This window comes from Indicator indicator, chromosome 13 (genome assembly GCF_027791375.1).
Source record: "Indicator indicator isolate 239-I01 chromosome 13, UM_Iind_1.1, whole genome shotgun sequence".
In the NCBI taxonomy this organism is placed as follows: Eukaryota; Metazoa; Chordata; class Aves; order Piciformes; family Indicatoridae; genus Indicator; species Indicator indicator.
The window spans coordinates 27,960,110-28,029,265 of record NC_072022.1 but is presented as its reverse complement, the minus strand read 5'-3'; the positions used below and the strand labels follow the sequence as shown (position 1 = coordinate 28,029,265).

At 51.1% G+C, this 69,156-nt stretch overlaps 3 protein-coding genes across 6 annotated transcripts in view; 1 reads left to right on the top strand and 2 right to left on the bottom strand.

Moving 5' to 3' along the window:
• KCNAB1 (potassium voltage-gated channel subfamily A regulatory beta subunit 1) overlaps positions 1-8,599 on the bottom strand; it is an 86,225-nt gene extending 77,626 nt beyond the window's left edge. For 2 of the 3 annotated variants that reach the window (XM_054385710.1, XM_054385713.1), the window contains exon 1: positions 8,328-8,599. In XM_054385710.1, the coding sequence (XP_054241685.1) occupies positions 8,328-8,599 (272 nt within the window). Of the gene's footprint in view, positions 1-2,607; positions 2,850-8,327 lie in introns of those variants that run through there. The other variant, XM_054385711.1, reaches the window with a different exon arrangement.
• A 12,487-nt stretch (positions 8,600-21,086) lies between these two features.
• GMPS (guanine monophosphate synthase) lies at positions 21,087-52,948 on the bottom strand. Its single transcript, XM_054385972.1, has 16 exons — positions 52,922-52,948; positions 46,544-46,725; positions 42,816-42,930; positions 41,850-41,947; positions 39,685-39,788; positions 39,102-39,295; positions 38,642-38,807; positions 37,191-37,342; positions 35,156-35,329; positions 33,927-34,032; positions 31,434-31,549; positions 29,894-30,019; positions 27,515-27,630; positions 25,108-25,238; positions 21,592-21,764; positions 21,087-21,240 (listed from the first exon to the last, which is right to left on the bottom strand). The coding sequence occupies exons 1-16, from the start codon at positions 52,946-52,948 to the stop codon at positions 21,139-21,141; spliced, it is 2,082 nt and encodes a 693-aa protein (XP_054241947.1). The 3' UTR covers positions 21,087-21,138.
• Positions 52,949-54,377: 1,429 nt separating this feature from the next.
• SLC33A1 (solute carrier family 33 member 1) lies at positions 54,378-68,073 on the top strand. 2 transcript variants are annotated; one of them, XM_054386098.1, is made up of 6 exons: positions 54,378-55,134; positions 60,083-60,273; positions 60,945-61,129; positions 63,024-63,141; positions 64,222-64,437; positions 67,906-68,073. In XM_054386098.1, the coding sequence occupies exons 1-6, from the start codon at positions 54,378-54,380 to the stop codon at positions 68,071-68,073; spliced, it is 1,635 nt and encodes a 544-aa protein (XP_054242073.1). The 2 variants fall into 2 exon arrangements, with proteins under 2 accessions (XP_054242073.1, XP_054242074.1); XM_054386099.1 differs by lacking the exons at positions 60,083-60,273; positions 63,024-63,141.
• The last annotated feature ends 1,083 nt before the right edge of the window (positions 68,074-69,156 follow it).

Here is a 69,156-nt window from a genome sequence, read left to right as displayed (position 1 = left end):
AAGGGGGGGGGTGAAAGGGGGGGGGAGAAAGGGGGGGGAGAAAGGGGGGGGGAGAAAGGGGGGGGAGAAAGGGGGGGGAGAAAGGGGGGGGAGAAAGGGGGGGGAGAAAGGGGGGGGGGAGAAAGAGGGGGGGAGAAAGGAGGGGGGGAGAAAGGAGGGGGGGAGAAAGGAGGGGGGGAGAAAGGAGGGGGGGAGAAAGGAGGGGGGGAGAAAGGGGGGGGGGGAGAAAGGGGGGGGGGGAGAAAGGGGGGGGGAGAAAGGGGGGGGGAGAAAGGGGGGGGGAGAAAGGGGGGGGGAGAAAGGGGGGGGGAGAAAGGGGGGGGGAGAAAGGGGGGGGGAGAAAGGGGGGGGAGAAAGGGGGGGGGAGAAAGGGGGGGGGAGAAAGGGGGGGGGAGAAAGGGGGGGGAGAAAGGGGGGGGAGAAAGGGGGGGGAGCCTCAGCTCAGCAGCCCCCAGATCCCATCTCTTTCTTAGCTTAACAGCAAAAAGAGCTCCGGAGAGGGCAGCATCCCAGCACCTTCCCAGGCTGCAGCACTCCTGGGGGACAGCGTCAGGGGGGTCACTCCAAACACAGGGAATGTGGCAGGGGCTGGCGTGCTGGGGGCAGAAGTTGCCCTGCCAGCAGCCAGCCTCGGCCGACTATAAAGCAGACAAAAGACAAACAGCAGCCTCGGCCCCGCGGGGCTGAGCCGGCAGCGCCTCGGGACTCCATGACCTCCATAAATACTTCCCACACGGAACATTTGCCAGCAGCATGTTCCTCAGAAGCTGCCTGGCTGCTTTGCCAGACACAGACCTATAAGATTTCACCTCCAGGCTCCCCAGCTGCAGCTGCCCAGGCACTCGGATGCTATTTTAGCCCTGCGAGAGCAGGGGAGGGAGGTCTGCAGGCACACGGAGGGCCAAGCTCACACAGTTTGGGCTCAAGAGCTCAAAATCACAGAATCGCTGAAGGGATCCTACAGGAAGGCTGCAGAGAGATTTTTCATCAGGGTGTCTAGAGGGGGAATGGTTTGAAGCTGAGGGAGAGTAGGATTAGACTGGAGCTGAGGACTAAGTTCTTCAGCATGAGGGTGGTGAGACTCTAGCCCAGGCTGCCCAGGGCAGTGGTGGAGTTCCCATCCCTGGAGTAGTTTCAAAGCTGTGAAGCTCTGGTGCTGAGGGCCATGGTTCAGTGCTGAGCTGGCAGTGCTGGGGTAAGGCTTGAACTGGGTGATCTTAAAGGTCCCTTCCAACCAGAAGGATTCTATGACAACCAACAGACCAAGCACATGATGTCTTCTTCACCTTTCACCCTCTTGCCCCAGGCTGTCCTAGCTCCCTGCATGGATGAAGTCCTCTCCCTTGGATGCTCTTCCTAACACACAAGACTTGTACTTCACAGCCTGATGCCTGCCAGACTCTGGTGCTCAGCCTTTCAGCCCATTTCCTCCTCCAATTTTAGGGCATGGACAAGGACAGAGATCCCACTGATGCACCTGCCATGGTCACAACATCCCTGCTCTCTGTGTGTCTTGTTCCACTCTTCAGCTGTCATCTCTTTCATGCTCCTGAATAAAGGAGCTTTCATGACACCACCAGAAAGAGCAGATAATTCTACCCAGCCTTGAAGGAGTTGGCCACAAACCAGTGATGTTAGAAGAGAAAGATCAAATTCAGAGTTTTAAGAGATCACAGGCAGTTGGCTTTTGCTCAAAGCTGTGTTCAAAACACCCAGAGAAGAAAAGCCATGGGAGCAGACAGCATCCTCAAGGATTTGTAAGCCTGCCTGAAGGTGTGCATGGACTCCTGGGCACAGAATGCCCATGGTGCCAGATGGTTCCTCAGTCAAGTTCCTCACAGAATCATTTAGGCTGGAAAAGACCTCACAGAATCACAGGCACATTCAGGCTGGAAAAGACCATCAGGATCACCAAGTCCAACCCAGAACCCTACTCTAGCCCCAAGCACCACATCCAAACCACCTTTAAACACATTCAGGCTTGGGGATTCCACCACCTCCTTGGGCAGCACATTCCCATCCCTGAGATCCAAGATAATAGAATTATAGAATCACAGAACGGTCAGGGCTGGAAGGGACCTCAAGGCTCATCCAGTCCCAACCCCCTGCCATGGGCAGGGACACCTCACACTACAGCAGGTTGCTCACAGCCACATCCAGCCTGGCTGCAAAAACCTCCAGGGATGAGGCTTCCACCACCTCCCTGGGCAACCTGTGCCAGTCTCTCACCACCCTCCTGGGGAAGAACTTCTTCCTAACATCCAATATGAATCTCCCCACCTCTAGTTTTGCTCCATTCCCCCCAGTCCTGTCACTACCTGACACCCTAAAAAAAAAAATAAATCATTGAGTCCAACCAGTAGTTCCTCACAGGTCAAGCCATTTAGAGTCAGAGACTCATTGAATGGTTAGGGTTGGAAGGGACCTCAAATATCATCCAGTTCCAACCTCCTGCCATGGGCAGGGACACCTCCCACACCAGCCCAGTTTGCTTAAGACCTCATCCAGTCAGCTCCAGGGAGGGGACATCCCCAACCTCCCTGGGTCTGTCTCTTGCTGATGCACAGCCAGCCCCCAAGGAGCCCAGCAGAGGAGCTGCAGAAGTACCTGTACTTCATCCCTGTCTCAGCTCTGGTGGTGTCTTGCAGGGCCAGGCCATGCAGGTGCAGGAACCTCTCCAGCTGCTTCAGCTCCAGGGCTCTGCTCAGCTTGCCCGGCCAGCCCGCGGCAGGGGGGCAGGCTCTGGGAGCCAGGCTTTGCTTTTTCCCTCTTAGGAGCCCTTCACTGGGCTTCTGCAGGCTTGGCTTGTGGGCTGGGATGTCTGCACAGGCAGCCTTGTACACATGCATGGTCCCCACGTGCAGCTGCAGAGAGCCTTGATGCCCAGCAAATGCTCTGAGGTCCTCAGGAGCTTCCACCCTAGGATCTGCTGTGAGGAGAGCCCAGTGCCATCCTGCTCCCACCAGCACAAAATGGCATGGGCTGGGCTGTGCTGCCCAGTAGGACCTCAGCACTACAGAGCAGTAGTTTTCTCCCACCCATTCTTTATATTCTTGCAACTGAACTCCTTTCAGTTGATGCCCAGGATGGATTCCAGCCAAGCTCAGCAACCTCATTCCTCTGCTGAAGCCTCTCATGGTCAAAGTCTGAAAGGGACAAGAGCTACCAGTGGGAATGGAGCACCCACCCCACTTCCCAGGTCTTATATTTAGATGATGAGAAATATTTGTTTGGGATTCCATCCAAGGCAGTAAAACCAATGTTCTCCCAGGGTTTATTTCAGGGCTTGGCCTGGGCAGATGAGTGCTGCAAGCAGCTCTTCTGCAGGTCAGGGAAACTTCTCACAGTCTGTGGTGGACTCTTCCAGCTCAGATTTCCTGGTGTGCAAGCCTCCCCAGCACCTCCAAGCCTCCTGGGGCTTTGATGATCAGCTGAAAGACAAAGACTATGGAGCAGTCAAACACCAAGAAGGAAGAAATAACTAAAGCCAAGCAGGGATGGGGAATCTAGATGGGCTCCTCCACAACAACCAAGCTCTCCAGAAGGCAAAGGAAGAAGAAGCTGACCAGCTTTTGAGGAAGGATTGACTTACAGGCACTGAAGCTGGGGCAGGGAAGGAGGATCAGCTCCTGGGAGGCTGTGTGCACCCACAGCAGTCCATGCATGGATGGAGAAGGGCTGTGGGAGAGAATCTGGTAAAGGCCCTGAGGTGCCACCAGCAGATCCAGAACCTCTTGGCTCCACAAAACCAGCTGCCTCTCAGGATGGAATCACGGAATATCTCTGGTTGGAAGAGACCTTCAAGCTCATCCAGTCCAACCTTTGACCCAGCACTGGAGGGTCACCACGAAACTGTGTCCCTAAGCACCAGCTCCACCTCCAGGGATGGTGACTCCACCATTGCCCTGGGCAAAACATTCCAATGTTTGAGAAGCCTTTCAGTGAAGAAAGGGAGCAGCAGGTGAGGACAGGGGGACAGGTCTGAGCACTATGCCTAAGCAGCAAGGTGTCAATGCAACAGAGCTGTCACCACTGCTAAAGAGCAAAGAGAAAGTTCCTCCTTCTCCGGATCTTCACCCCTCAGAAGGGAGGGCAGAAGTGGCACAACTTTGGGTGCATGACCAAAGCCAGCACCACAGACATCCAGCACCCTCCACAGTCAAGACAACATCCAGAAGGACCTCAAAAACCTTTTCTGGCCAACACCAGCCCACAGTCAGCCAATCCTGACCATGTGTTATCCACAGCCTGGAGGCAGATTTCTGAGGCTCTTCTGTTCCAGAAGGCTCCACCCATGTCCTGCCTGCAGCTTCAGTCCCAAACACACCAGAAAAAGAAGTGAAATAATCAACTGCTGGAGGTATCATGGACTCAGCTAATCCTTAAATCTTCCAAAGCAGATCAAGAAAGACTGATCCCAAGCCCAGACCACATTTCAGAAGATTATAACTCAATGTCAGAGAGGGGAGCTTGGCCTGGACAGTTGGATCCCCCAGCGACTCTTTCTCCTCAACTCTTGTGTCAGGACCCTGAGGACACTAATCAGCCTCAATGTCCCTGATGGCCCAGGCTGGGGTGGTGGGAGAGCTCCTGGCCTGCCACCCCACAGCCCCCCAGCTCCATGGTCCCCTGACAGGTGGCTGACACCCATCCTGCTCTCGTGGTGCTGACTGAGCTGAGCCCTCAGGAGTGGGGTGCAGGTGGTGGTTTCGAGCTCTGCTCTGTGCAGCTCAGGTGCCCTCAGTCAGGTTTCCCTGTGGCCACCTCACAGGAGCCACATTTGCCCCTCCCAGCAGTGGAACACCAAAGGCAGGAGCTGTGATTCATAGAGTCACAGAAGGGTTTTGCATTGGAAGGGACCTCCAGGATCATCCAGTTCCAAACTCCCTGCCATGGGCAGGGACACCTCCCACCAGCCCAGCTTACATCCAACCTGGCTCTCAACACTTCCAGCCTTGGAGCCTCCACAGCTGCTCTGGGCAACCTGTTCCAGTGCCTCCTCCCCTCTCATGGGGAAGAATTTCTTCCTCAAGTCTCATCTAAATCCAGCTTCTTCCAGTTTGAAGCCATCAGCCCGCACCCTCTCACTCCCTGCTTTTGTACAAAGTCCCTCTCCAGCTCTCCCTTTGCTTCTCCCCAAAGTTATTCCTCAGCACTTTGCTTTTGTATCTGTTTTGAACACCAGAAGGTGCCTGACCATGAGCTGGTGTGGCCAGTGGGCACTGCATCCAAGAAACTGACTCATGGAATCCCAGACTGGTTTGGGACCAAACAGATCAGGGAAGGGACCTTAAAAATCACCCAGCTCCAGCCTCCTTGATATGGGCAGGGGCATCTACCAGAGCAGGTTGCTCAAGGCTCCATCCAAGCTGACTTTGAACATTTCCAGCCTTGGAGCCTCCACAGCTTCCCTGGGCAGCCTGTTCAAGTGCCTCACCACTTTCCTGGGGAAGAATTTCTTCCTGGTGTCCAAACTGCTCCACCTCAGTCTCCAAAGCCATCCATGCTCCTTTCCTGGGGCTCCTCAGTTGCTCTCCATCTCCCATAGCTTCCTCTTGCTTCCATTTCAATTCTCCTGATTCCTACCCTAATGATATATTTCTTTCACTACATTCATTTCTAATCCCAGCAGCACATCTGCAAGACCTCTCTTTGTGCCAAGCACTCTGAGCAGCCCCCTTCTGTCTGGGATTAGGGCAGACCTCCCCCCAGATCCCTGCTGTTATTGATGCACTGCTGGGCAAAATACTGACTCCCCCGTGTTGGCAGCAGCTCAGCCCTTCATGGTGAATGAAACCCTCATCCTCCCTGTCCCTGAAGCCACCCTGTCAAGCACAGCCACCCTGTCCCCACCAGGCTGCTGCTCAGGGATGGGATGGGACCAGGATTAGCATCACCACGCAGCTCCTACGTAGGTTCCTGTTTCATTCAGGGTCTTACTGGGGCAGGAGATTAGGGGGCTGCACGTTCTCATTTCCACTAATACCCAGATCCCCTTATATTTATTTTAAGGAATAAGATCAGATTCTGGAGGCTGTGACAGTTAACATCCATTAGAAATCCAGCAGCTGGAGGTTTTTCCATCCTGAGTGGTTTGTTTGCTGCTGCCCAGCTCAGAGGAGGGAAGGAGGGGGGGAGGGAACAAAGACTGAGGGCCAGCAGCAGCCAGCACACAGCTTTCCTACTGTTTCTTCCTCTCACCCACACAACAACAGCAACTTCTCAATTTGATTCCAACCAAATTGCAGCTCCTTGGATGAGAAAGCTGATGAGAAGCAAGGCTGAGAGACCACAGGCAGCTTGTGCTGAAGTTCAGGAGACTCAGAAATAAGTTGGGAGAGTTTTTAGCTCTGTAATGGGCACCAGCTCTGCAGTGGGCACCCATCACAGGAAAAAATAACACCCCTGGATAATCATACAATTGCTAGGGTTGGAAGGAACGTCAAGGAGCATCCAGTTCCAACCCCCTGCCATGGGCAGGGACACCTCAGACTACAGCAGGTTGCTCACAGCCACATCCAGCCTGGCTGCAAAAACCTCCAGGGATGAGGCTTCCACCACCTCCCTGGGCAGCCTGTGCCAGTCTCTCACCACCCTCCTGGGGAAGAATTTCTTCCTCACATCCAATCTCAATCTCCCCATTTCTAGTTTTGCTCCATCTCCCCAGTCCTTTCACTCCCTGACACCCTCAAAAGTCCCTCCCTAGCTTTCTTGTAGCCTCCTTCAGAAAAGTTAGAAAGGCAAAGCCAACAAAAGTCTGCAACATTATTATCAGCATCACAGAATCATTAAGGTTGGAAAAGACCTCCAATCTTCATGGACTTGACCACTAGAATATAGAAATAATCAGAAAAGTCAGAATAAAAGGTTGATGATAATGATGATTATAATGGAATGGATTGGGTTGGAAGGAATCCCTTCCTTGGGCACAGACACCTTCCACCAGCCCAGCTTGCTCAAGGCCCCATCCAACCTGGCTTTCAACACCTCTAGGCTTGAAGCCTCCACTACCTCCCTGGGCAACCTCTTCCAGTGCTTCACCACCCTCACAGTAAAGTTGTTCCTAACATCCAGTCTAAACCTAACCTGCTCCTTCTCCTCCTCCTTCTCCTTCTCTGAATAATCAGAAAAGTCAGAAGAGTGAAGACAAAAAGGTTTGTAGTATTGTTGTTATTATTATTATCATCATCCAAATAATCAGAAAGGTCAGAATTATAAAATAATAATAATAATAATAATAATAATAATAATAATAATAATAATAATAATAATAACAACAACTTTATTATAATAATTAGTGTTATTTTGTTATTATATATTATTATATACTATATATAATTATTATTGTTATAATAATTATTATTGCTATATTATTATTGTTATTTTATTATGTATTATATGCATTGTTGTTGTTATTAATATTGTTATTATTGTTATTATTTTCTACTATGATTGGTACTGTCATAGAATCACAGACTAGTTGAGGCTGGAAGGGACCTTAAAGATCACCCAGTTCCAACCCTCCTGCCATGGGCAGAGACACTTCCCATCCGACCAGGTTGCTCAAAGCCAGAATGTCAGAGACTAAAAGATTACATATTGTTATTATTATTATTATTATTACTATTATTATTATTATTATTATTACTACTATTGTTATCATCATCATCATCCAGATAATCAGAAGAGTCATAATGGCAAAGATAAAAGTTTGTTTGTACTATTATCATTATCATCCTCCTCCTCCAAGTAATCAGAGCAGTCAGAATGATAAACAAAGAAGTTTGCTTGTATTATCGTCATCACTATTATAATTATCATTATTACTACAATTATTATCACTATCATCATCATAATCTCAATAAACAGAACAGTCAGAATAACAAAGACAAAAGTTTGTATATTACTTTTATTGTCATCATCATCATCCAAATAATCAGAAAAGTCAGAATGGCAAAGACAAAGGTGTTTGATGATGATGATGATCATCATCACCACCATTGTCCAAATAATCAGAAAGGTCGGAATGGCAAAGCAAAAGAGTTTTAGTAGTAGCAGTAGTAGTAACATCACCATCATCCAAATAATCAGAACGGTCAGAATGGCAAAGACAAAAAGATGTTGGTGTTGGTGATGATGATGATGATGATGATGATAATTGTCACCTAAACAATCAGATCAGAGCAGCAAAGAAGAAAGGTTTCTATTGTTATTCATCCTCCTGATGGGAGCGCTCAGGAAAGTCGGAGCGGTGAGCAAGCCCAGAGAGCTCTCTGTGCTTCTCACGCCCCCCCTTCCGCAGTGCTGCCCCGAGGGCAGGGCCGTACCTGTGGGGCATGCCGGTGGTGTAGGCGATGGTGTACTCGTGGGAGAGTTCACACACCCGCAGGTACCAATTCATCTCCAGCTCCCGCAGCAGCGCCAGGCGCCGGGCACGCTGCTGGGGCTGCCCGCCGCGGCCTCTGCTCTCCTTCCCGCTCTCCGAGGTGGTCTTCAGGGCTCTCTCCCTGCTCCCCAGGGAAAGCACCGACTGCTTCCTCAGCTTCAGGCTCTCCTCGGCGTTTTTGTTGCCCATGGTGCCCGTCCGTGCCGCCAGCATCTTGCCGGCTGCCCCCCTGCCGCCGCAGCACCCTCAGCACCAAGCGGTTGCCCTCGAATAGTTTCAAACCCGATTCCCAGCAGCGGTTTTCCTCCCCCTGGAACCTGGGGCTGGCTACAAGGCTGTAATTAGATACGTGGCTGTGGAGCTTAACCAGAGAGAAGAGCTGTGACCTTCTCATGGAAACATCTGTAGGAGCTTCCTGCGTGCCAGGGGCTTCGTTTTGCAGCAGCCGAAGAGGAACAGGTCACAGAAAATCGTCAGAGAACGGTGTGCCAAGCACAGAACCCCACCTTAGGCTGGCACAAACCAGAGTGTTTAGGTGGGGAGAGGTGGAGAAAGCAAAGGTCCAGCTGCTGGAAGCATGGAAGGGCTCCAGCTAGGACAGGTGAAGTCCCACGTGTGGCTCAGATGGCAACCCCGTGGCTACGTGGGCTCACCCCAGCCAACTGCAGCTCCTGCAGCAGGGTCCTCACCAAGCTGTCCCCTCCATCCCTCCTCCTCCTCTTCCCGCAGGCAGCCTTCCAGCTCCTCAGGTCATCCCATCCAGCAGGAACTTCCATAGTCCGAGGGATTCATGGGAACAGAGATTTGGTCACCCTTGAGGTGAGCACCAAGTGAGGGCTTCTGCAGCTTCCGGGGCTGGAGGGGCAGAGGGTGCCTCGGGAACAGGTCTGAAAGGAGCCCACACCAGGGCTGAATTAATTTCCCTCTCTAGCCTGGAATGTTAAAGCTGCTGCAGAGATTACAGCTCTAATCACACTTTAGGAGCAGGAACATCTCCCTCTTTGGAGAGAGAGAGAGAGAGAGAGAGGGAGAGACAAAGAGGGGGAAAGCCCTGCAAAGACCAGCAGGGGTTTAAAGCACTGCACTGAAAAGAGCAGCAATCGGCCACCCCTGCCCTGCTCAGGAGGTGTGTGTCTCCCAGGGGAAAAGCAGCCTCCAGAGGGATCAGGGCTGGATGGAGAGCTTCATGGAATCAGGGAAAAGGGGACTCTGGAGTTCCCTCACCTGAGCCTTGCAGGCCCCCAAGGCTGGAGACTCCCCCAGTCCTCTACCCAGCCTCTTTCCACCCTGCATCACCCTCTGCTGAGAAAGCTCTTCCCAAGTCTATCCAAAAGCTCCAAGGCTGTGGTTGGTGTCTCCTGCCTCATCACTTGCCACTTCCCAAGACAGTTTGGATTCACCACTTTCCTCCAAGCAACCCCAAATCACTGTTGGGTCTCTTCTCAGCCAACCAGGACCAGCCTGGCTCTCACCTCTCCTCCTGCACCTGGGTCCTTCCAGGCTCCGGCCACCTAGGCAGCCTCCATGGGGTCCCTCCAAGCCTTCAGGAGCTGGGGACCTTCCAAGTAGACATAGTCCTAGGTTCCACGAAGGAGGATACAGAAACAGCTCTGTGTGAGCTCATTGCCTTTCAGGAAGTGTCTGGGTTCAGAAAAGTCCTTTTTGGGTGCTTTTGAGGAAAGCAGTTCCATTCCCTTTGGGAAGAAGTCCTGCAAAACTGACCTTCTACAGGACCTGCTGTTACCCAGCACCTTTCATGGAGAAGGCACCAAAACATGTGCTGGAAGTTCAGCCAAACTCTAGGAGAAGGAGTTTTAAAACACTCTTCTTCTGTGCCCATCCTAAAGGTGTCTCCTCACCCCTCAGGAACCTTTCCAGCACTTCCCAAGAAGGAAAAGGTTTCCAGCAACTCCAGAAGCCCTTAAATCAACCCTGAGCAACCAAATCAATACACAGAATGGGTTAGGTTGGAAGGGACACCCCAGGATCATCCAGTTCCAACCCCCTGCCCAGGTTGCTCAAGGCCTCATCCAGCCTGGCTTTAAACACCTCCAGGGAGGGGGCATCCACAACCTCCTTGGGCAACCTGTTCCAGTGTCTCACCACCCTCATGGGGAAGAATTTCCTTCTAATCTCCAATTTAAATCCAGTTTCTTCCAATCTGAAGCCATCACCCCTGGTCCTTTCCCTCCATGCTTTTGTCAAAAGTCCCTCTCCAGCTTTCCTGCAGCACCCTTCAGATATTGAAATGCCAGCAGAAGGTCTCCCCAGAGCCTTCTCTTCTCCAGGCTGAACAGCCCAAACTCTCTCAGCCTGTCCCCATGGGGGAGGTGCTTCAGTCCTCTGCTCATCCTCATGGCCTCCTCTGGCCCCTCTCCAGCAGCTCCATGTCCTTCTTGTGCTGGGGGCCCCAGAACTGGATGACTTAGGTGTTTTACAGATCTGTAAGTTGAAGCTTGCTAAAGTTCTTTCACATGGAGGTTGGCTCCAGGAGCCCAATAAAATCCTTCAACTGTTGTATCAACCACAGATTCATTAGAATGGGTTGGCTTGGAAGGGATCTTCAAGTTGCTCAATCAGGTTCCTGACAAACAATTAGGTTGGAAAAGACCTCCAAGATCATGGAGTCCAACCAGAAGTTCCCCAGAGGACAAAGCCATTTAGAGTCAGAGATTCACAGAATTGTTTGGGTTGGAGAGGACCTTCAAGATCATCCAGTTCCAACCCCCCTGGCATGGACAGGGACACCTCCCACCAGCCCAGCTTGCTCAAGGCCTCATCCAACCTGGCCTTGAACACCTACAGGGAGGGAGCATCCCTGTTGCTGTGCTGTTGTGCTTACTCAGCTTCCCCTGGGGATCATTCCCTTAATCACCGACACAGCCTGCGGCCCCCCAGAGCCTTCAGAGGTATCAATCACCTGAACAGCAAACTGAAATCCATTGCAGAAGCTGCCAACTGCTTCCCTTCTGCCAGGAGCATTGTTGGTGGACAGGAGGCTATTGTGAGGCTGGATGTTCTCGTTTAGGAGGTAATGCCAGTGGATGATTTGATATTGTGGCAGGTAAAGAGACCTGCCTGAGCTCATAAAAAATGCAGCAAGATTGTTTTCCTGAAAGCAAAGATGCCTTGAAATATTGATACCACATTTCTGCACCCCTGGAGAGGTGCTTGGCTTCCTCACCAGCTTGCCAAATGAAGGTGACCACATTGTGCTGGAGAAGCCTGGGGACGTCCAGCCTGGCTCTTGGAGAGGCATTTTCTAAGGGAAACAAACCCTTTGCCCTGTGAGCATCTCGCCCAGTCCCTCACAGCTCCAGAAAGCCATTTCAGTGGTGGTGGTCAGAAACCAGGTGGTCAGAAATCCACTTGGGTGGTGGTGGTTAGAAACCCACTTGGCCAGCACCCTAGTCATGAATACTGATAGACCAAGACTGGGTTCTTGGAGCTCAGTGGTGTCCCTACAGCTCAGCACAGCCCCCTCCAGAGTCCCTGCTGGCCCCAGCAGCCACCCAAGCTCCAGGGGTGAGTTAATCTCCCAAAGCCCTGCACTTATCTGTATTAAACTCACAGTCCTGAGCTGTCTGGAGCTGGAGGTTGCAGCAATAACAAGCAGTGCAAAGGTGCACAGCAGCCAAGGGGGGACACCAAACCAGCACCATTTGGGGCAGCAGCTTTGAAGCAGGAAGCTCCCAGAACACCCAGGTCCCACCAGCTCTGTAATCAGCACAGGGGCTGAATGCTTTTTCCTCTGGCTGAGACCTTCCACCTACTTAAACAAACTTCCTCTTTTTCCTCTGTAGGTAAGAGAAGGGTTTCTAAACCTCTCCCAGCACCAGGCCCCAGGAGGAATTGCTCCACTCTGCACCATTTGCATTTGCAGAGTGGTTATAAATTGATCTGAAGAGATCTTTGTCCCACCCAAACGATTCTGTGCTTCATGATTCTCCTCGGTGGTGCTGCTCCTAAGTCACTACCTTTACAAGCTGTCAGAGCAGGCTGAACCACTCCAAACCAATTAAGGCCCTTAATGAATCTTACCCTGATGGGGTTTCAGTTACCTGCAGCAGAAGGCAGGGTGTAGCAGGAGGGTGGCAGCCTCAAGGGGATGGCTTGGACTCTCCTCCGTGGATGCTGCATCTGAAGAGGAGTGGGCTCCTGTGGGCTGAACTCCAGATGTTTGCTCAGCTGGCATTTGCAGATCATTGCCAGCTCCACCTGGACCTGCAGAAAGCTGCAGTTTGCTGCTTGAAACCCTCTTTAAAAAAAAAAAAAAAAAAAAAAAGGTCTAAATAGGACTTTCCAGGTTAAGGAAAAATGTCTTCAGTGCAAGAGTGGTCAGGGATTGGCACAGGCTGCCCAGGGAGGTGGTGGAGTCCCCAGCCCTGGAAGTGTTCCAGAAACCTGTGGCCATGGCACCTGGGGACAGGGTTTAGTGGCCATGGTGGTGCTGGGTTGTTGGTTGGACTCCATGATCTGAGAGGTCTTTTCCTACCCAAGCACTTCCAGAATTCTATGGTCACTTCTAGCCCCTCCATCTTATGATTCCATGACTGTCAAGCACCAGTTGCTCAATGATTCCCTACCTAAAGAGCAGCTCCAGCTCCTGCAGACAAGCAGATCTCAGCTCACACCAACTCTCTTGCCTGGGTTTGATCCATTTGCTGACCAGCACAGGAGGACTTTGGCTATCACCTGGAGACAGCTCAGGAGCAATCACACCATAGAGTCATAGAATGGGTTGGCTTGGAAGGCACCTCCCAACCAGCCCAGGTTGCTCAAGGCCTCATCCAGCCTGGCCTTGAACACCTCCAGGGAAGAAGCATCCACAGCCTCCCTGGGCAACCTGTTCCAGTATCTCCCTACCCTTACTGTCAAGAATTTCTTCCTCCTCTCCAGTCTCAATCTCCCCTCTCCCAGCTCAAAGCCATTGTCCCTCATCCTGGCACTCCCAGCCCTTGTCCCAAGTCCCTCCCCAGCTCTCCTGGAGCCCCTTCAGGTACTGGCAGGCTGCTCCTAGGCATCCCTGAAACCTCCTCTTCTCCAGGCTGAACAGCCCCAACCCTCCCAGCCTGTCCCCACAAGGGAGGTTCTCCAGCCTCTGATCATCTCTGTGGTCTCCTCTGGACCCTCTCCAGCAGCTCCAGGTCCTTCTTGTGCTGGGGCCCCAGAACTGGAGGCAGTGCTGCAGGTGGGGTCTGAGCAGAGCAGAGCAGAGGGCAGAATCCCCTCCCTGTGCTGCTGCTCTCCCTGCTCTGGCTGCAGCTCAGCACTCAGCTGGCTCTGGGCTGCCAGGGACCACTGCTGGCTCCTGGGGAGTTTGTCACCAGCTGACACCCCCAAGGCCTTCTCCTCAGGGTTGCTTTCTGCCCAGCTTGGATCTGTGCTGGGGATTGCCCCAACTGAGGTGCAGCACCTTGCCCTTGTTGAACTCCATGAGGTTGGCTTGGGTGCAGCTCTGCAGCCTGTCCAGGTCCCTCTGGATGGATTCCCTTCTCTCCAGCTGTCAGCCAGGCCACACAGCTTGGGGTCACCCTCAAACCTGCTGAGGGTGCCCTCAATCTCCCTGACAAGTTGCTGCTGTATTTGCTGCACTGCTTTCTGCCCAGATTCCTTCTCTCTGATTGAAATACCTCTGCAGTCAGGAGTGACAGAGTGCTGTATGTCTTCATGAAGTGGAAGCAGCAGAGCAGTTGCACGTTGCAGCACACTCCATAAATCCCTTGGAAAGCTCCCAGCTGCCTCTCTGAAGGGCATGACAGAGCTGGGCAGCTCAGGAGCACTTCCAGCTTTGAGTGAGTCAATCTGCTGGAATTAAGGAACTGAAGGTTTTTCAGCAGGCTCCTGTCAGCCTTTTATCTTCCCCAGTCAATTTCAGCTCTCAGCTCAGAGCCAAGCCCCAGACCTATCACACCAAGCAAAAAAGGAGAAATTCCTGGCTGTGTTAATTAACATTTTTTGCTCCTTGCTGAGTCTTCAGTGAGATCACCACCACCAAGAAGCCTTTGCTCTGGATCACACCGAGAGCAAACAGTGCTCAAGCAGTCTGTGGTGAGAATGGAGAAGACTTCCCAAGGTCAAGGGAAAAAGCCCTCTAAGATCAAGTCCAACGCCACACCACCATGGCCACTAAACCATGTCCCCAAGTGCCATGGCCACAGGTTTCTTGAAGCACTCCAAGGATGGTGACTGTACCACCACCCTGGGCAGCCTGTTCCACCTGCCCAGGGCAGGGAGGTCATGCCTGGTTGTGCTCCTGGAGGCATGCACCAGTGTCTTTGAAGCCTGCTGATGCCCAGATCCTTCCACATCTGCTTCCAAGCAGTGCAGGAAGGTGCAGCACCACCCACACTGTGCTTTCCTGCGTACATCTCAGACAAAAGGCTGCTCTCCTTCAGCCAAGGAGCTTCTGAGAGGTTCATTCCCCTGCTGAGCAGCTTTAATGCTCCAAGGATGGACTTTGAATTCTTCCTGGGCAGGTTTGTGTGCCTGGAGGACTGTGTTTAGTTCCCAGCAGGGGAGAGTCCCCGCTGGGAGCAGCAGCAAGCTCTGGCTCTGCTGCCAGCTGGGATGGAGCAGCCACAGGACATGGAGCTGCCACCTCACCCCAAACCCCATGCCCAGGAGCCCTGTGCCCATGGCAGCTTCTCCTGCTGGAGCAGCCCAAACAGCAGATGCATGGAGAAGCTGCAGGATGCCCGTTGGGTTACCATGGCAATCAGCACCACAGAAGGGACTAAAAATAAACAGCAGCTCCACAAAGCACAAAGGATTGTCCTGAATCCAAACCCTGACTCAGCTACCTGGCTCTTGCTCTGCAGCCACCCCACTTGGCACAGCAGGGACCATCCCCCCACCCCCATGCTAAATTAGCACAGAGCAGAGAGTTCCCTCTTCTACAAGGAGAGGTTTGCTTCAGGTCTGGTCCCACCAAAACTTGTCTGGAGCTCTGCAGGAGCAGGTGGACAGAGATTCATAGAATGGGTTGGGCTGGAGGTCTTTTCCAGCCTTAGTGGATACTATGGGTCTTTTCTCCAGGCTGAACAACCCCAACTCTCCCTGCATGGCCTCACAGCAGAGAGCTTCCAGCCCTGCCAGCATTGCTGTGGCCTCCTCTGGCCCCACTCCAATGGGACCCTGCCTGTGCTGAGGGCTCCAGAGCTGGCCCCAGCAGAGAGGGCCTCTGGTGTCTGTGGTCAGGTCATGGTCCCCAGGAGCCCATGGTCAGGTGGCAGCCCACATCACTGGGAGCTAAATTATGCATGGCAGCTGTTAATTATTCCTTCGTCATTAAGGAGAGTGTGCTCACTCTGTTCTGCAGCAAGGGTGAGCCTGGACCACTCGGGGTGCAGCAGGACAAACACACAAGGCACAGTCCTCAACCCTACCCCAGGCACATCCCATCAGCTGTGTCACCCTCTAAGGAACAGGAACTGTTCCTAATTAACACTTCTCTTAATTAACACACTCAAGTTGTCCATGAAGCTTACACTTAACCCTGGGACATTGTGCCATGGGGTTTTTTTCCACCCTAAAACACCCCAATGTTTTAAAAAAGGAAGAAATCCTGCAAGCAGCTTCATACTTGAGGAGCTTCCCTGCTCCCTGCCACCTCAGGGAGGCCAGCTAAGTGGTGATCACCTTGCTCAAAGCCACCCCTGCTGCACTCCCAGCTCCCAAAGCCCTCTGAGGTGATGCTCAAGCCTCTCATGTCCTCCTTACCTTGGAGCCTTCTCTTGCTTCTTTCTGAAACTCCTTCAATGTCTCCTGAAAGGCTGGAAACTGCACAGGGGTTTGCCCTGGAGTTTCCATCTCTACTGAACTGCAGAAGAAAACCATCAGACCTTTGGAGACTCCTTCCAGAACACAACCCCTCCAAAAAGCCAAGCCTGGTGGTCTCTGTGAGGTGCATGAGTCCAAAGTGTGCAGTGAATGCTGCAGCTCCAGGGCTGAGCTGCTGCTCCATATGCTCTGGAGCAAAAGGCTGCTGGCAACACTCAAATCCTTCCAGGGGATCTGGACCAGGACACCCTGATCTGTGGGGGATAAGGGATGGTCTCCACCACAGACAGGATGAGGGGCAACAGGCACAAGCTGGAATCCAGAAGTTCCACCTCAACATGAGGAGAAAGTTGTTTGGTGTGAGGGTGCTGGAGGCCTGGAGCAGGCTCCCCAGAGAGGTTGTGGAGTCTCCTTCCTGGGAGGTGTTCAAGACCCATCTGGATGTGTTCCTGTGACCTGCCCTAGGTGACCCTGCTCAATCTCCAGGGGTCCCTTCCAATGCCTGCCACTCTATGGTTCTAGGATTCTATCATCTTCAAGCCAGGTGTGACCAGTGCCCACTCACTCCTTCCTGCAGGTGATGGCAAATCCTTACTGCACACCATAGCTTTGTCCTAACCATCAGCTCAGGGAGAATGAGACAAAACTAGAAGTGGGGAGATTCAGATTGGATGTTAGGAAGAAACTCTTCCCCAGGAGGGTGGTGAGAGACTGGCATAGGTTGCCCAGGGAGGTGGTGGAAGCCTCATCCCTGGAGGTTTTTGCAGCCAGGCTGGATGTGGCTGTGAGCAACCTGCTGTGGTGTGAGGTGTCCCTGCCCATGGCAGGGGGGTTGGGACTGGCTAAGCCTTGAGGTCCCTTCCAACCCTGACCATTCTGTGATTCTAACTCCACTATGGCCATTAAACCATGTCCCAGAGTGCCACATCCACGTTTCTTGCACACCTCCAGGGATGGGAACTCCACCACCTCTCATGGTTAGTTCTCTGCTAGAAAAGAGCCCTAAACAACAACAAAAAAAAAAAAAAAAAGGCTTTGTACATATTTTTAGGAAGCACACATCACAGTACAGAAGCACACAAGGGACACAGAGAGGGACACCCCAGTAGGATGGCCACAAAACAGCTTTCTCAACCCAAAATGGACTCTCCAAACGAGTTGTGTGTCCCCCCCAGAAAAAAAACAAAACAAAACAAAAGCAAAAACCAAACCCCAAAAGCAGGCAGCCCAAGGTTCAAACATAGTACTTTTATTTGTGGATAAAAATTAAGGCTCACAGTACTTTATCATTTCACAAGCAGAAAAAAAAAAATGGTAAGAACTGAGACTGCTGGGGAGTGCCCCTCCCTCCCTTCCCCCCCAATGCAAACTCCTCTACCTGGCTGACATGACTTACGGAGGACTCCAGGTGAACAACTGGCCAGGGCAGCTACAGCTTAATTAGTTTGGTGCTAATTAATCATCTTTGAAAGCAAAGTGAACAGAGCAGTGTGTTTCTCTCCACATCTGGCTGGCCCACGCACAGGGATTCCATCCAGACCCCCAGGAACTGCTGGGGTGGTCACAGCAACCTTCCTAGGAACAAGCCACCAGCTCTGCAGGTGTCTGACAGGGAAGAGAGCTGAAGATCACCAATTTCATTTCCATAAGACCTCCTGATCATAGTGCAATAGTTTATGCCCTCAAATGTTCAATATCCAACCTCCTGGGTTTCAGAACCCCCAAAGCTTGTTCCTAGAGAGCAGAGGAACTGCTGCCAAGCTCCATCTCATTGCAGATACAAAAGCAACCGAGGTGCTTGAGGCAGGGTGAAAGTGAAGGTCAAACACATTACACAGGTAGATATTAAAGACTGCTTTGTGTTGGGAAAGACCTTAAAAATCATCCAGTTCCAACCCCCTGCCATGGGCAAGGGCACCTCCCACCAGCCCAGGTTGCTCAAGGCCTCATTCAACCTGGCCTTGAACACTGCCAGGCTTGAAGCCTGCACAGCTTCTCTGGACAAGCTGTGCCAGTGCCACAGCATCCTCACAGAGAAAAATGTCCTCCTAATGTCTAATCTAAACCCAGCTTCTTCCAGTTTGAAGCCATCAGCCTTCATCTGTGGCATATTAAGGCACAGACCCCCCAACTCATCCTGTCATTCCATGCCTTGGTCAAAAGTCCCTCCCCAGCTCTCCTGTAGCCCACTTCAGATACTGGAAGGCTGCTCTGAGGTCTCGCTGGAGCCTTCTCCAGGCTGAACAACTCCAACTCTCCCCCTCAGCCTGTCTTCACAGGAGAGGTGCTCCAGCCCCCTGATCACCTTCGTGGTCCTCTGGACCTGCTCTAACACCATGCCTATAGCCAAGAGGCAGCTCCAAGAGAACCCCAAGTGTGCCACATGCAGGGAATAAAAGATTTCTGCTGAGCTTTGCTGCAGGTCATGCTCCAGAGTTCCAAGAGCAAACCCCAGCCCCATGGGCATCACCACCACACCACACAAGCTCTCCTGTGAGTTACACCACAACTGTGGGACCATATTCTGCAGATTTATTTATACAGAGACCAACTGTCTCAAATTCCAGAGAGATTTAGGAGGTGCTTTATGTCCTTGAGTAATTCTTTCTCTCTTGCCTCTTTGCTGTCAAGGCAACACAAGCTGGTGGCAGCGGCGGCAGCAGCAGCAGCAAGAACAAACCTACTCACAATAAGCAACAGCTGCTCTAGCATGGGAAGGGTGAAGGATTTCTGCAGCACATCAAAGAGACTCACTTCTTGTCATGGCACCAAAAAATGACTCATTTCTTGCCATCACACCCTTTGCACCTGAGATGCCAGCAGAGGAATGAGAACAGCTACTCTCAGCTCTTTCTGCCACCACGTTCATGTGTACTCCGAGGCCATCACTCCACCAGGGAGCTTCCTGCTGAGAGAAGCTCCCAAGAACATCTGTGTTGAGCAGCAGAATCCTGCCCCAGCAAGCACTGATGTGCAGTGGCTTTGCCCAACAGCTCTGCCTAGATCACAATCCAGTATGAAGAGAATGTTTATGTTAGTAACACTTCACTTGCGCCGCAAAAAGCTCATCCAAAAGGCTCAAGGAGGCGAAGACTGAGGTGGGTGAGAATTGCTACCCCAGTTTAGAAAGGAGCTAACTCAGATATTGATTAAGATCAACTTGGCCAAGTTACAGAAGCTGCCAGGAGCAGGGCTGTGAGGGGGAGGCAGTTTCCTGTCCAGTGGTCCACTGCTCTCTCATATGTCCCCAAAGAGTTCCAAAGAGCAGAGGTTGTCACATCATCTCCCCCCAAGACAAAAAAAACCATCACTCAATGACACAGGCAAAAGAAGAAACTCACACAAGTTCTCCCATTCCTGGAAGCAGGAATTAAACTGCATTGCCATAACCTGTAGGCAGCAAACCAAAGAGCAAGAGGACACTGTGTACAACCAAGAGAACCTCAAACACCTCCAGCCATTATATTCCAGTTCACAAATCTATCCAAGTGGAAACAGAAGTAGCTACAGCCATAAAATATTCCATGTCCTTGAACAGTTCAAAGCAAATATTTGACCCCATACTACTCTGGTGATGTTGCAGCTGGATGAAAACCAGCTGCTGAAGTTCAAAATAAGGGATGAGAGGGATGAGCCTGGATACAGGGTTAGGGTTCTGCTGTGGAGGTGGAAGCATGACCTGAGCAAGCTGCTCAGGGCAGAACTGAACTGTTACTTGCACAGACAGCAATGGCAGGACATGCTCAGAACTCTCAGGGGAGGGTGGAGATAGCTTTGCCTCAACAGATCAGGACAGCAGAGGTGTCCAAAGGAACCACCTCCCAAATTATTGCTTCACTACATCGACAGCTGTATACGAACAACAGGAGGAATCTCCACAGGCTGGGTGAGTCATCTCCCACACCACAACCCTACACTAAGGACTAGAATGATCTTCAAGATCAAGCTAAGTACAACACACACAAAAAAACCCAACCCCAAATCCTTGTAAAAGCAAACACATAGGAAATAAACTGCTACCAAATGTAGGAAATAAACTATCACCAAGTGGAAGAAAGCAGACAGGCAGCAGAGCTGCCAGGGCACTGGGGTGGGCAGAAAGAGGATCTGCAAAGCCAGCAGCTCTGGTGCAACAGCTTCCCAACTGCAATCCCAGCAGAGTTCCCAGAAGCACACAGAGCACTAAGTCATCTCTGGAATCTGATGTGAGCACACAGGTAGTAAAGTGTGTAGGAAAAGAGAAGCCGATGCCTACTGAGCGCTGCGGGAAGGAGCGAGGACAGAAAGACAGACAAGAGGCAAACCTCCTAACGTTTTAGCTCTGCTCTTTTTGGAGCTGAAAGGTTATTGCCATTGGGCTAAAAAGGTTAAACAACAGAGAAGAGGCTAAAACAGCACGCAGGAGATACAGGTTGCAGCTCCACAACTCCACTACTCCAATTTGGCAAAATATTTATTTATAGGAAATCCGTTCAAAAGGGGTTGGTCACAGAGAATCCAGGTAGGACATGGGAGAAGGAAATGGATTGCAACATACAGAGAAAAAAAAAAAAAAAAAAAAAGAAAAAAACCCAACAAACAACAAAAAAAGAAAAAAACCCAACAAATAAACAACAAAAAAAAAAAAAACAACCCCAAAGAGAGACACTGGAAGAAGAGTTACAAGAGGACTGGAAGAATGGGTAAGAGAAAAGGCAAAACAAGCACTGGGAAGCTGTCTGCGCACCGCCGCTATTTACCCGTACAAATCCTCAGCCCCACCTCCTCGCTGTCTCCAGCACAGCTCTGAACTGCAGCTCGATGCTCCAGGAGAGGAGATCTGATGCGATGTAGCAGCTCCAGTCACTCTTTCACAGTACTGCATGTCAACACTGGGAATGGTTTCTGATATGATTTGTGTTTTGTTTTGTTTTTTTTTTCAGACTGCACACAGTACTTGGATAGAAAACAAAACCCCCAAACCGAGTTAATTACTCCCACTCCGTAGTTCCCGGGGGCTTCGATGTCAAGTCGTACATCACCCGAGAGATGCCAGGGATCTTCTTAATCTCTGCCACCATTTTTAACACAACCTATTGGGGAGAAAAAGGCAGAGAGAGTAGAAATACAGAATCCACCAGGTTGGAAGAGACCTCCAAGATCATTGAGTCCAACCGATCACCCAACCCTAACTGATCAAGCAGACCATGGCACTAAGTGCCTCAGCCAGGCTTTTCTTAAACACCTCCAGGGACATCAACCCCACCACCTCCCTGGGCAGCCCATTTCAAAGGGCAATCTCTCTGTCTGTGAAGAACTTCTTGTTGAGATCAAGCCCAAACTTCCCCTTGCACAGCTTGAGACTGTGTCCTCTTGTTCTGTTGCTGCTTGCCGGGGAGAAGAAACCAATCGTGGTGAAAAGAAACTTGAAAACCCCACGTTACCTCTTCTGGAACCTCATTACCAGGAGTTGCTGCAATCCCAGTCATAAAATCACTTGTGATAAATGTTCTGATGACCACAGATCTCTGGCAGGAAGGTTGCTTCTGGAGGGGGTCCCGATCGAAATGCAGCGGCGTCAGGATGATCGGCATCTGGCTGATCTTCCCGGCGTAACCTGCAGACAGGAGGGGCACACAGAGCAGGAATTTGCTTGAGACACACAAAAGCTGATGGAAGTTTCACAGGGATTTCCCACCTGCACTTCAAACTCCACACCAGAAGCTATGCTTTCATCCTCTGGCATCTTTATCCTACTGCTTCTGCTCCACAGACCGTCACCCTTGGTGCTGTGCACACTGAAGCTACTCACAGTGTCACTGACAATCACAGAATGGGAAGAGTTGGAAGGGACACCTAGAGATCATTGAGGCCAACCCCCCTGCCAAAGCAGGGCAGGTCACACAGGAACACATCCAGGTGGGTTTGGAATGTCTCCAGAGAAGGAGACTCCACAACCTCTCTGGGCAGCCTCTCCCAGGCTCTGGCACCCTTACAGTTGAGGTGAACCTTCCTGGGTTTCAGTTTGTATCCATTGCACAGGACACCACTGACAGACTTGAAATGATCCTCAGTGTCTGCAGGCATGCAGACGAGAACTAAATCATCCCTGCTACCCTGTAATTCCCTATGAATGCAACTGAATTCTAGAGGACAAGTCCTGTGAGGGGTAGCTGAGGGACATGGGGTTGTTTAGCCTGGAGAAAAGGAGGCTGAGGGGAGACCTTCTGGCTCTCTACAACTCCCTGAAAGGAGGCTGGAGCCAGGTAGGGGCTGGGCTCTTCTCCCAAGGAATAAGCCATAGGATGAGAGGAAACAGCCTCAAGCTGCCCCAGGGAAGGTTTAGGTTGCCCAAGAGGAACAATTGCTTCACTGAAAGAGTGGTTAAACCTTGGCCCAGGCTGCCCAGAGCTGCGGTGGGGTGCCCATCCCTGAAGAGATACCAAGGCTGTGTAGGTATGGTGCTGAGGGCCATGGCTTGGTGCTGAGCTGGCAGTGCTGGGGTAACGGTTACACTTGATCTCAAAGGTCTTTTCCAGACTTAACTCCTCCATGATTCTCTGAAGACCTACTTTCTTCACCACCTAACACAACCATGGGTTTTTACCTATGCCATCCCCCTCAGAAAAGCCATTCCCAGGTATCTCTGTGCCATGGACACAGAACCACAGAATTGTTTTGGTTGGAAAAGACCTCCAAGAGTACTGGAGTACTGCATCCAGTTCTGGAGCCCCTATTACAAGAGGGATATGGACATGCTGGAAGGTGTCCAGAGAAGGGCCACCAGGATGAGCAGAGGGCTGGAGCACCTCTCCTATGAGGAGAGACTGAGAGAGTTGGGGTTGTTCAGTCTGGAGAAGAGAAGGCTCTGAGGAGACTTTCTTGTGGCCTTCCAGTATCAGAAGGGGACCTACAAGAAAGCTGGGGAGGGACTTTTTAGGCTATGAGGTAGTGACAGGACTAGGGGGAATGGAATAAAGCTGGAAGTGGGGAGATTCAGACTGGACATGAGGAAGTTCTTCCCCATGAGAGTGGTGAGAGCCTGGAATGGGTTGTCCAGGGAGGTGGATGAGGCCCTATCCCCGGAGGTGTTTAAGGCCAGGCTGTATGAGGCTCTGGCCAGCCTGATGTAGTGTGAGGTGTCCCTGCCCATGGCAGGGGGGTTGGAACTGGATGATCCTTGTGGTCCCTTCCAACCCTGACTGATTCTATGATTCTAAGATCATCAAAGTCCAAACAGCTCCATGAGAAACCTCTTTAAGTAACCCTGTGGCTGCTGGTTGAGAGGTAACTCCAGAAAATCATCTCCCACTTTCATGGTGTGGGATTTTTTTATTTCTTTTCTAACTATCTCCATCCAAAAGCCACTCCACAGGGGCCCTAATTTCCCTGTTTCAAAGCTCTGAAGTTTGAGCCTGGGTTGTGTGGCAGCTGACAGAACTGGTCTAAGGCTAAGGCAGGCTCTCACCCTCCCCTAGCACCAGGCTTGAGCTGCTGGCACAAAAAGCCTCTTCTCACTAAGTAACTCAAGTCTTATTTTTAGGAGATTGATTCACACAGAGCCAAGTGTCACCCAAAGTTAACAAGACACAGCTACAGCTTTACCAACACTACTGACAGTGTTATCCTCAGCCTCTGAAGCCTATTTTTTTTTTGCACAGATGATGATGGTCAGGCAGCTTTGCAAACAAGAGGATTTACACCAAGAGATAGCTGCTGGGACTTGATTTCTACAAAACACAAGGCAGGGCTGAGGAACTGCTTCCCACACTGGTGGCATTGGAAAGTGTAATGAAGTTTAAAAAAAAAAAAAAAAAAGAGTGAAGCTCAGCACTGTGACATTCCCAGGCACTGCCTGTGGGCCAGGTCACAGGGCATGGATGGCTCCTTGGATGTGAGGGGTTTGAAGCCTTGCTGCCTCCTAGGCTGAGGTGCTTGGGTTACTGTGAGAAAGATGAAACCACCATAAGCAGTGAGCAGCAGCATCACCACAGAATTCAGCATGGTGGAAGTTGGAAGTGACCTCTGGAGATCATCCAGTCTATGATGATCTGCTCCAGCAGGGTACCCCCAGCAGCTTGCCCAGCAGCACAGTGCCCAGGTGGGGTTGGAAGCTCTCCAGAGAAGGAGACTCCACAACCTCTCTGCTCCAGGCCTCCAGCACCCTCATACCAAACAACTTTCTCCTCTTCAGGTGAAACCTTCTGGACTCCACCTTATGCCCACTGTCCTGTGCCTGGGCACCACTGACAAGAGCCTGGCCCCAACCTCTTACCCCTACAGCTCCTTTAGCTCTTGCTGAGCATTGCTCAGATGCCCCTGGGGCTGCTCTTCTCCAGGCTCCACAGCACCAGGGCTCTCAGCCTTCCCCTCTCACAGAGATGCTCCAGGTCCCTCAGTATCTTTGTAAGCTCCCCTGGACTCCAGTGTATCCCTGTCCCTCTTGAATTGGGAAAGCTCAGAACTGTACCCAGTAGCCCAGATGTGACTTCACCAGGGCAGAGTAGATGGGGAAGAGAATCACTTTTTCTTTCCACAAAAAAACCCTTATTCAGAAACTGTCAAGGTTCTTGACAGCTTATTTCCTTCAGGCAAAGCTGAGCTCCTCAGCAGAGAACTCATCTGGTTGACTTCCAGCAGGCTAACTCTGCAGAATTTTGCAGTGCAGTGAAGCACCACATCCCTGAACTTGGTGGTGTGTCAGAGGCAAGCCTCAACCTGCCCCCCAAATCCCCTGGAATTAACCCTGCTAGCAGAAAGCCTAACAAATCCTGCCTCTTAGCCATCAGCTCCTACAACTCTGAGCAAAGGCTCTCACCTGCCATCCCATTAATTCAGCACTTCTGGAGATGTTCAAGAAGCTTGTAGACTTGTAACAGCACCACAGTGTCTACACCCAGACAGGTTTGCAGGGGGCTTGAAAGAAGAGTCTAACCCAGAGGGTGAGGCCAAGTACCTACCAGACTCCCTGAGAATATTGTGAGCCTCAAAGTCAGCTTGACGCAAAGTGCTGAGGACTCCTGTGGTCAGGAACGTGGGGGTGACATCCGTGGGAGGCTCCTTGACTGGGGGACCAAACACGTACACCACTCTGGAAAAGAAAGAGGATAGCAGGAAACCACAGTTTGTGCACCTGGGAGGACACAGATGGTCTGCAGCCTGCATCCTTGGGACTGCAGAGAGAAACCTACCAGGAGGGAATCAGAGTCGCAGCAGGGGAGGGTTGTCAGAGCAGGGCAGGTCACACAGAACACAGCCAAATGGGTTTGAAAGTCTCCAGAGGACACTCCACAACCTCTCTGGCCAGCCTGCTCCAGCCCTCCAGCACCCTCACACCAAACAACTTTCTCCTCCTGCTCACATGGAACCTCCTGGGCTCCATTTTGTGCCCCTTGGCCTGTCCCTGGGCAGAGCCTGGCCCCAGCCTCTTGCCCCCCAGCCTTTAGCTCTTGCTGAGCATTGCTCAGATCCCTCTGGGGCTGCTCTTCTGCAGGCTCTCAGCCCCAGGGCTCTCAGCCTTTGCTCCTCACAGAGCTGCTCCAGGCCCCTCAGCAGCTCTGCAGCCTTCCCTGGCCTCTTTCTAGTAGTTCTCTATCTCTTTTGAACTAGGGACTCCAGAACTGTCCCCAGGACTCCAGCTGTGGACTGACCAGGGCAGTGCAGAGGGAGAATAACCTCCCTTGAACTGCTGGTTACACTCTTCTCTGTACCCCAGGACACCAGTGGCCTTCCTGGCCATAAGAGCACATTGCTGGCTCGTGGTGACCTTGTTAGTATTAAGGTCAAAAGAGCCTGAAGAGCAGACAGCAATGCAGTAAACCCAGCACAGCCTTGGAGGTGGTTCACACAGTCCTGGCTTTATGCCTTCTTTTGTTCCTTCTGTATTCAGTTCCAAGTAGCTTCTTGCCTTCAAGAATGCCTCTTTCAGGAGGTGTCACTTATGTAACAAAAGTTTTGCTATAAGCAATTATAAGCTGGTACAGCAGAGGCAAAGAGGTATTTGCATTCTCCAGAGCTGACTGAGTATCTACCCAACTTCAGCTGCTGGCAAAAAGTTGTGGAAGCAAAAGGCTAGAAAAATGAGGATTCACAAGAGAGCTCAGTTAAGATGCAAAGTGCCCAGCTTTGGAGCTCCCATGGGAATTCCCTCTTCTTTTGACAAAGAGCAAGAAAAATCTTGTTTGACACCACAACTCATCAGCAGGCCTGGAAGCTTTCAGAGAAGGCTTTGCAGAAGTTGGATTGGATGTTGTTTAATCAGGAATGGAGGAGACAGGTGATGAATGTCAGCTGTTGGTACAGCAGGCATGCTGGAGGGATCCATCCAGAGGGACCTGGACAGGCTGCACAGCTGAGCCCAAGCCAACCTCAGGAGGTTCAACAAGACCAAGGGCAAAGTCCTGCATCTGGGTCAGGGCAATCCCAAGTATTGGTATAGGCTGGGCAGGGACTGGCTGGAGAGCAGCCCTGAAGGAAAGGCCTTGAGGGTGCTGGGGGAAGAGAAGCTCAACAGGAGCCAGCAGTGAGCACTTGAGCCCAGAGAGCCAAGCAGAGCCTGGGCTGCAGCAAGAGAAGTGTGGCCAGCAGGGCCAGGGAGGGGATTCTTGCCCTCTGCTCCACTCTGCTGTGACCACACCTGGAGCTCTCTGTCCAGTTCTGGAGCCTCTGTTCCAGGAAGGATCTGGAGGTGCTGGAAGGTGTCCAGAGAAGGGCCACAAGGATGAGCAGAGGGCTGGAGCTGCTCTACTCTAGAGACAGACTGAGAGAATTGGGGGAGTCTGGAGAGGAGAAGGCTCTGAGAAGATCTTCTTGTGGCCTTCCAGTATCTGAAGGGAGCTACAAGAAAGCTGGGGAGGGACTTTTGAGGGTGTCAGGGAGTGACAGGACTAGGGGGAATGGAGCAAAACTGGAAATGGGGAGATTCAGATTGGATGTGAGGAAGAAATTCTTCCCCAGGAGGGTGGTGAGAGACTGGCACAGGTTGCCCAGGGAGGTGGTGGAAGCCTCAGCCCTGGAAATTCTTGCAGCCAGGCTGGAGGTGGCTGTAGTGTGAGGTGTCCCTGCCCATGGCAGGGGGGTTGGGACTGGCTGATCCTTGAGGTCCCTTTCTAAGCCTAACAATTCTGTGATTCTAATTTACCAAGCTAGGTTCATTTATGGAATGTCTGCTTTGATTTCCTGTGTATTTGTAACCGCTGTATGATCCAACATATACCAAAACCCCACCCCAGTTTACAGAGGAGAATCACAGAATTATGGAGGCTTGGAACAGACCTCTGAGATTATCAAGTCCAGCCCATGAGTGCAGGTCTAAAGTCCCATCTATTAACCGGATCATGAAAGATGAAGAGAACTCCAACCACTCACCTGTTGATGTTGTGGCACATGCGTGGTATGAGCCTGGCAAGAAACATGAGAGACTCCCAGTGTGGAGCATCTTTGCTGGAGATCCCACAGACATAGCTGTAGGAACGACAGTCACCCTGGAAATTGAAAGAAGGATCAGAATTGGACAGGGACTTAGCTGCCAAAATGCTTCCTAAAACTCTCCTGTTCATCCTGGAAGCTACAGGATCATGTCTTGTGTGCCAACATTTAGCAGGCATGGAGGTGGGGAGATCAAGATGCAGGGAGAGAACAAGTGAAGGAGGAACCAGAATGAAACAGATCCCTCCTGAGCTACCATGAGTGTGTAAAAGGGGAGGGGGGTTGGAACTAGATGATCTTTAAGGTCCCTTCCAGCCTAAACCATTCTATGAATCTAAGGTGACCAGAGTATAGAATGATAGAGCTTTGGAGGGTGGAGGAGACCCTTGAGATGATCAAGTCCAACATCTTGCCTAGAGGTCACAATCCCACCCACTACTGCTAAGCCACTACCACCTCTCTCAGCCATCCTTTAAATGCCTCCAGGGATGGTGACTCCACCACGTCCCTGAGCACCCTGTTCCAATGTCTGGGAACACTTTCTGTGAAGACATTTTCCCCTGGTGTCCAACCTGAACCTCCCCTGCAGCAACCTGAGGCTGTTTCCTCTTGTCCTGTCACTTGTTGCATGTGAGCAGAGACCAATCCCCACCTGGCTCCAACCTCTTTTCTGGTAGTTGTAGGGGATGATGAGGTCTCTCCTCAGCCTCCTCTTCTCTGGATTAAATCCCAGTTCCCTCTGCTGTTCCTCACAGGGACTTGTGTTCAGTGCCCTTCACCAGCTTTGGTTGCTCTCTCTGGACACACTCCAGCCCCTCAGTGATCTTCTTGGAGTGAGGGACCCAAAACTGAACCCAATATTGGAGGTGTGGTTTCACAAGTGTCAAGTAAAGGGACCCAATCACATCCTTAGACCTGCTGGCCACACTATTGCTGATCCAAGCCAGGCTGAAGGGACTGATTTTGTGTTGGTATTTTCATGCCATCCTCTGAGTAAGCCCTGTAACAAAGTCCAGAAGCCTGCTGGTGACACTGCTGTTTGGAACAGCAACCCAAGCTGGCCGCAGAGAGCTCCAGAAGCTCACAAGATGAGGCAGCTGATGTAATTCAACCCTGAGAGTGCAAAAAGTTACCTCACAGCTCTGACTGCTCAGTAAGGAGATCTTCCAAGTGATTGCACAGAATCCCATGAGAATGCCAGCTCAGCTCTTGGGTTTGCTTTCTGTTTCTGTCACCCAAGGCCAGTCCACAAAAAGGAAAGTGAAATTAGGAAAGGAAGCAGGGCAGAGATTCAAGTGTGGTTCCTTGCCTCTCCAAGATGAGGATGGAGTTGGACAAGATGACATTTGAGGGTCCCTTCCAATCAGATGCAATCTATGAATGTGAGTTCAATTCCAAATGTACAGGGAAGGGCAACAAGCATGTTCCAGTATGAGAAACAAGGTTCTTTTGGACCAGCTTCCAGGACTCCTGAGCCTTAAAGGGGTCTACAAGAGGTCTACAAGCATGGCCAGCAGACCAACAGAGGTGGTTCCCCCACTCTATCCTGCTCTAGTGAGACCTCACCTGCAGTACTGTGCCCAGCCCAGAAGGACATGGATCTGCTGGAGCAGGTCCATGAGGAGGCCACAAAGATGATCAGAGGACTGGAGAACCTCCCCTATGGGGACAGGCTGAGAGAGCTGGGGCTGTTCAGCATGGAAGGCTCCAGGGAGACCTGAATTTCAGTATCTGCAGGGGACCTCCAAGAAGGCCAGGGAGGGACTGTTCAGAAGGGGCTGTGGGGACAGGATGAGGAGCAATGGTTTGAAACTGGAGCAAGGCAGAGCTGTTGGACATCAGAAGGAAGTTCTGCACCATGAGGGTGGTGAAATACTGGAACAGGCTGCTCAGAGATGTGTTTTGAGGCTCCATCCCTGGAGAAGTTCAAGGTGAAACTTGATGGGGCCCTGATTTGGAGATGTCCCTGCAGCCTGCAGGGGGGTTAGACAAGATGCCCTTTTGAGAGTCCCTTCCAACCTGATGCAGTCTGTGCCTGTGAAGCCCAGAAGTGACCAGCATCATTCAACTTTAATGATATCCTCCAGCACAACACTTGGCATCTACTCAAGGGCCTAGTCAGCTGTCTTGACACCTCTGCTCTACAGCAGCAGTGGCAAGTGACAACAGCCCAGGCATCAGAGTGACTGGAAGCTGCTGTTCTTGACTCAAGCCCCTTCTTTGCACTCTTAAAGCAGCAATTAGCAAGCTTGGGTGCAGCCCTGTCACACTGCCAGCCAGCAGTCTTCAGAACCCCCCCCCAGGAGGAATCCACTTTACCTGCACTCCCACAGTTTTGATGGGTAACAAGAAGGCATTCAGTGAATGTAGGCTTGTGATCTGCATCAGCTTCTCTTGGTCTTCCTCAGTTGTACAGGCTTTGACCCTCTGCAGCAAAGTATGTGGCTGTGCAAAGGAGGCAGGGAAACAAATCCTCATTACATTAAAGCCTCCAACAGAACTTAGTGCAAGCCAAATCACTAAGTTACTAAAATTCAGCCCACATTTACCTCCCTGCTTAAAACCCACCTCTCACTGAATTTTAACAACAGCTATTTGCTAGAGCAACTTTATTTGATTAGATTTGTAGCCCAAACTGAAGCTCTCCAAGGCCATAGGTGAAGCTCCTCTCTTTCACTTGGCATTTTGGTTGTGGGTTTCAGGTGCAGGACAAAGCAATCTCCTGTTCTGCTGCCTTAGCATTCCACAAGTTCTCAAGGAAATGCTGCCTTCAGTGCTCTGGAGGGCATGTTTAGATGGAACACAAGCTTCCAGAGGTATGGTCAGATCTATCACACACAGACACATGTGCCCAGAAGCTACCACATCACCAGCTAACAGCACTGGGTGGTTTCTTAAGCAATCAGGCAGCAAAAGTCCTTTGTTTGTGTTTCCTCCACTGCACTAATTCCCCAGTCTGAGACCATTACCCTGGAGCTGAACCAGCAGCAGCCAATGCAAACCAGCAAGGACAGGGAGCAGTGCTTGGGATGACACAAACTAGAATGCAGGAGGTTCCACCTCACCATGAGGAGAAGCTTCTTTGCTTAAAGGGTGCTGGAGGCCTGGAGCAGGCTGCCCAGAGAGGTTGTGGAATGTCCTTGTGTGGAGACATTCCAAACCCACTTGGCTGTGTTCCTGTGTGACCTTCTCTAGGTGACCCTGCCTTGGCAGAGGGCTTGGACTCCATCTCCAGAGGTCTCTTCCAACCTCTGCCATTCTGTGACTTTTGAACTTAGATTTAGAGCAAGCTTCTGATAACAACTTTTCACCTCCCTGCAGTTTAGTTGAGGTGAACTGAGAGTAATCACAAAGCTCAGAACACCTAACTGATGTTGTTTAACTCCCAGATTTCTTAACAACTTCAGGTTTTTATCCAGGACATTTGGCATCAGCTCCTGGCTCCTGCACTTTCATTTAGGCTTCAGTGATTGTCAGAGCAGGCAAATCTAGAAAGTTTCCACTCTTTCAGGGAGGGAAAAATCTTTTCTTGACGCTGTGTGATTAGAACTATCACTGGAAATCCTCATCTAGAGCCAGTTTAACTAAAACAAGATGTAGTTCCTGTTTGAAGGGTATAAGAGCTTCTCCTTTCCAGCAATTAACACTTTAATCAATCATGGCATGAAAAATTTGACTGTCCCACACAGAATGGCTTCAAGTGGCTTGCAATGGAATAAATTACTCCTTCAAAGAGCACAAAGAAGTAGTTTCAAACTTTTTTTTTTTTTTGCAGCAGCAGCAGCTTAAACCTCACTGCATGGCACTAAAGAGCAACCTCACTACTTTTACACACACTGAAAGTCAGGAATTTTGGTACCTTCTTAACGCTGGCAGAAAAATCTGCAACTATTTTCAAGATGTTGTTTGTTTCAGGGAAGTCTTTGCACACATAAGGCTCTTCAGCACAGATCACTCTGATTGCTAGGCCAGGCCCTGTAAGGAAAAAAAAAAAACAAAAAAAAACCGACAAACCCCAAGATATTTAACAATAATGATAATAAAAAAAGCTGCTTTGCATCTGAAAATGTGCCAGCAGTTGGAGCAGTCACCAAGTACAGTGATGCTTTGCCATTGTCCCTGCCCTTCTGTTGTCTTAGCACCCTACAAGACACAAACCCCACTTCATTCTGCTTCTCTTTGCTACATTTAAGCATTCTTTATTCACCCCTAAACCTGGCTGGTGGTGTAAAGCAGCAGCTGGTGAAGTGTGAAGGCTGCATCTGGGATATTGTGTCCAGTTCTGGGCCCCTCAGTTCAAGAAGGGCCTCAGGGAACTGCTTGAGAGAGTCCAGCTCAGAGCAACAAAGCTGCTGAAGGCAATGGAACATCTCCCTGCTGAGGACAGGCTGAGGGAGCTGGGGCTTGGAGCAGAGGAGCCTGAGAGGTGCCCTCATTCCTGTTGATAGAGATGTGCAGGGCTGGAGCCAGGCTCTGCTCAGGGATGTCCAAGGACAGCACAAGGGGCACTGGACGCAAGCTGGAGCAGAGGAGGTGCCACAGGAACAAAAGGGAAAACTTTGTCACTGTGAGGCTGCTGGAGGCCAGGAGCAGGCTGCACAGGGAGGTTGTGGAGTCTCCTTCAGTGAAGACATTCCAAATCCACCTGGATGTGTTCCTGGGTGACTTGCCCCAGGTAGTGCTGCTCTGGCAGGGGACTTGGACTGGATGAGCTTTTAAGGTCCTTTCCAACCCCTAATCTTCTGTGATTCTGTGATCACAGCCCAGCCTACTGCCCTCTGCTACCCACCAGGCAACTTGGCTCAGAGTGTTTCATAGAATCACGAAGGCTGGACAAGCCCTCTAAGATCATCAGGTCCAACTGTCAACCCAGCATCTCTTAGATGTTTGGCCTAGAAGATCTTTGCAGGTCCCTTTCCAAGCCCTACCACAGTGTGACTGATTCTGTGGTGGATGGCAAGGCAAAGCGAACAGAAGCCTCCTCCTTCCCTTTGCTAGGCAACAGGGATGAAAGAGCTGGTTCTAGCATACACTTGAATCCCTGCTGGTTCTACAGACCCCTGAAGGCTATTTGACCTTTTATCTGCTTGACACAAAAGCGGATTTAATTTGCTGGCATGGTCTGAAGGCAGCTCCTTGCATTTGAGGGGCTGCTGGTACAGGAGCACAGCCCACGCGCTGCCAGTGACTGCTGCACACCCTGCAGGACAACCTTCAAACAGACAGAGGAATCCACCCCAAGGGATGGGGGCTGGCTCTGTCAGGCACTCTGATGGGTTGGGGTGAAGAACTGATGGTATTTTCCATGCCATCATCTTCAAAACAGCAAATGACCCTTGGAGAAGCAGGCAGATAAAAGGACATTCATTTAAGATACATCTGAGGGCTCAGGCAGCAGTCAGCTGCACTCCACTGATCCTTCTTGGCTTCTACAACTCAAAAAAAAAAATACAGCTAAAAGCAAACTCAGTTATAGAACTTATCCTTCAGTCATGATACAGAACAAAGCTGCTCTTAAATGTTCCTGTCCTGACAATGATCCTGCTTAAGGAAGAGTTGGGGTTTGTTCAGCCTGGGGAAGAGAATGCTCCAGGGAGACCTTAAAGCATCCTATCCTTCCAGGAGGATCCTGAAGGGTCTACAGGAGAGCTGGGGAGGGACTTTTGATAAGGGCTAGCAGTGACAGCTGCCAGGGTTGATGGCTTCAGACTGGAAGAAGTTTGATTTAGATGAGACATTAGGAGGAAATTCTTCCCCTGGAGGGTGCTGAGGCACTGGAATAGGTTGTCCAGAGAGGTTATGGAGGCTCCAAGGCAGGAAGTGTTCAAGACCAGACTGGATGAGGCCTTGAGCAACCTGGGCTAGAGGCAGGTGTCCCTGCCCATGGCAGGGGGGGTTGGAACTAGGTGATCTTGAGGGTCCCTTCCAACCCAACCCAGTCCATGGTTCTAATAAAAGGTAAATTTTAGAGACTCCAACATAAATGTTATGTATATCCTAATAAAGGCTGGGGGGCAAGAGGCTGGGGCCAGACTCTGCTCAGTGGTGCCCAGGGATAGGCCAAGGGGCACAAAACTGGACCCCAGGAGGTTCCATGTGAGCAGGAGGAGAAAGTTGTTTGGTGTGAGGGTGCTGGAGGGCTGGAGCAGGCTGGCCAGAGAGGTTGTGGAGTGTCCTTGTGTGGAGAGCTTCCAACCCCCCCTGGGCATTGTGCTGCTGGGCAAGCTGCTGGGGGTGCCCTGCTGGAGCAGGGCTTGGACTGGGTGAGCTCCAGAGGTCCCTTCCAAGCCCACCACGCTGGGATTCTGGGATCCACAGCCCTTCACTGAGTGGCACAAAGCAAGTCTCCTACCTGGGAAGGGATGCCTGGAAACCAGCTCCTCAGGAAGGCCAAGCTCTCTCCCCAGCACTCGCACCTCATCCTTGTGGAAGTCTTTCAGGGGCTCTATTACTTTACCCTTCAAAGAAAAGAACAAAGCAGCAATTGTCACTCCAGCTTTCACACTCAGACAGAAAGCCCCCAAATGTTTAGGTTATGGCAGTCAGCCTGTCCTGCTTTCCCCAGCAGTGGCTGCCAACAGCCACACCAACACTGGAAAGCAGCAGAGGTGAATGTGGGCTTTGTGCAAACAGCTGCAGTGCAGAGATTAAGAGAAGTCAGAGGTCCTGCCAGAAGTATCAGTGGCACAGTGTGATCTAGCTGTAGGCCAAGCCTGTTCTACCTGCCTTCAGGCTTTTCTTCTTTTCCCTGGAAGTTCAAATCAATCTAAAAGCCTTCAAAATACAAATTGTAAAACCTTTTTGGCTGGAAAAGACCTTTAAGATCAGTGTAGGTCAGTAATGGTTAACTTTTACTCACCAGTAACCAAGCACCTTGCAACAGGGTTCTGGGATGTCTCCTGTTGATTCTTCCTTACTTTATAATACAGTTAGAGGACTCACAATGCTTAAGAGTGGTCAGGGATTGAACAGGCTGCCCTGGGAGGTAGTGGAGTCACCATCTCTAGAGGTGTTCAAGAAATGTGTGCCCATGGCACTTGGGGACAGGGTTAAATGGCCATGGTGGTGTTAGGCTGATGGTTGGATTTGCTGTCTGCTGACATCTTCCTCAGTCCAATGCTGGACAACACTCAAACAATTTTGACTACTCTGGGAAGGGACTTTTGACAAGGGTTTGTTTTGATAGGATGAGGGGAAATGGCTTCAAGCTGGAAGAGGGGAGACAGACTGGAGATTAGGAGGAAATTCTTGACAGTGAGGGTGGGGAGACATTGGAACAGGATGCCCAGGGAGCTTGCAACCTGGGCTGATGGGAGGCGTCCCTGCCCATGGGCAGTGGGAGTGAAACTGAATGATCTTGAAGGTCCCTTCCAGCCCAACACATTCTATGATTCTACAAATGTAGCAACTGGAAAGAATCAAAATAAATTGCAGTCTGTTACAATGGACTCTGAAGGGCTTCAGCAGAGTATGGTCTCACCAACAAGACAGTAAGAGCAGCAAAGCCCAAGAGTTGTTCAGTTTTGAGAGCCAGCTTCCCATCTGTGAGGGCCAGAAGGTTACCCCAGCAGCCTCCTTTACCTCTTCTCTTAACTTCCGAATCAGCTCCGTGTCATTATGATGAGTTTTGATGACTTCAGCTTTGCCACTTGCAACCAGGGAAGCACTTTCAATCAGGTCAGGTCGGAGGGTACCCTGAGCTAGAAAAACCTCTTCAGGTTTCAGGTTCATTTCTCCAATAACTTCATTGGCAATCTGTAAAATGGAGAGGGAAAAAACAGACCAAACCAAACAGACAAATGTTCTGATTTACTTTTTGGTTATCAAAGGTTCACAGGAAGAAGTTAAATCACCCAACCAACACTACTGAGCGGCAAATGAACAAAGAGGAAGCCTAATTATGACACCAGCCCATTGCTGAAACACTCCACTAAGCCCATGTTGTGTTGAACAGAAAATGGGATCAATATCCTCAGAGCACAGAAGTGCTGAGTGCTGTGTTTTGCCTGGTGAATGTTCTGCTCTCTCTGCACCACCAACACTGGGTGGAAAATGGTCACCTTCAAAGGAACAGGAGCATGCCTCAACTCACAGCATCCATTTAGGGGTGGGGAAAAAACCCAAACACATTACATGGCAGTTTATGCAACTGAAATCAATGTCCAACCCCGATGGTGGATCTAATGCAATGCTGGTGAAACACCAGTGAGGAACTCCCAACAGTTTCAGGCTTAGGGCAACCTGACAATGGCTTCTTTAGGTCATCCACATCTTAGAAATCCACCAACTACAGTCTGTAGAATGAAAGAGAGTCTGACAAGGAAGGAAAAGCAGAAGGAAGGACAGAAGGGACTTTTGACAAGGGCTGGGAGTGACAGGACAAGGAAAAATGGCTTTGAGCTGGAGGAGGAGAGATTGAAACAGGAGATTAGGAAGAAATTGTTGAGAGTGAAGGTAGAGAGACACTGGAAGAGGTTGCCCAGGGAGGCTGTGGATGCCTTCTCCCTGGAGATATTCAAGGCTAGGCTGGATGAAGCCTTGAGCAAGCTGGGCTGGTGGGAGGTGTCCCTGCCCATGGCAGGGGGTTGGAGCCCGTTCTGTGAATCTCTGAATCTTGAAATGGTGTCATTTAAAACAACCAAGAATGCCAGCTGGGAAGTGACCCCAAGGATCATCTGTCCAAACCTTTCTAGCTGACAGTGCAGCTGAACTGAGCTGGCCCAGCACCCTGCCAATCTGAGTCTTAAAACTGACCAATGGAGGGGACTCCACCACTTCCCTTGGGAGATGATTCCAGTGTCCAACTGCAGTCATGAGGAAGCATTCTCTTCTGCAGTCCAATGGGAATGTCCCCAGCAGTAACTTCTCCCCATCACTCCTTGTCCTCCCCATGGGACTCCTTGTGCAAAGGGAGTCTCCCTCCTCCTGGTAGCCACCCTTCATGTCCTGCTCCATGGTGCTCTAAGGTCTCCCCTAAGCCTTCTCTTCTCCAGGCTGAGCACACACAGCTCTCAGCCTTTCCTCACCTGGCAGCTCTTCCACTCCTCTGGATCCTTCTCCTGGCCCTTCCCTGGACACTTTCCAGCCTGTCCCCAGCTCTTTTTGTGCAGCAAGGACCAAAGCTGAGGCAGTGCCCCAGGTGTGGTCTGACCAGCACTGAGCAGAGTGGGACAGTGACTTCTTTATCCCTGCTGGTGATGCCCTGGGTGATGCCCCCAGCACCCTTTCTTTGCTGCTGCAGCTCACTGCTCACTCATGCTGGGACCCCCAGGTCCCTTTCCACAGGGGCTGCTCTCCAGCCAGGTGGATCCCAGGCTGAGCTGCACTCCTGGGTTTTGTGTTCCCAGCTGCAAGGCCTTGCACTTCTGCCTCTTGAACTCCTTAAGGTTCTGGCTAGCCCATTCCTTCAGCCTGTCCAGGTCTTCCTCTCACTTCTAGAGTGTCAACCTCCCCACTTCACCTGCAGACTTCCTGAGGGTACTCTTGATCACATCATTCATGAAGATATGAAACAGTCTTGGGCCCAATATCAATCCCTGGGGGACCCCACTCATGGCTGGGATGCCAGGCTGGGAAAGAACAAAGAAACCAACAAATAACTCTACATAAATATTACCTTGACAAAGGTGTCACCAATGATTTTCCTCTTTTCTTCAGGACTTGTTGTCATATTTAAGGTCTTGCTAATCCTTTTCCTTGGAGTTCTGTCCTCATCTGAGATGGGCAGAGTTGTTGTACCATTGTAGAACGAATGAGCTGCATTCACCACTGCATGAAAAGACAGGAATTTGGGGGGGGTCAGGGAGGCAAAGTGAGTCAAGATTTTTTTTTTATACAAGGTTAAAAAACAACCAACCAACCAACCTACAAACAAGAACAAAAAAATCCCCCACAAAACCATACAGAAACATAAAAAAAGCCCCAACAAGCCTCAGTCTATTGCTTTAAAAAGAGAGATAAGGAAAATCATTCCAATTTTGAACTGCAGTTCAATACCTCAAGAATTAAGTATAATAAAAGCATTTTATTTCTCTTATTAACCTGTGCTAGAGGCCAACTTGTGTGTTGTTTCTTTTTTTTCCACATGCTGAGGCCAGGCAACCATGTGAAAGTTCAGTTCTTGCTTCCCCCTCTTGGATTATAACTCACTTGCTTTATTTAAGCAGTTTCCAGGATGGTATTTCCCCCCAAGGCCCTTTCTGCAACCCAAATTAAATGATGCACCATTGACTCATGGTACATTATTATGCCTCTTTAATTTAGAGAGGACCAGCTGGGAGGCTCTTTGCCATCTCCTAGCAGCACCATGACCTACAGCAGGAGTGTTTGCAACAAAGAGATTCCCTCTGGCAGCCTCTGGTCTACAGGGTGCAACAAGAAAGATTTTCCCACTAAAAATGTAATCATAAATAAAACACATAATAAAGAAAAAGTGTGTGCAGAATCATGGAATAGTAAGAGTTGGAAAGGACCTCTGGAGATGAAGATCAACCCCCGGCCAAAGCAGAAGCACCTAGGGCAGGTCACACAGGAACACATCAAGGAGGGTCTTGAAAGTCTCCAGAGAAGGAAGTTCCAGGAGGGAAAAAAAAATTGCCTTGACAAAGTAATTCTGACTGTAATAGCAACAGGGCCAAGAGGCTGGGGCCAGGCTCTGCTCAGTGGTGCCCAGGGATAGGCCAAGGGGCACAAACTGGAGCCCAGGAGGTTCCATGTGAGCAGGAGGAGAAAGTTGTTTGGTGTGAGGGTGCTGGAGGGCTGGAGCAGGCTGGCCAGAGAGGTTGTGGAGTGTCCTTGTGTGGAGAGCTTCCAACCCCCCCTGGGCATTGTGCTGCTGGGCAAGCTGCTGGGGGTGCCCTGCTGGAGCAGGGACTTGGACTGGCTGAGCTCCAGAGGTCCCTTCCAACCTCCACCACGCTGGGATTCTGAGATCCACAGCCCTTCACTGAGTGGCACAAAGCAACTCTCCTAGCTGGAAAGGAGCAAAATACAGCAGAGCCCAGCACATTTTCAGAGCCTGGCCCCACCCCCAGTGGTATCAGCTGGGATTTAGCAGCTTTTTGGTACCTTTCACTTGAATGCCAAGCTTCTTGAGGGCCTCCTCCACAGACTGACTCTCTCTCTTGCGCATGAAACCGTTGTCAATGTGCACAGCTATGACCTGATCCCTGTTCAAAGCTCTGTTCAGGAGAGCAGTGCACACCGTGGAGTCCACACCACCACTGAGTAAGACCTGAGGGGGAGGGGGAAGAGGAGAGAAAAACCTCAAAACATGGTCAGCTCTCTGGGGGGAAAGTGTGGACAAACAGTTCAGATACCGCTGTGCAGATCAGAGCAGGACTCTGGCTTGGAGTCGATGATGTGGAGGGCAAGAAGGAGTCAAACAATGCCTCAAAACCCAACTGTGCAAAGTCTCTCAAGCCTGGTTAATGTGTTACTGGAGCAGCTGTGGCAGTGTCACTGTCAGGCTTTTGCTTTCATCAAAACTGAAGCCCCAGAGCCCCACCCCAAAGCCCCATCTACTCACCAGCACTTTTGAGGAGCCCACTTTCTCCTTGATGTCTTGGATGCACTGAAGCTCTCTGTTTTCCACTGTGAAGGTACCACTGCATCCAGCAATATCATAAAGAAAATTCTTCAGGATCATCTTCCCATTCACTGTCAGGCTGACTTCAGGGTGGAACTGGGCTCCATACAGCTTTTTGGATTCGTTTGCTATGCCTTCATTGGGGCAAAGAAAGGGGTATGACCAAAACCACATCACTTGGAGGTGAAATGCACACCCAAGAAAGCCAAGCAGAGACTTGGAGTGATTTCTTCTGCCACACTTTGGCAGAAGTGGAGCAGGGGAGATTTAGGTTGGACATCAGGAAGAAGTTCTGCACAGTGAGGGTGGGGAGACACTGGAACAAGTTGCTCAGGGATGTGGTTGAGGCCTCATCCCTGGAGACATTCAAAATCAGACCTGATGTAGCCCTGGGCAGCCTGCTCTAGTTAGAGATGTCCCTGCTGCCAGCAGGGGTGTTGGGCAAGATGCCCTTTGCGGGTCCCTTCCAACCCAATGCAATCTCTGAACCCGGAAAAGGACAATTTCAGTGCAAAATAAATACCTGCTATGATGTTCCCAGACTGTGCAACCACTTTGAATCCATCTGCTACTTTATCCACACTGTCTCCATGAGTGAGGAGCACAAGCTCTTCCTTCTGAAGGCCCCTAAATGAAGATTGAAACCCAGAATTAATTAAAAAACTAAGAACAAAGACCTGAGTACCTGCATTCCCAAGAGAAGCTCTTAGGGATCCCAATGAAAGAACAGCTCCATGATCAGGTCAGAAATGGACAAGGGGTAATGGATATAAACTCCAGCACAGGAGGTTCCACCTCCACATGAGGAGGAACTTCACTGGGAGGGTCCCAGAGCCCTGGAACAGGCTGCCCAGAGAGGTTGTGGAGTCTCCTTCTCTGGAGACTTTCTGCACCCATCTGGATGTGTTCCTGTGTGACCTGTGCTGGATTCTATGGTCCTGCTCTGGCAGGGGGGTTGGACTGGGTGATCCTCAGAGGTCCCTTCCAACCCCTAACATCCTGTGAGCCTGGGATCCTGTATGCAGGATTTCCTTCCTAGAAAGTCAGCTCCAACTCTGAGATGCCTCCACTGGAAGCTTGTCCAACAAGAGACAACCCCAGTGCCTTCTGAATTAAGATACATTTTTTGTTTGTTTTGTTTTTTTTTTTTTTATAAACAGGCACAAACTGGAGCCCAGGAGGTTCCTTGTGAGCAGGAGGAGAAAGTTGTTTGGGGTGAGGGTGCTGGAGGGCTGGAGCAGGCTGGCCAGAGAGGTTGTGGAGTGTCCTTGTGTGGAGAGCTTCCAACCCCCCCTGGGCATTGTGCTGCTGGGCAAGCTGCTGGGGGTGCCCTGCTGGAGCAGGGGCTTGGACTGGCTGAGCTCCAGAGGTCCCTTCCAACAGCTACCATTTGCTGATATGCCAATATTGAAGGATTCCCTCCCTGCCATGCAGAGCCACCTAGAGTCAGTCAGGGGACTCAGAGTCCTGCTTTTCAATTCAAAGAGGAGTTTTTTTTGCTCAAAACTAAGTGTTTTCAGGACATCTCAGACTTTAGGCAGGGGAAAGTGACTAAAACTGAAACATCAGGCAGGAGTAATCTGTGAGAATTACTCTAAGAAACTTCAGAGGCATTGACAAAAGTACCAAGAAATCTACTTCTGGTTTAATAAATCTTCATAAAATAATCTTAAAGGAAGGCAGAAAACAAATGGGTTCAGGATCTCTGGTACCTTGCAAAGAACGGGTGAGTGCAACAGGCACTGCACAGAGCACTGCAGGAGCTTAACACCAGAGTCAGGCACTGCACAGAGCACTGCAGGAGCTTAACACCAGAGTCAGGCACTGCACAGAGCACTGCAGGAGCTTAACACCAGAGTCAGGCACTGCACAGAGCACTGCAAGAGCTTAACACCAGAGTCAGGCACTGCACAGAGCACTGCAGGAGCTTAACACCAGAGTCAGGCACTGCACAGAGCACTGCAGGAGCTTAACACCAGAGTCAGGCACTGCACAGAGCACTGCAAGAGCTTAACACCAGAGTCAGGCACTGCACAGAGCACTGCAGGAGCTTAACACCAGAGTCAGGCACTGCACAGAGCACTGCAGGAGCTTAACACCAGAGTCAGGCACTGCACAGAGCACTGCAGGAGCTTAACACCAGAGTCAGGCACTGCACAGAGCACTGCAGGAGCTTAACACCAGAGTCAGGCACTGCACAGAGCACTGCAAGAGCTTAACACCAGAGTCAGGCACTGCACAGAGCACTGCAAGAGCTTAACACCAGAGTCAGGCACTGCACAGAGCACTGCAAGAGCTTAACACCAGAGTCAGGCACTGCACAGAGCACTGCAAGAGCTTAACACCAGAGTCAGGCACTGCACAGAGCACTGCAAGAGCTTAACACAAAGATTCTCACGCTGTGACAAACTTCATAGTGTCTCCATGAAGCCCTTCTACTTTGAAACAAGAGGGTTCCACACTACTCCAAGCAAACATCCCTGCATTTCTAGAATCAAGCAATAAATTCTGCCCAGGTGTTTGTGCAGTGAGTAACTTGCTTACTTGTGGACACAGCTGGAACAGTTGCATTAGAAATGATCAGGGCAGCATGGGTGGAATTTCAGTATTTTCTTTAAAAGAAGCTTCCTCTCAACCAAACACCAATTTCCAGCCTGGTATCTCCAACAACTAAAAACATTGAGGTACCTGAAGAGTGAACATGTGTTATCCAGAGTGATGCTGAACACTCCATCCTCTCTAACACTCTTCTTGTGCACTGTGCCTCCAAAGACTTTATTCATCATCTGTCAAAACAAAAATACTACATGAAAAAAACACAATCAAGTAACACTTGGAACTTGAGGAAGGCAAACTTAGACTGGAGATGAGGAAGAAATTGTTGAAAGTGAGGGTGGGGAGACACTGGAAGAGGTTGCCCAGGGAGGCTGTGGATGCCTCCTGCCTGGAGGCGTTCAGGGCCAGGCTGGATGAGGCCTGGGCTGGGGGGGAGGTGTCCATTAGAGATCCTGAGGGGCCTGGAGCAGCTCTGTGAGGAGCAAAGGCTGAGAGTCTTGGGGCTGAGAGCCTGCAGAAGAGCAGCCCCAGAGGGAATTAAGCAGTGCTCAGCAAGAGCTAAAGGGCTTGTGGGGGGCAAGAGGCTGGGGTCAGACTCTTCTCAAATACTGCCCAGGGACAGGCCAAGGGGCACAAACTGGAACCCAGGAGGTTGCATGTGAGCAGGAAGAGAAAGTTGTTTGGTGTGAGGGTGCTGGAGGGCTGGAGCAGGCTGCCCAGAGAGGTTGTGGAGTCTCCTTGTGTGGAGAGCTTCCAAGTCCCCTCCAGCCATGGTGCTGCTGGGCAAGGTGCTGTGGGTGCCCTGCTTCAGCAAATCATCATGGACTGGGTGGCCTCCAGAGGTCCCTTCCAACCTGTAGCATTGTGAGAAAAAGGCAGAGGGAACAGAGTCTACAGCACTTCAGGAAAGCCAAATCATTTAGGCTTCTCTTCAGTGGAGCCAAGAGAAGAACAGAGTTATGCCCTGTGATACTTTAAAAGCATCATTTGCACACTGCTGGCATTTGAACAGCAGGCCCTTGAGGAGCTCATCTTCAGTTAGCAGCAGAAATGAGGCTTAGGACGGGGCTGTAGACAAAACATCTCTGTCCACAGCACCTGCATGCCATAGCAGATCCCAAGAACTGGTTTTCCTATTGTAAATATGGCTGGGTCAAACCAGGGGGCATCTTCTGCATACACAGAATTTGGTCCTCCAGAGATGATGATAGCTCTGCAGACAAAAGAGAGAGAAAACAGCAACTCAGATACAGGCTTTGCTCCAGAAGCTCTTGATTTGGATATTCACATTCTGCTATCAATTTTAACACATTCATCCCAATTTCCCTGGGCAGTTTTGAGACCAGTGCTGTTTGACAGCTTTGTAAGCTACAGAGCCAGGGGATTGAGGGCAGCCTCAGCAAGTCTGAAGGTGACACCACGCTGGAGGGAAGGGATGGCATCCAGAAGTTGGACTGGATGTTGTTTAATCAGGAATGGAGGAGATAGGTGACAAATGGCAGCTGTGTGGTGCATCAGACATGCTGGAGGGAAGGGATCCATCCAGAGGGACCTGGACAGGCTGCAGAGTTGGGCCTGGGCCAGCCTCATGAAGTTCACCAAGGCCAAGTGCAAGGTCCTGCACCTGGGTCAGGGCAAGACCCCTCAAACCATTGAGTCTAACCAGCAACCCAACCCCACCAAGGCCACCAAACCCTGCCCCCAGGTGCCATGGCCACAGGTTTCTTGAACACCTCCAGGGATGGGGACTCCACCACCTCCCTGGGCAGCCTGTGCCAATCCCTGACCACTCTTGCAGCAAAGAAATTGTTCCTTGTGTCCAACCTAACCCTCCCCTGGCACAATTTCAGGCCAGTTTCTCTTGTTCTATCCCCTGATGCTAGGGAGAAGATACCAACCCCCACCTCACTGCAACCTCTGTCTTTGAAACCCCTCCAGGGATGGGGATTCAGCCACCTCCCTGGGCAGCCTGTGCCAGTGTTTGGGAGCCCTTTCAGTGGTTCAGTGTCTTCTAATGCCCAACCTAAACCTCCCCTGTTTCCACTTGTCCTACACTTGCTCCTAGGGAGAAGAGACCAACACCCACTATGAAGTTCATCCTTCATGCTGTGACAGAGAATTAAATCTTTTCAGAAGGGAAAGAGAGATGATTGAGGGAAGCATGATTTGGAAGACCATGAACTGGAGAAGCACCAAGTCAGGCAATGCTTTTTGGCCTCAGCCCAGGATTGAACAGGGCTGTACCAGACCTTGGACTCCTGCACTGTTTGCTTCATCAAGAACATCAAATTTGTTGTTTTGAGCAAGGAATGCCCAAAAGGAGCAAGATAAAAGCTGCATGCAGGGGATTAAAGGCATCTAATAAGGCTTTTTTCTCATGTTATTGAGAGAGTTTGTCCTGCAAGCTCCGACAGATCAAAACTGCTCCATTTTTAAGCAGCAGTATGCTGACATCTGTACAACCAGCAGAAACCCTCATGTAGGAACTGCATTGGGTTGGGAGAGACCCTCAAAACTCATCTTGACCACCCCCCCTGCAGTCAGCAGGGACACCTCCAACCAGTGCAGGCTGCCAAGAGCCACATCAAGTCTGACCTTGAATGCCTCCAGGGAAGGAGCCTCAACCACCTCTGGGCAGCCTGTTCCAGTCTCTCCCCACCCTCACTGTGCAGAACTTCCTCCTGATGTCCAACCTAACTCTCCCCTGCTCCAGTTTCAAACCATTGCCCTTGGTCCTATCCCCACAGCCCCTTCTGAAGACTCCCTCCCCAGCCTTCCCATAGATCCTGTTCAGATATTGAAATGCAGCTCTGAGGTCTCCCTGGAGCCTTCTCTTCTCCAGGCTGAACAGCCCCAACTCACTTAGCCTGTCCCCATAGGGGAGGTTCTCAGCCCTCTGATCATCTTTGTGGCCTCCTCTGGACCTTAGAGGAGTCTTCAAGCACCTGAAGGGGGCTATAGGACAGCTGGAGAAGGACTTTGTAAACAGCCATGGAGTGACAGTATGAGGGGTGACAGCTTCAAATGGGAACAAGCTGGATTTAGATTGGACATTAGAAGGAGGTTCTTCCCCATGAGGGTAGTGAGGCACTGGAACAGGTTGCCCCGAGAAGCTGTGGAGGTTCCAAGCCTGGCAGTGTTCAAAGCCAGGTTGGCTGGGACCTTGAGCACCCTGGGCTAGTGGAAGGTGTCCCTGCCCATGCGAATGGGGTTGGAACTGGGTGATCTTTGAGGTCCCTTCTAACTCAAACTGTTCTGTGATGTCAGTGATTGCATCTTTAGCTTGCCACAGAGTGTGCTAGGGAAGCCTATGCAGCAATCTGACTTGGGTATGGTTGCTTCTAAATGCCTTCAGGTCATTCAAATCATTTCCATTTGCCAGTACAATTGAAGAGGTTGCATCTGCATGCAGTCATAGAAATGGAGGGGTTGGAAGGGACCCTCTGCAGATCACTGAGTCCAACCCCATTGCCAAACTTCAGAGGATCTTGCTGTTTTACCTGTTGAACCAGGGCAGCTCTGACTCAAGAAAACAAGTCTTGTGAGTTGCTAAAAATTATTTTCTTAGTTTAACTTCAAAAGAAAATGTAAATACCTAACCTGGGGTAAACTCCCTGAAGATCTTGTGCTGAATCCTGCCCAGCTGTTTCTGGGAAGCAACCAAAACACTTGAACTTAAATGACCACTTGTTGCTGGCAGCAAGGAAAGGTATCAACTATTTAGTGCTTTGTACTTGTTTTTTCCAACCATGAACACCTCCAGGGAGGTGGCATCATTGCAAAGGAAGCTACTGAATGTCAACCTCAGGCAGCTGCCATCCCCAGGCACTGCCAGACTGTAAGAAGAGGCTGGGACCAGACTCTGGGCAGTGGTGCCCAAGAACAGGACAAAGGGCAATGGACACAAACTGGAACCCAGTTCCAGGAGAAGAAACAGGAGGAGAAACTTAATGGAATCATAGAATTGTCAGGGTTAGAAGGAACCTCAGGAATCATCCAGTTCCAACCCCCCTGCCATGGGCAGGGACACCTCACACTACAGCAGGTTGCTCACAGCCACCTCCAGCCTGGCTGCAAAAACCTCCAGGGATGAGGCTTCCACCACCTCCCTGGGCAACCTGTGCCAGTCTCTCACCACCCTCCTGGGGAAGAATTTCTTCCTCACATCCAATCTGAACCTACCCATTTCTAGTTTTACTCCATTCCCCCCAATCCTATCACTCCCTGACACCCTCAAAAGTCCCTCCCCAGCTATCCTATAGCCCTCTTGAGATACTGGAAGGCCACAATAAGGTCTCTTTGGAGCCTTCTCCTCTCCAGCCTGCACAACCCCAACTCTCTCAGGCTGTCCTCATAGCAGAGCAGCTCCAGCTCATCCCCATGGTCCTTCTCTGGACACCTTCAAACACATCCAGCACTTCTTTGCAGCCTTTCCATGCAAGCCAAGGGCATATCACCTGTTCCACCTAATGAAGCCCCGTCCCTCAGGGGCACCTGCCAGAAACGCAAGCCCAGGTAGAAGGATGGTTGAACTTGGGCAGATAAAGTACCAGGGAGGGCAGGCAGGCAAGCAAGCTGTGCCCAGCAGGGCATCACACAGAGCTTGGCAGAGCAAGCCAAGGCACCATCCTGCAGCTACAGCCCAGGGCTGGCCAGGCTTTGCCTGCTTCTCTGTGAGGACCTGTTGGAGGCGGCATCCAAAGCCTCTCCGCACACCCAGACGCGTGCTGGCGAGCAGAGCCCTTCCCAGCACTTGTTTGCTGCAACCCTGCCTGTGAACAGAAGGTTCTGCTGAGTGCTGATGGAGAAGGAGCCAAAAGACCTACCGAAAGCCTTGCTCCCTGATGGCAAAGGCTGGGGTCTCCAAAGGGAAGATCTCGGACTGGACGAAGAGCTCCCGCACCCGGCGGTCGATCACCTTCCCGTACTGCGCCCCGGCGTCCAGGATAACCACGGCGCCCTCGTAGTGGTGCTGCCCATCCTTCAGCTCTCCTCCAGCGTTCTCCGCCTGCAAATGGCACCACCCACCTCAGTGCTGCCTGCAGCGCAGTCACAGTGCAGCAGAGGTCGGCAGGCAGCTCCACAGATCACCCAGTCCCACCCTCCCGGGCCAAGAGCAGGGGCACCCAGGGCAGGCTGCACAGGAATGCATCCAGGTGGGTTTGGAAAGGCTCCAGGGAAGGAGACTCCACAACCTCTCTGGGAAGAATGCTCCAGGGCTCTGTCATCCTCACTGGAAAGAAGTTTCTCCTCATGTTTGAGCCTGAACCTGTTGTTTCTTGCCTTATTACTGTGCACCATCCAAAAGAGCTTGGCCTCATAGACCTGACACCCACCCCTCAGATTTTGATAGGCATCGATCAGATCCCCTCTCAATCTTCTCTTCTCCACACTAAACAGCCCCAGGGCTCTCAGACTCTCTTCATAGGGGAGATGCTCAAGTGCCCTAAGCATCCTTATGGCTCTCCATTGGACTCTCTCCAACAGGTCCCTGTCTCTCTTGAACTGGGAAGCCCCAAACTGGACACAGGATTGCAGGTGTGGTATCACCACACGTGGATCACAGCATCACAAACAGTTTGGGTTGGAAGGCACCTTAAAGGTCATCTAGTTCCAACCCCCCTACCATAGGCAGGGACACCTTCACAGAATTAACCAGGCTGGAAAAGACCTCTGAGATCACCAAGTCCAACCAATTACCCAACACCATCTAATACCTAAACCATGGCACTAAGTGCCAGATCTAGTCTTTTTAAAAATACTTCCAGGGACAGTGACTCCACCACCCCTGGGCAGCCCATTCCAATTGCCAATCACTCTTTCTGTAAAGAATTTCTTCCTACATCCAGCCTCCCAACCAGCCCAGGTTGCTCAAGGCCTCATCCAGCCTGGCCTTGAACACCTCCAGGGAGGAGGCAGCCACAGCCTCCCTGGGCAACCTGTTCCAGTATCTCCCTACCCTTACTGTCAAGAATTTCTTCCTCCTCTCCAGTCTCAATCTCCCCTCCCCCAGCTCAAAGCCATTGTCCCTCACCCTGGCACTCCCAGCCCTTGTCCAAAGTCCCTCCCCAGCTCTCCTGGAGCCCCTTCAGGTACTGGCAGGCTGCTCCTAGGCATCCCTGAAGCCTCCTCTTCTCCAGGCTGAACAGCCCCAATCCTCCCAGCCTGTCCCCACAAGGGAGGTTCTCCAGCCTCTGATCATCTTGGTGGCCTCCACTGGATTCTCTCCAGCAGCTCCAGGTCCTTCTTGTGCTGGGGCCCCAGAACTGGAAGCAGTGCCACAGGTGAGGGTCTCAGCAGAGCAGATCAGAGGGGCAGAATCCCCTCCCTGCCCTGCTGGTCACAGGAGACTGCAGGATACTGGATGTGCCACCAGGATGGTGACAGACCACAGGCTTTAAGGCAAACAAACAACTAACACCTGCAAAGCTCACTGAAGCTGCCTCAGTTCATTATCAAAATGATAAAGACCAGCAGAGGAACTTCTAGATAAAGAGAATCCTCAGGCTGCTAAAGGCCAGGAGATGCACTGACACTAGAAAGGGGCTCTGCACTAACACAGCACATCCCTGCCAAGCAGCCAGACAAACATCCCATCCCCAAAACCAAAGGTGGTACAAATGAAGGGGGGAAAAAAAACCACCAGCAAGCCAAAGAAGGCAGAGCTTTCCAGAAATAAGAAGTTCCTGGCCCTGACCACCACCCCCAGCCTCTTCCTTTGTGCAGTTCCACACCCTCTGATCTTTCCTCAAGCAAAACAGGACAGTACAAAGGCAGAAGAAAAGTGGTTTCCCCCCCATCAGGCTGCCTCATAGCCTGAGCTTTCACTTGCCATTACCTCCTGCAGAGAATAAAGAGGAGAAATGGAGAACAAATGTCTCCACTGAATGAGCCTTGACAAAAACAACTTTTGGATGCAGCATTCAAGCAGATTGCACCTCAGGACAAAGAATTGGCTCTCTCTGACCCAATCACATTGAAATTGGTTGGCCAATTTCAACCACATCTGGAAGAGGGTTAGAAAATGCGAGGACCAAGTTGTTTCTTCCTAAGAAACTGTGAGAAGCAGCAGCTACTCCATGGGAATGTCCTTATAGAATTGTTTGAGTTGGAAGAGACCTTTAAGGTCGAGTCTAACCTTCAACCCAACACCACCATAGCCACCAAACCCTGTCCCCAAGTACCATGGCCACAGGTTTCTTGAACACCTCCAGGGATGGGGACTCCACCACCTCCCTGGGCATCCTATTCCCTGGGCAACGTATTCCAGGGAGGATCTTCAAGGAAGGGGAGCAACACAAACAAAAGGAAGACAACCTTGTGAACACAACCCCAACCTATGACAGCAAGAAACTTATGCAGGAAAACTGCTGCTTAAAGAAGCTGCTTACTTTGGGGGTGGTTTTTCTTTAACTTAAAGCTTACTCTGGTCCCTTACCAACACAGTTTGATGAAGGGAAAACAAAGAGGTTTTAATTCTGCAAAGACTGCACCAAAATCCCATCCTGGAGCTTACAACCATTTCAGGTTTTAATTGTGGCATGTTGGAGTTGTTCTGTACGGTTCTACCAGGCAACACAATCTTCAACCCAGGGTTCCTAGGAGGTTGCCTCCACAGCTGCTGAGGAAGATGAGACAGCCCACAGCATCTCCATGGCATTTCCATGTGGGTGAAGTAATCACCCCCACACCAGCCACAGGTCATCCCAGAGGAGCATCATCCTGCTAGGATACAGCCTCCCAAAAAGTACCCAGCAAAGGCTGCCTCTGAGCTTTCTTCCTCAGCTCCCAAGCCATCCAGGTCACACTGGAGGGCAGCACAGCCTGATGGTGTGTCAGAGTGCCAAGGCTAGAGAGTTTTGAACCCAAATTTAAGAAGGGAAATGTTGTTTAGTAGAGCCCAAAGAGGAACAGATGCTGGGATGGCAGCTCAGGCCTCTGGATACCACAAGCATGCCAGGAGGAAGATGAAGAGAACAGACAGCTCCTGCAGGGACAGGGCTTGTGGAGCCAGCACCTCTTCCTAGCAGGGACTCTCCAGCTTCTAAGAAAAGCTCTTTTTCCCCTCAGGAGGGATATAAGCAGAGTTCCTTGTCTTCTCCTGCTCCATCTTCACAAAAATCTGGAGAACTTCTGTGGAAGCTGGTTTGACAGCTGCCCAAGGCAGTTCAGAGCAGGCAGAGGCACTCTCCTGATGTCCCCAGAGCGGGACTAAAACCAGATGGAACTTGTGCACACCAAGAGAAAAAAAAAAACGGGGGGAGGGGGAATCTATATTCAGCAAATTTAAGTCACAAGTCACCCTGAAAGCCAAATCAGATGTGAAGGGTTCCTCCTGCTCACCATGACTGATGAAATAGTGACTGCACTGTCACTGTATGGTTGGGGCTGGAAGGTACCTTGAAGATCATCCAGTTCCAACTCCCCTGGGCAAGGACACCTCCCAAAAGCCCAGGTTGCTCAAGGCTGTCAAACACTCTATCTCCAGACTGATGTTTGCTGACTGTTTCACTGACCCCAGACCTGCAACCAAAGTCCCAAGTGTCACCTGAACCACACCACCAGCTCCAACTGCACTGCCACAGCAAGGGGCAGCCCTGGAGGGTGGGTGTCAAGAAGAAGGTGTCCTGTGCAAGGACAAGGGGCATGAAGAAGAGTGTTGCCAGCAGGGCAAAGGAGGTTCTCCTCCCCTTCTACTATCTCCTGGTAAGACAACATGTGGAATATTGTGCCCAGTTCAAGAGGGACAAAGAATGAAGGGAGAGAGTCCAGAGGAGGCTATGAGGATGATGGACTGGAACATCTGTCTGCTGGGGAAAGGCTGAGAGCCCTGGGGCTGGTTAGCCTGGAGAAGAGCAGCTTGAGAGGGGATCTGCCCAATGTTTATAAATACCTGAGGGTGGCTGTCAAGAAGGGGCCAAGCTCTTTTCAGTGGTGTCCTGTGATAGGACAAGGGGCAATGAGCACAAACTGGAACCCAGGAAGTTCTACCTCAACACGAGGAGAAAATTCTGTACTGTGAAGGTGCTGGAGCCCTGGAGCAAGCTGCCCAGAGAGGTTGTGGAGCCTCCTTCTTTGGAGACTTTCAAGACTCATCTGGATGTGTTCCTGTGTGACCTGCCTTGGGTGCCCCTGCTTTGGCAAGGGGTGTAGACTGGATGTTCTCCAGAGGTCCCTTCCAACCCCTGACATTCTATGATTCCAGCTCTACCACTTGGTAATACTGAAGAAAAAAAGTTTCCATTGCTGCTGGGTTTTGCATCAAAAAAAAAGGCAAATGATGAGTTCTACAATGAGCCACAGCAGGAGACCTGTCCTCAGCAAAGGACACCACATATTTTACTCCTTGGTGTACCTACCTAGTACTTCAAAATAAGTTTGCATTTCCTACCATCCTGCAGAAGCAGGAGCAGGGCATTTTGCAGCGCTCTGCACACCCACACACTGGCAGAATCCTCATGAATGCCATTTACAAAGCACATGAACACAGAGAACTGTCCATTCTGGAGCACCACCAAGCACCTGGCAAAGCCTGGTCCACAGTAGGGTCAGCCCTGAGCCTTCACCCACACTAACAGCTTAGGACAAGCCTAAACCAAGAGCCTTGATCCGGTGCCTTCAAGCCAGCACAGGTTTTACAAAAGTTTAATTGTTTCCCTGTGACATTAAAATTAAGCAGGTAGAAGGAGACCTACTTAGAATTTTCTTCCAAGTATAACAGGAAAGTAACTCCTCCAACCTCCAGCAGCCTCCAAGACTGATACAAGAGCCCCCAACCCATGATCTCAGATGGACTTCAGATTTACTTCAGTCACATGCAGATCTCTGATGGCTGCTGGGACCCCTGCAGAAACCACTCTTCCTTAGCTCACCCTCATTATCTCACTCTCATTACCCACAGCTTCCTGCCAGCTTCATGTCTTGTCTAGATTTGGGTGCAATCACCCCAAAAGAAGAGCCCTCAAGAGCAGACCTGGCCAGGGAGGAAGACTGGTGCCACGGTCAGGGAAGAGTGTGTCAGAAAATGTCAGTAGGAAGCAACCAAGCACCAAAAAAAACCCTCTCAGAGCCACATTTTCTTGCAAAGAAGGTTTTTATCCTAGTACAGAAGCTGCCTGCGCATCTCTGGAGACATTCAAAACATGCCTGGATGTGTTCCTGTGTGCCCTTTTCTAGGTAAATCTGCCTTGCAGGGCAGGGTTGGACTTGATCTCCAGAGGTCCCTTCCAACCCCTACCATTTTCTATCTTGCAGGATTTTTGTTTCAGAAGTTGGATTACTAAGAAAAAAAAAAAAAAAAGAAAACAAACCTTCCAACTTCCCAAAGGCTTTGGAGTAATTTTGACATCCTGGCATGCAAGACCTACACCAACATGCACCTTTTTTGCCACTGTCACTGCAAACTGGGTGCAGGGCAATGCTGATGGAGCAGCATGATCCAGGGGGGAGGGGTTACAAAGATGGGGATCCTGGGAGGACAAGGGGGAGTCATCTGGACGGGGATCCTGGGGGGGACAGAGAGGGAGTCACCAGGATGGGGATCCTGGGGGGGAAACAAAGGGGGAATCACCAGGACGGGGGTCCTGGGGAGGACAAGGGGGGAGTCACCAGGATGAGGGCTAGTGGGACCAAGCCTGCCCACTCCCATGGCAATTCCAGAAGCCCACTTTTCCCTTCAGCCGGCCGCAGGAGCGCCGGTCCATGCCCGCTCTCAGGGGATGTGATATCCACGCAGCGTGCTTCGCTGCTGGGGACGGTGCCAGCCGTACCGCCGGGGAGCTGCGTTTCGGTTTTAACCGCCCCCCTCCCCCCGAGGCAGTGCAGGCACAGAATAGCCCCAGGCGAAGTGAGCCACACCATGAGGCACCATTTCACAAAATCCTCTTAAATCTAGCTGATGAAATTGAGAAGCTGTGTGGTGCCCGAGAGCCGGCTGGCGGGCCGGGAACGTGGGCAACCGACCTGGCAAGCACCGGCCTCCCATACCCGCCCCCACCGCCGCCCGGCCCCACTCCCAGCCCCCCGGTCTGCTCCACGCCGCAGGGCCGCCCACGGCTCCCAGGAGAAAGCCAGGGCCCGCCGCGGCCATGTGCCCGCCAGACGAGGCAGCAGCCAGGCCGAGCCGGGCTCAGGAGCTACGGCACAAAGCGGCCGTCAGGCCCCAGCGGGCGGCGTCTCGGCGCCAGCAGCTCGGCGACACTGACCTTGGCGTCTCCGTTGCAAAGGGCCATGGGGGCTGGCGGGGCGCGGAGCCGCCTCTGAGGGCTGGGAAGCGACCCCGAGGCGGAGAGCGGGAAGAAAAGGCCGCGCAAAGCCGCGGCCGAGATGAGCTAATGCCGCCCGGCTGCGCCTCCGCCGCGGGGAGGAGGAGCCGGCCACGCTCCGGCGGAAGGGGAGGAGCGCGGGGCCGGCCGTTTTGGCGTCAGAACGTGGGGTTTGGTGCCGTGGTGGAGGCCGTGGCAGGGTGGCCCGGTGGAAAGGGTCGTAGCGCTCCCTAACAACCCAGCCTTTGGGTGTTTGAGCTGCCGGAGCCCGTTTTAATCCGCTTCATAGGTAAAAAGGAAGGTAGAAAGGAGAAATTGCAGTAAATGAGTTTCTGTGTGCTGATGTTGTACAAAGTGCATCTTCTGTGCCTGCTCAGGTGAAGTTTAAAAGGCACCAAGGAAGGGAATTGCTTCAGAGTCTGCCTGTAATGAGCCCGATGTACAGAAAATTCTCTGACTTCGGTTTTCTGGCTTAGAAATTCTGGGAATAAAGTCGGGTGTGAGTACAAGAATTCAAGTTCCCCACGAAATTACAAACCTAAGCGGTTCCATGGAAGTGTTGAGGTTGGCTCTGTCCTAAGGAGACGCTGTGCGATTTTTGTGTTCTGGCTGTGATGGGTCTTGGAAGAATTAAAAATAAACCGAAAAAAAAAATACTTTTAAGTGTAAAAACAGAAGAAAAGTTCGGCACAAAATGTGTTTCTGATGGTCTGATTATTGCGTGATTGTGCAAATTTGGGGGGGAAGAATGGGGAAAAATAATGGGGGAGGGAATAAAGGGGGCAAAAAGGAACATTCCCTTACCTTGCTTCTTAGCTCTCTCAGAAAAGCCAAAGAGGTAATAAATAGAACTTAATTTGTATTATTTATCTACTATTTTCCGATCATTTAGCACAATCGTTTCCCGGCCCGAAGCGGTGGGCACTGGATGGAGAAGGTCCGAAAGCACCACAGGAGAGGTCAGAGCGTGGCGCTCAGAGCCCCAGGACCAAACACCGGCCCCAGACCGGGGGTGACTCGGGAAAGCTCAGCAGCTCCTCTCTCCATGTCGAGAGGAAGCTGCTTTGCAGTCCCACCGCAACTGTGCCCCACGCTCACTGGTGAGCCTGTCGCGGCTCCGGGGATCCTCCCGCCCACTGTGGGGCAGCAGTCTGGACGGGCTGGGATGGCCTCTGCTTCAGGGCGGGGGGGCGGAGCTTTTGTCTGACGTCATCGCCCTGCGCACCAATGAGGTGCAGCCACGCCTGCCGCCTCGGGCGCGTGGCCGGAAGGGGCAGGGTGGTTGGCGCGGCCGAGCCGGGGCCGGTTCGCGGTGTCTGCTCAGCGGCGGGACCGTTCCCGCCTCGGCCGCTTCGGCCCCGGGGACGCGGCACGGCCTCCCGGGCTTGGCGGAGACATGTCGCCCGCTATCGCAGCTAAGGAAGGTGGGCGGCAGCGCCGGCCCGGGAGCCACCATAACTGCCTGGACGTGAGGAGCGAGGAGCCGCCCGCCTTGGCCCTCTGCGGGGACGGGCTAGCAGGCGATGAGACCGAGGAGCTGCTGCAGCCGCCAGAGACGGGGTTGAGGCGGGCGAAGGGGTTCCGTGCAGAGTTGGGCAGCATCTTGCTGCTCTTGGTGCTCTACGTGCTGCAGGGCATCCCGTTGGGGCTAGCCGGCAGCGTGCCGCTGATCCTGCAAAGCAAGAACGTCAGCTACACCGACCAGGCCTTCTTCAGCTTCGTCTTCTGGCCCTTCAGCCTCAAGCTGCTCTGGGCACCCTTGGTGGACGCCGTCTACCTGCGGGGCTTCGGCCGCCGCAAGTCCTGGCTGGTGCCCACGCAGTACGTGCTGGGGGTCTTCATGATCTATATGTCCACGCAGGTGGACATGCTGCTGGGCGACGGGGAGGGCCGCGGCCCCGACGTGGTGGCCCTCACGGTGACTTTCTTCCTCTTTGAGTTCCTGGCGGCGACGCAGGACATCGCGGTGGACGGCTGGGCCCTGACCATGTTGTCCAGGGAGAACGTGGGCTACGCCTCCACTTGCAACTCCGTGGGCCAAACGGCTGGATACTTCCTGGGCAATGTCCTCTTCCTGGCCCTCGAGTCGCCCTCCTTCTGCAACAAGTACCTGCGGTTCCAGCCCCAACCCCGGGGGATTGTCACCCTCTCAGGTACTGCCCGGGTACCGCCGTGCTGGTGATGCAGGGATGTGGATGCTGCTTCCCTGGGCTTGGACCAAAGCTCTGCTCAGAGTGGCCAATGGGGCCTGTGAGAAAGCACAGCCTGGCCAGAGGCTGCTAGAGCCCACTGCTATGTGCTGAACTTCCAGGCTCCTCTGGGCTTAGGGGTGAGGGAAATTTGCCCTGTCATCATCTTGGCTGACCTAAGCACTTTGGACACATTGTTGATTTTTTTTTTTTTTTTCCCCCTGTCTAGTTTAATGACTGTGGAATAGATTATTGTTTAAAAACAAAACCTCAAAACTAAGCAGACCAAAAGGTTTTCCTCCTTGGAGGAGGATTTGGAGGAAAATGTCTTCCTGGGAGAAATAAAAAGGGAAACAAAAAATTAATTACTTCCAGGATGATATTGTCCACAGAAGTAGAAATTCCAAGTGTTCAGGGTTGATCACATAGCCAGTTTCTGAATGGTAGTAAATTAAGGGGGATTTTATTTTCTCTTTGATGAATTAGAATCTGTTAGTGCCACCACAGCTGGCTGTTGGTGTAGGTATGGCTTCTCCTTGGTGTTTTTGGGGTTGGTTGGTTGGTTGTTTTTTTTTTTTTTCTTTCAGATAGGTTAGATGTGGTGATTGGTGCTAGGTGCAGTACCTAAGGAGATGCTTGAAATGGATATGTTTTGGTTGCAAGGTTGAGTCTAGGCAGCTCAAGGTTGAGTTTGGCCTCCTCACCTCATGGAAGGAGAGGAAAATCTGGCACCACTCCTGGCTGCAGCTTCAAAGTCAATGTGGCTAGCAATTTTCATGGGTTTAGTTGCATCTCCTTCTCTGAGATTGCTCTGCCTGTATCACCTAAGAGCAAAGGTGTGCCAGAACTGAGGGGGCATGTTTAAAGGCTCATTTTCACTTTCTGTCTTCTACCTGTCTTACTGATAAATCCAGATGTCACCTTCCAGCCTGCTCTAGTTCTGTCTGTGCAGCTGTCACCATTGCTAAACAGTCTTCCCCTTTCCTCCTTGTTGCTAGGCCTGTGTCTGGTCTGTATCCCATCTCAAGGAGCACAGAGCAGTCCTCAAAGTAACAGCCTCCTGGTTTATGTCTTTGTCTTCCCTGATTCTGTAGCTCACCACTGTCTTCCTCTGCTGCTGATGGAACTTGCAAACCACTGGTGTAGTTCAGAGAGCTTGTTTTGGCTCTACTTACCTCCACCACCCAGGTCTTCTGTTGCTTGGTGTTTTTTCTCAGTGCTATTTGTGTAAATGGAGTTACCACTGTTAGAAAAGTGCTCTCTTTGTGGAAAAAAAGATGATCCCCAAACTCACCAACACAAACAGTTTGACTTGTCCTGGAATACTAAGCTGGGTGGAGTGAAACAAAAAGCAGACAGCTCTGACACTGTAGTTGCAGGATATGATTTTGGGGTGGTAAAACTGGCTGCAAGAGGTTTCTGTTCCCTAGTTAGTGTGACTGTATGGCACAGCTGGCTGTGTCCACACTTCTCCTGGAGCAGCAGTACTGGATAGCAGAACACTACAATGAGGAGAGCAACTCTCTGGTCCTGCACTGGTTGTAAGTGGGCTTGTGCTGAGCTGGTTCAGGCAGTCAGAGCAGCAGAAAGCTTTGTAGTTTGAAAAGGTGAAGAGTTTTCTGCCAGGTGAGATCTCTGAACACTTGCAGGCTGAGAGCTGGTGCTAGGGAAAGAGAAGGTCAAGATCCCAAGATGGTTTCAAGTTGTTGAGGTGCAACAGGATCATCATGGAATCACAGACTGGTTGGGGTTGGAAGAGACCTTAAAGATCACTTAGTTCCACTCCTGCTGTTGTGAGCAGGGACACTTCGCCCTAGCCCACATTGCTCAAGGCCCTATCTAACCTGGCTTTCAACAATTCCAGGCTCAGCTTCCTTGGGCAACCTGTTCCAGTGCCTCACCACCCTCATGGGGAAGAATTTCTTCCTAATATCCCATCTAAATCCAGCTTCTTCCAGTTGGAAGCCATCACCTCTTCTCCTGTCACTCGATGCCTTGGTCAGAAGTCCCTTTCTGTCCTGCAGGGCCAAACACTGCTGAGTTTGTTGATTCCTGCCCAGTTTGTTGTGCAGTCACCTGAATGCCTGTTCCAGCATGAAGGAAGAGAGAGAAAAGGCAACAGCAGAAAGTTCCTCTTCAAGGGGAGGCAGGGACTGTGGAAACCTTTTTGCTGGGGGTAGATGTGTAGCTCTGGAATCACTTTAAGCTGTTGTGCTGCACACACACCTGCTGATAGTTATTTTCCAGCCTGCTCCATCCCTAATCTGGTTCAAATGTTTACCTTCCTCCCAAACAAAGGTTCATTTTGGTGCTGCCAGTGTAGAGGCAGAGATAAAACAGGGAAAGAGGAGGCAGCAGTGGTGGCATCAGGAGCTTGGTGGTGGGAATTCCTTCTGTAAATGCTGAAGTTCTTTTGCTTATAGCCTGTTGGTGGACTTTCCTGTCTTGGACTATTCTGCATGGTGAGGATTTTCTCTTTGTGCTGTGTTGCTAACTCAGCTTTTGCACTGCTGTGCTGCAGCTGGCAGGGCTGACCTGATCCTGAGCATTCCTCTGATGATGCTCAAAGCTATTTCTATTCCCTTCCTCACACTCTGGTGACAGCACTTGGTGCTATTATTAGAGCAGCACTCCTGCCTCTGTTGCAGGCAGAGGCTGTGCTTAGCATGACTGAAAATTCATCTTACTGAAGAAGATATCTGCAGGGTACCTTTTTGACAGACCTGAGAGCAATCACAGAGTGCCTTAGGTTGGAAGGAACCTTCAAGATCATCTAGTTCCAAGGGGTTATTAAGGTGTCCCATGGCAGGTTCACCTCCCACCAGTCCAGGTTGCTCAAGGCCTCATCCAACCTGGCTGTGAACACCCCCAGGGAGGAGGCATCCATAGCCTCCCTGGGCAGCCTGTTCCAGTGCCTCCCCACCCTCACTGGAAAGAATTTCTTCCTAATCCTACAGCACTGGTTGTGAGAGCTGCTTTACTTGGGGACAGGGAAAGTTAACTGGTGTGGCAGCAGCAGCAGAGGCTTTGAAATGCCTTTTTTTCCACTGAGGCCAGCCCCATGGTTGCCTTTCCTTGCCCTCTTCTGTGCTTGTTGTGCTGGTTCTCCTCCTGAGCATAAGCAGCAGCTAATCATTGACTAAACCTTTGCACTGTCTTTGCCCTTTCACCAGCCCTCCCTGCTTGCTTTCAACTCACCCTGAGGCTTCTGGAGTTGCTTCACAAGCAGGAAGACAAAAGGCTGCTTCTGTCTTACCCTCTGGATGCTGCTGAGTTCTTTCTTGCCTCTCTCATAGAGGTGGAGGGTAGGAGTGTTCTGCATGAACTCATTCACTGACTGGCAAAGGCCTTGCCATGAAGTCTTGCTGTGGTTTTACTGCCTTCAGATCCATAGTTTCTGCTTAGAACAGGATCTGAGAATTGCTTGGGTTGGAAAAGGCCTCCAAGATCAAGTCCAACCTTCAACCCAACACCAGTGTGGCCATCAAACCCTGGCCCCAAGTGCCATGGCCACACATTTCTTGAACACCTCCAGGGATAGGGACTCCACCAGCTCCCTGGGCAGCCTGTTCCAGTGCCTGACCACTCTTGCAGCAGAGCAACTGTTCCTAATACCCAACCTAAACCTCTCCTGGCACAATTTCAGGACATTTCCTCTTGTTCTGTCACTTAAAGTAGGGAAAACAGACCAACCCCGGGCTCTAACCTCCTTTCAGGGAGTTGTGGAGAGCCTCCTCCTCTCCAGGCTCAAATAGAGCACTTGGAAGCTAGCAAGTACAATATCCACTTCAAACAGACAGACTTGCCTCTTTACATCTGTGTGAGAACTTTCATCAGGCCAGCAAGGTCAGGTTGGATGAGACCTTGAGCAGCCTGGTCTGACAGGAGATGTCCCTGCCCATGGCAGGGGGGTTGGAACTTGATGGTCTTGAAAGTCTCTTCCTACCCAACCCATTCTCTGAATCTTCAGACTCCAGGAGCAGAAATCTTTGTGCCCTTCAGATGGGGGCCAGATATTATACAGGGGGTGTAGAACTGAGGGGAGGACTACACAGTGCCTCAGGTGACTTGACTCCTTCCTCTGAAGTTTATCCCTTGTCATATTAAATGAGGAACTTTTTTCCCCTCCCTGACCAGCTTGCAGTGGCTGTGTGTGTAATCTTCAAAAGTGTCATTGGTATTATTTATCATTTCAAGCTTATTATGGGTTGTTTCTCCTCCACCATGCTCACAGTGCTAATTAGGCACAGAACACCAGGGATGTGACCTGGTTTGCTGCTGCTCTTCCATCTCAGCCCTCAAGCAAAGGTGTGGTTGTAGTGTGAGGGGAAGGGAAGAGGGAGGTGGTTTCAGGGTGCAGCTCTCTTTGTGCTTTGCTGTTGGTCCTTGGTTTTAGGGGATCCAAAAATGAGTGGTTTGATTCCTTTTTTTTATTATGAGGTTCAGTTTTGTGAATTTTACATATTCAGTGAGTTAGTGAACTGGGATTGTTGAGAACTGGAGAAGAGGACACTGAGGGGGGACCTCATTGCTCTCCACACCTCCCTGAAAGGAGGCTAGAGCCAGGTGGGGGTTGGTTTCTTCTCCCTAGCAGTGGTGATAGAAGAAGAGGAAATGGCCTCAAGTTGCACCAGGGGAGGTTTTGGGTTGGACATGAGGAACAATTTCTTCCCCCAAAGGGTTGTCAAGCCCTGGAACAGGCTGCCCAGGGAGGTGGTGGAGTCCCCATCCCTGGAGGTGTTCAAGAAACCTGTGGCTATGGCACCTGGGGCCGTGGTGTGGTTGGGTTGCTGGTTGGACTGGATGATTCTGGAGGCCTTCTCCAACCCAAACAATTCTATGATTCTACAAAGTGTTGATGATGTCTGCCAGAAGGATTTGATTTTACTTCCTCCTTTCCTCTCCCCTCCAGATTTCCTGTTCTTCTGGGGAGCTGTCTTTTTAATTACCACTACACTGGTTGCCCTTCTGAAGAAGGAGAACAAGGAACTAACACCAACAAAAGAAGAAACAAAAGGCATCACTGATACATACAGGCTGCTATTCTCAATCATCAAGATGCCAGCAGTTCTTACTTTCTGCCTCTTGATTCTGACAGCTAAAGTGAGTAAAGAAATAGGCAACTGATGGCAGAAGCTGAAGGGTTGCTGAGTCCCTCTGACCTGACTTATTTATTCCTTTGTCATCAGAGTCCTGAACTTTGACAGTAGATTGGAAGCAGAATTGTTGATATGCTGGTGCTGAGCAGGGTTGTACAACAGAAGAGGCTTGTTTGGCCTTTCTGCTTGCACCAGCAACCTGATCTAGGTGGGGATGTCCCTGCTTGCTCCAGGGGGATTGGGCTAGGTGACCTCTGGAGGTCCCTTCCAAGCCACTGCAGTCTAAAATGAAAGTAATTTGGTTTGAATCATTGTTGTAGTGAGGCTGCTTGTGTAGCCTGCAGTGAAAAGGACAGGAAATGTTTCTTTTTAACCTCAATACTGCTCCTAGAAGCCACAGCTCTGTGCAGGCTGGGTGTCCACAGCTTCTCCCTTGGCCATTGTGAATAGCAGCAGCAGTTCAGGCACCACAGGAGTGTGATTGCTGCCTGTGGTGTTGTTGGTGTGGTTTTGGCTCTGATGACAAAGCAGGGGTGGAATTGGTCTCAGAACTTACTTGGAAATCAAATCAGAGCCAGGAGGGCCTTGTGCTTTCTCACATTTCTCAAGGAATACTGAGTAAATTGAATTTCTAGCCCAATGCTTTCCTCCACTCCTGGCTGATTTCCATTGCAGGTTGGATTTTCAGCAGCAGATGCTGTCACAGGACTCAAGCTGGTGGAAGAGGGGGTCCCAAAAGAGCACTTAGCTCTGCTGGCAGTTCCAATGGTTCCTTTGCAGATAATACTGCCTCTGATTATCAGCAAATACACAGCAGGCCCCCAGCCACTGAACACATTCTACAAAGCTATGCCTTTCAGGTAAGGACAAAACCCAAACAAATCTCCTCTAGTAGCAACAATGATTTGCAGATTCACCTCAAACACAGGATTTCTTGTGTTGTTCTCTAACTTCAAGGTGCAAGAACCTTTGTGAGACTGCTCCTAGTAAGTTGAGCTCTCTGTGTCTTGTGCCCTGATGCTAACTGCTGTAGTGTCACACCCTGAGAAAGCAGCACATGAAGTGCTTTTAGGAGCAGCACTACAGCAGCGCTCTCCTGCTCTGCTTCAGTGTCAGTAGTTCCTTAGTTACAGACTCATAAAATGGTTTTGGTTGGAAGAGACTTTTTAGATCATTGAGTTCAACCATGAGCCCAGCACTGCCAGCTCACCACTGAACCATAGCCCTCAGCACCACATCTCCATTGCTTTAAAACCTCTCCAGGGATGGGGACTCCACTGCTGCTCCAGGCAGGCTGGGCCAGGGTTTCACCATTCTCTCAGTGAAGAAATTGTTCCTCGTGTCCAACCTAAACTTCTCCTGGGGTAACTTGAGGCCATTTCCTCTTGTCCTGTTGCTTGTTCCTTTGGGAGCAGAGCCCAACGCCCACCTGGCTCCAGCCTTCTTTCAGGGAGCTGTAGAGAGCAATGAGGTTTCCCTCAGCCTCCTTTTGTCCATGCTGAACACCCCAGGTCCTTCAGCTGCTCATCCCCAGCCCTGTTCTCCAGACCCTCCCCCAGGTTTGTTGCCCTTCTCTGGAGCTGCTCCAGCCCTCAATGTCCTTCTTGGAGTGAGGAGCCCAAAACTGAGGCCAGGATTCAAGGAGCAGCCTCACCAGTGTCCTGTCAAGAGGGACAGTCACTGCTGCTGCCCAGACCATTGCTGCTCCAGCCCAGGCTGCTGCTGCCCTTCTTGCCCACCTGGGCACACCTTGGCTCATCTTCAGCTGCTGTCAACCAACACCCCCAGTCCCTTCCCACCAGGCAGTTCCCAGCCACTCTGCCCCAAGCCTGGAGCCTTCCTGGGGGGGTTGTGCCCCAAGCACAGCACCCAGCACTTGGCCTTGTTGAGCCTCATCCCACTGAGCCCAGCCCATGGAGCCAGCCTGGCCAGGTTGGAATCACTCTGGCTAGGAGGCTCCCTCATGCTGCTATTTTCACATGGTCACACCTTACTTTGTGTGCTCTCACCAAAACCCCAGAGCAGACCTTGCTCCAGGTGGCTTTGGTTGGATGTCTTGGGCATTGCTTTGTACAAAAATACATCTGTGAGAAGAAGCATGGGAGGAGGGTTGGAAGGGACCCCAAAGGTCAACCCAGAGTATTGTGTTTGTGTGGATGACAGAAGTGCTCAAGTATAAAATCTTGACAGTTTCAGTGCTTGTCAAATGTTTAATACTGAATTCTAGCCAAGACCTGGCAGTGCTGGGTTAGCACTTGGACTTGATCTTGTAGTGATAGGAGGAGAGGCAAAGGCTTTAAGCTTGAAGGGAGGGTAAATTTAGGGATTAGGAAGAAATTCTTGGCAGTGAGGGTGGGGAGGCACTGGAACAGGTTGCCCAGGGAGGCTGTGGATGCCTCCTCTCCGGGAGTGTTCAAGGTCAGGCTGGATGAACCTGGAGGTTGGATGAACCAGGTTGGAGGCCCTGAGCAACCTGGGCTGGTGGGAGGTGTCCCTGCCCATGGCAGGGGGTTGGAGCTGGATGACCTTTGAGGTCCCTTCCAACCTAAGCCATTCTATGCAACTGTGAGTCTTAAAAGTCTCTCTTAACCACAAGCATTCTGTGACTGATGAGTAGAAAGAGTTGTGATGATTTAGATGGAAACCATTCTGCTGTAACCTGTGTGTGGAAACCTTCAGCAGCTCCTTTCTAGCAAGGATTAACACCTGGGAAGGATTAATTTCAACCACAAATGATCTTTCTTATTCCTCCAGATTGCTGTTTGGTCTGGAATTTGCATTTCTGGTCTGGTGGACCCCTACAGTCAGACATGAAGGAGGATTTCCTGTTTACTACTACATTGTAGTACTGTTGAGTTATGCTTTACATCAGGTACCACAGGCTGGGGGTGGGAAGGGCAGGGGGGACAGGAGGCCATTTCCCACCCCTCAGTAAGGGGCTGATCAATGCTCTCAGCTGCTTTTTGTCCTTGCTTACTAGAGTTCCACCAAGCCTGACCTGGGCACTGGTTGGCTACCTTTGCTTTTGATGCTCTTGCCACTATTTGTCCTTCTCCCACGTGCTCCAGCAGAGTCACTTTTAGTTGGCCTGATCCAGTTGGTTCCAAAATCATTATTTCCCCCCCCTAAAAAGCTTGGTGGAGCTGGAGAAATCCCAATATTGAGTTTCTTAGACATGCTGCTGCTGGTACATCTTGTGCTGATCCCTCAAGTTCTGTGATCCTGGGGCTAGGAGGAATAATTTATTGATTTTTCTTGTTTTTGGAGGAACGTCATCATGGAGCTGATCCAAAGGGCTGGAAAACAAACACCAGATACAAAGCAGGACTAAAAGAAGCCTGCATCAGGACTAAAAGGGCCAAGACGAGAAGGGCCTGGGCCAGGACTAGAAAAGTGTGGGCCAGAACTAAAAGGGTCTGGCCCAAAAGCATGCTCCATGCCTCCAGTTGATTTAAAATGCAAAAGTGTTATTTTTAGAAGCTATTTTAGCTGCCTTTGTGCTTGAGTTTGCTAACCTGAGTCATTCCCAGAGCATGTGAGGCTGGATGTGTTTCAGCATGGCCTGAGGACAAGAGGCAAGAGAGAGCCAGGCTGCAGAAGGAGCTCCCTCTTCACAGCGTGTTAGGGGCTGGAAGGGACCTCGAGAGATCAGGCAGTCCAACCCCCCTGCCAGAGCAGGGTCACCTAGAGCAGATCACACAGGAAATCATCCAGGCAGGCCTGGAATATCTCCAGAGAGGGAGACTCCACAGCCCCCTGGACAGCCTTGGCCTCTAGGGCTGCTGGGAGCCACTGGGGTTATTTGTCCAGTCGATGTCACTCCCTCAAAGTGATCTCTTGGAAGAAGTTTTTTGTGCTAGGCTTTTTAGCTGTCCTTGTGTGTCCCTGGGGTGAGGTTTCTGTGCTGTAGGGGGCAGAGCTCAGTGTGCTGTGTGTCTCCTTCCTGCTGCAGATCACCCTGTACAGCATGTACGTTGCAATCATGGCTTTCAACGCCAAGGTCAGCGACCCCCTGATCGGAGGGACCTACATGACTCTGCTCAACACCGTCTCCAACCTGGGGGGCAACTGGCCTTCCACGGTGGCACTCTGGCTGGTGGACCCACTCACAGTCAAAGAGTGTGCAGGGGCCCAGCATCACACCTGTGGAACTACAGCTGCTGCAGAAGTAAGTTTGGGAGGCTCTGAAGGCCTCTCTGTTCAATTGTGTCTTGGTGGAATTGGCTCTGTTCCGCTCTGCTGAGAGCCCTCCTGGAGCTCTGTGTCCAGTTCTGGAGCCTCTCTTACAAGAAGGATCTGGAGGTGCTGGAAGGTGTCCAGAGAAGGGCCATGAGGATGAGCTCTGGAGGGTGAGGGCTGGAGCTGCTCTGCTATGGAGACAGACTGAGAGCATTGGGGTTGTGCAGTCTCTGAGGAGACCTTATTGTGGCCTTCCAGGATCTGAAGGAGCTACAAGAAAGCTGGGGAGGGACTTTTGGGGGTGTCAGGCAGTGATAGGACTGGGGGGAATGGAGCAAAACTGGAAGTGGGGAGATTCAGATTGGATGTGAGGAAGAAATTCTTCCCCAGGAGGGTGGTGAGAGCCTGGCACAGGTTGCCCAGGGAGGTGGTGGAAGCCTCATCCCTGGAGGTTTTTGCAGCCAGGCTGGAGGTGGCTGTGAGCAACCTGCTGTAGTGTGAGGTGTCCCTGCCCATAGCAGGGGGGTTGGGACTGGCTGAGCCTTGAGGTCCCTTTCAACCCTAACAATTCTGTGATTCTATGATTCTCTTAGTAATCTGGGGGTTTTTTGTTTCCCCTTGAGAAATCTTTGTAGGACACAGCTTGGGAATTTAAAAATTCCCAAAGACTTGGAGCTGAAGAAATACTTCTCAAAGGAATAAAAGAAGCTTTTCAGCTTATCATCAAAGTAACAAAACTGTTCCAGTACCTGAAAGGGGCTACAGAAAAGCTGGGGCAGGACTTTTGCCAAGGGCTGGGAGTGACAGGTTGAAGGACAATGGCTTTGAGCTGGGAGAGGGGAGATTGAGACTAAAGATGAGGAAGAAATTGTTGAGACTGAGGGTGGTGAGACACTGGCACAGGTTGCCCAGGGAGGTTGTGGCTACCTTCTCCCTGGAGGTGTTCAAGACCAAGCTGGATGAAGCCTTGAGCAAGCTGGGCTGGTGGAAGGTGTCCCTGCCCATGGCAGGGGTTGGAGCTGGATGATGAAGGTCTCTTCCAATCCAACCCATTCTATGAGTCTATGGTTTTCCTGTCTGATAAAATGAGGTCTGCTCAGCTGGGGCTGTTTAGCTTGGAGAAGAGGAGGCTGAGGGGGGACCTTAGGAATTCTTGCCAATACCTCAGGGGTGGGGGTCAGGAGGATGGGCCCAGACCCTTCTCAGTGCTGCCCAGTGACAGGACAGGAGGCAATGGGCAGAAACTTGAACATAGGAAGTTCCATCTAAACATAAGGAGGAACTCCTTTACTTTGAGGGTGGCAGAGCAGTGGAGCAGGTGAGGAGCAGGCCCAAAGAGGCTGTGGAGTCTCCTTCTCTGGAGGCTTTCAGGGCCCACCTGGATGTGTTCCTGTGTGACCTGCCCTGGGTGATTCTGCTCTGGCAGGGAGGTTGGACTTGATCTCCAGAAGTCCCTTCCAACCCCTACCAGTCTGTGATTATTTTACACTGTTAAATACCAACATCCTACCCCAGGTCAGTGGCTGCAGAGGAGTTGTCCAGGACTTCCTGGGCTGGGATGGAAAGCTGGTGGCAGAACCACTGGACTGGTGCCACGTTCTCTGTGGTTTATGGAGGCTGGAGTTACATTTTTGAGAGTAAAGCTCACAAAGTTCAGAGCTGTGGAGTTAGCTGCTCTGCTCTTGGCAGCTTGGCTGTCCCCCAGGTTTTGTGCTGGGTTTGTGTTTCTGCCCCTACCTTCTCCTGTGATGCTACTTTGCTTTCTCTCTGTGATCTTTATGGAGTCACTGGCAGCCTTCCCAGTTCTGGGGAGCTCTGAAGAAGAGAAACAAAGAACTTTCTGTGCTACTGCACACAGCTCAGAGAGCAGGATGCCAAACCACCTGGAAAGCCAAGGCTAAACTCAACCTCCTCACCAGCACAGGAGAAATGTTAACCTGACTGCCTGGAGAGAGGAAATGCTGGGGGGGTTGTTGGGGCTTTTGTTCCTGTACTCATGCCTGGGATTTGTTTCACTGCTGAATGCCAGGACTCTTTGGGATGTTGCAGGAGTCAGACAGGGTTGGTTTGAGCTGGAGTTGCAGGTTTTGCTGGTTGCAGAGGGGAAGTTGCTTGTGCAGTGTTTGCTTTGCCAGCCTCTCTCCTAGTGCCTTGGGTTCCCTTCAGTCCTTCTTCCTTCACCTCACTCCTCTGATCTTCTTCCATAGAATTTCAATAGGAAAAGCCCTCTAAGCTCATCCAGTCCAACCATCAACCCAACCCCACCATGGCCATTAAGCCATGTTCCAAAGTGCCATGGCCACACAGTTCTTGAACACCTCCAGGGATGGGGACTCCACCACCTCCCTGGGCAACCTGCTCCATGTCCTCCTCATTGGTCATGTTCTACCACCACTCCCACTCCCTTTTTGTTCTTAATCTGACCTTGATGTGTCTCAGAATCATGCAGATGCTGGCAGGACCTGAGCCCAGTGGATGGATTTGTCTGGGGATTATAGGAGTGTTGAAAGCTGAACACAGAAACAGAAACAATTGTGTGCTGTACACTCCCCCTTGGAGTGCTCTATTCTTTGTCTGCCACTTCTGCAGTGGAAGAACATCTTGGGCATGGTTATTTTCTCAGAAATACTCAGTACTTTGTGCTGTCCCTTTGCAGATTTGTGGTGAGATGCAAGGGTGTCATTTTTAAAGCAGTGGCTATAGAGGAAAAAAAATTTAAATAAAAGTAGTAGTTCTGTTTCTTCATGGGACTGAGAGCAGTGATTGCACTTCCAGGCCAGCATCAGACAGCTGCTTGGCTTCTCTTTTCCAGAGTTAGCTTCCCTGGGCCAGCTGTTTCATTTCCCAAATGTTTTCAGAGAGTCACAGAATGGTTTGGGTTGGAAGAGACCTTCAACATCATCCAGTGCCAACCCCCTGCCATAGGCAGAGACACCTCCCACCAGCCCAGGTTGCTCAAGGCCTCATCCAGCTTGGCCTTGAACACCACCTCCATGGAGGGGGCATCCACAGCCCCCCTGGGCAATCTGTGCCAGTCTCTCCCCACCCTCACTGTCGAGTTTCTTCCCTATCTCCAGTGTCAATCTCCCCTCTCCCAGCTCAAAGCCATTGTCCCTCATCCTATCACTACAAGCCCTTGTCAAAAGTCCCTTCCCAGCTTTCCTGTAGCCCCCTTCAGGTACTGGAACAGTTTTTTTACTTTGATGGTAAGCTGAAAAGCTTCTTTTACTCCTTTGGGAAGGGAGAGAGGTTACTAGAGAGCATCTGGCACTGGTTTAGTGCCCAGCCCAGCCCTGACCCTTGACGCCTCCTAGGAAACAAGAGGAAGCAAACACATTTAGTGCTGACCAAGAGCAAATGAGAAGCAGTGGATGTGCAATGCCTGCTTCCTCAGGGCCTGTGCTTCTCCACCTGCCAGTGAATGCCTAACTGCCCAACCTGTGTCTCTCCCTTCCAGCTCTGCACCCAGGCAGGCGGTTCCTGTGTCACTACCTTGGACGGTTACTACGTGGAGTCCATCATCTGTGTCATTCTGGGCTTTGCTTGGTGGTGCCTGCTTGGGCCAAAGTTTAAAAGGCTGCAGGAGGAAGGACAATCTTCCTGGAAGTGCAAGAGGACCAACTGAGGCAGTTGAAATGTTGGATGGACCAGCCAAGGTCGTTTTGGTTTTATTACAAAGACATCCCCCCTGCCCCCGTCCCCATCCCCCTAATCAATAAAGAGGAATAGAGGTAGTGGGAGGTGCCAGGTGGGTGCTGAGCTGCTGGTACCTGTGTCTGCGACACCATTTGTCCTCCCACTCCCATTGTTCAGAAAGCAATGGTTCCAAACTGGCACCTACCTGCTCCATCCACATCCCTGAGCTCTGGCTTCAGAGGCATGGCCTCTGCTGGAGCCAAGGGCTGAGTTTCCATAGGGTTGCCTGTGGAGGAGCTTCATTGTGCCATGTCCATCTCAGCTGCACCATTGTCAGCTACCTTCCAGCCCTTTCTTTTTCTCCAGCTGCAATGATCTGACACAGGGAGTTGACCCAGGGAAGGATATCAAAGGCATTTTGACTTGTAGGTTGTCCTCTGGAATTCCTGGTGAGAAGAGAAACCTTAAAAAAAGGTCTCTGGGCTTTGGTTCTTCTCACTTCCTGAACTGTTCACCATGCCTCCAAGGATGAAACCTTTCAGAGATTTCTTTTAAATGTATTTTCTGGCTTTTTATAAGCTTTAAAAAGATTTATAAGAAAATATTTTTATAAAACAAATTACATTTTGTTTAATTTATTTCTGCTGCTTCAAAGCATTTTGATTTTTACATTCTCTTGATGGGAGAGGAAAAAAAAGGTAATAAAAATAAAAAGTGCTGTGAGGTAGGAGTCAAGGGGTGTGCAAATACTTCAAGCCTTAAGTCCTGAAGGTGTAAACTGGGTAGGGAGCAGGTAGCACACAGAGGACAGACCTCAGGAGGAGAGGGCATGCAGGCCTGTGCTGCTTCTTTGGAGGGAATGAGCTGAAAAGTGATTCAGTGCACAGAGTCACAGAACAGTTTAGGTGGAAGGGACCATCAAGGCAGGGATACCTCCCACCAGCACAGGTTGCTCAGGGTCTCATCCAGCCTGGCCTTGAACACCACCAGGCAAGAGGCATCCACAGCCTCCCTGGGCAAGCTGCTGCAGTGTCTCCCCCTCACCACTGGAAAGAATTTCTTCCTAATGTAG

Bases quoted from the DNA above. Each gene is read 5' to 3' on its own strand.
- SLC33A1 (XM_054386098.1), top strand. From the start codon at position 54,378: ATGTCGCCCGCTATCGCAGCTAAGGAAGGTGGGCGGCAGCGCCGGCCC. The intron at 61,130-63,023 runs GTAAGGACAAAA...TTATTCCTCCAG, and splicing joins TACAAAGCTATGCCTTTCAG to ATTGCTGTTTGGTCTGGAAT. The intron at 64,438-67,905 runs GTAAGTTTGGGA...TCTCCCTTCCAG, and splicing joins GAACTACAGCTGCTGCAGAA to CTCTGCACCCAGGCAGGCGG.
- GMPS (XM_054385972.1), bottom strand. From the start codon at position 52,948: ATGGCCCTTTGCAACGGAGACGCCAAG. The intron at 46,726-52,921 runs GTCAGTGTCGCC...TGCCATTTGCAG, and splicing joins TTTGCAACGGAGACGCCAAG to GCGGAGAACGCTGGAGGAGA. The intron at 34,033-35,155 runs GTAAAGGAGGCT...TTTTCTTTGAAG, and splicing joins TTCGGAAGTTAAGAGAAGAG to GGTAAAGTAATAGAGCCCCT.